The sequence below is a fragment of the Microcebus murinus genome, chromosome 12, assembly GCF_040939455.1.
Source record: "Microcebus murinus isolate Inina chromosome 12, M.murinus_Inina_mat1.0, whole genome shotgun sequence".
Lineage (NCBI taxonomy): Eukaryota > Metazoa > Chordata > Mammalia > Primates > Cheirogaleidae > Microcebus > Microcebus murinus.
In genome coordinates this window covers 88,077,507-88,135,375 of record NC_134115.1, presented here as the reverse complement: position 1 = coordinate 88,135,375, position 57,869 = coordinate 88,077,507, and the positions used below count along the sequence as shown (strand labels likewise).

The following is a 57,869-nucleotide window of genomic DNA, read 5'->3' as shown; positions in this document are numbered from 1 at the left end:
CTGAAATTCAACCCGGCCTGGCTGAGCTGCTCTTACCTACTATGTTTTCCATCCACCGAGGCGGATTTATGGGGAACCTATTGTATACCGGGCCCATGCCGGCCCTGAGGGGAGGCTGGCTCCCTGCGGCCCCTCCTGCACCACCTGATTTCACAGGACACCATGGAAACTAGAGGGTGCAGAGGGAAGGGATTATACATCCTGCCGCCCGCTACCGGAGAACTGGCTGGAACCTGAGTGGGGAAACCCTGGCAGCGAAAGCCGGTTAAACATTAGACCAGGGTTTATGGCGCGATCAGAGGAGTTGCCCTCTGTCAAGTGGAAAAGCACTTGGTTCTTGGAGTATAACCTGCCTTGAGGGCTAGCAGGTTAGTGCAGGCACACAACCTAAGCCCAGCCCGGGGGAAGCGGGGCCCAGGTCCGAAGGATGGACCCAGGACGTGGGTTTTGACCCAAACCTGAGGCTGTGCGCCTGCACCTGCAGGGAGGGGTTCCCCGGGTGTCCCGAAGAAGGAAGGCAGACACTGCCTGAGCGTTTGCATTTCCGACTATTTGGAGTGTGTGGACTTACGCTGAGCCAACTGGTTTGTCAGGAAATTGGGTCCCAAAATGTCAGCCCCAGAAGTCCCTTAGACATCACCCAACATGTTCGTTTTGCAGACAGTGAACAGAGGCCCAGGCAGAGACTGGCCCGAGTCTGTGGCACTAATCGGCACCACAGCCGAACGGAAGCAAACCCTCCCCCTGCACCGTGAAGTGCTGTTTATTAATCTGCCCGGGCATCTGAGGGTGGCCGGGCATCTGGTAAAGCCGCAGGTGAAATTAGCTTTAACAGCGTGCCCAGGCCAGGGCTGGTGACAGTGGTGGTCATGATGGTGGTGACGAAGATGAGGAAGATGACAGCTAACTTAAGATGCACCTGCTCAGTGTTGGGAGCGTCCTAAGCACCGTCCAGCTGCCGACTCGCTCAGCACTCGGAGGCATCCGGGGTCCCTGAGGGGTCTGCTCTGCGCCAGGCGACTTTGCAGGTTTACTCCGCTGTGTACTCTCCTTTACCAGTAAGCAGCCGCTGCTTCTGGTATCGATCCCGAATTTAAGGAACCCGTCAGCGGGGCTGGAAGAGGAGTGGCCAGCGGCTGGCCCTGCCCGGATGCTGGGGGGCACCTTTTGCCACCTGTCACCTGCTGCAGTGAAATGCAGAAGGTGTCGTAATGTCTGTTGAGGGTGACGGGCAGGCCTGATGCTGCAGGAGGCCGTGCAAGTCCGGGCCAGCAGGAATTTGCTTTGGGTGAGTTTTACCTTAAAAAAGTGGTTATCACTGGAATGACACGTTTTGCCCAAGCATCTCCCTGGTACGTGACTCCCTCCACATCTCCCAATTCGGATCCCGGAGGTGGGAAGGAGAGAGGCGAGCTTTCTTGCATCATTCCTTGATTTCCCCATTGCTCCCTGTCCCTGGCTCCACTGTGGCTTCGTGGGGGCCCCACTGTGGTTGAGACAGACCAGATGGGGGAGGGAGGGCTGGACCAGTCCCAGGGGCTGCGGGTCAGAGCTTTGGGCTCTTTTAGCCACCAGCGACCTCCCCTCCCACGCCAGTGACCTTGTGTGGCTGCCCGGTTGGTGCAGCAGGAGGTGGGGCGCAGTCCCCGACGCACGGTTTTGTGCAAGGCCTGCCTCTCCCCACCCTTCACCCACTCTCTGGGCTTTGGCCATGTTTGTGTTCTGCCTGTTCTGTGATTCTCTTAACAGCTCTCTAAAAGTTGACTCACTCTTAAAATGTAAACACACTTTAAGGGGAAATGTCCGGACGAATGGCTTTCACATGCTAGTTATGCTTCTCCTGGAACTTCCAATGCGTTTTGTCAGAATACTCATCCAGGTGGCACCGTCTCGTGCGTCACCTGTGTAGGCAGACGCCTCTTGAGACTCACCCACTTAATCTGAAATGGGCTTTCCGGCCGGCGCTGTGGCCCGTGCCTGTAATCCCAGCACTTTGGGAGGCTGAGGTGGGAGGAAGGCTTTGAGACCAGCCTGAGCAACATTGTGAGACCCAGTCTCTACAAAAAAGTAAAAACTTAGGTAGGCATGGTGGCACGTGCCTGTAGTCCCAGCTACTCGGGAGGCTGAGGCAGGAGGATCACTTGAGCCCAGGAGTTTGAGGTTGCTGTGAGCTGTGATGATGCCACGGCACTCCAGCCTGGGCGATCTTGTTTTAAAAAAGCGGGGTTCCCTAGATGTCCCTCTAATCTGCACATGGGGAATGTTGGTGCACATAGCTCCATTTCCACTGGACGGAGGGATTTTGGAGGAACGCTTGTTGCCTTTTCTGTCGTGACTCCCAAGTGAGATGAGGGACTTACTTGACTGAGGCATTGGAGTGGCCCCCATCCTTGGTTTTCCCCTCTTCTTATTCTTCCCTGCACTCAGCACCCTAGGGTCCCCCAGGGCCTGCCTCTCTCGGGTATGGGCAGGCCGAGGTCTTCCCCACAGCTGGTGAGACCTGGCCCGTTGCCGACTTGCTTTCCCTGTGGCTGGTTTGCAACGTCAAGATTTGGGGGAAAAGGAGAAGAAAGGCTCGCGCTGGTGTCAGGGTACGGGACACAGATGCCAGGCGCCGTGCCCTGAGTTTGGCCTGAGAAAGATCCAGGCCCTGCTGGGTTTATGGGAGTTTTTGTATGCTCAGATTGAATTCTAGTCCTGCTTCCTAAGTCCCCTCTCCTGCTCTTATTCTGCCTCACTCTCTCTTGTGCACCACATTCTAGCCACAGAGGTCACTTTTCTGCACCTGGAACATGCTATGCTTATTCCTACCTCAGGACCTTTGCACATGCCAGTCCTGCTCCCCAGAAAGATTTCCCTCTGCACGGCCGGCTTCTCATCATTCAGGCTTCAGTACAAATGTCTCCCCCTACCCCAAACTCCCTGACCGCAGTCACAGGGCAGAGACCCCTATAGTGTGGGGTTCCTGAGCACACCAGGCCACTCCCCGCCCTGCTCACTCTCTCTGGGTCGGGCTGGTACACCGTGGCCCTCACCTGAGACTCACCTTGCCAGTGGGTGGGAAAAGGAGGCCTCCGCAGCAGGTCACCACGTGGGGGCTGGGCTGGGGCCGGCCGCTGCCGCACCGTTGCTGGGGAAATGCCTTCTAGCCAGAGGGCCTGGAGAGGGACTTCTATTCCAGCACGGTCCCCACGCCTCACACATGCGGCCTGTCCTTGGGGGAGGTCACGGCCTGGGCACTGATTCCTGTTTATTTGAATTTCCAACGTGGCCATCTATGGCTTTAGTCGCTCTCTCGGTCTCTAATTTGCAAAGTCTTCCCTTTGTAAAGCAAGCTGACCATTAGTAGGAGTCATGGAAAATGTGAACCGACTCCCAGCAGAAGTGGGTGAGCTTCTTTCTTGGCCATTTATTTATGGCAGGCTTGTACACAACACCTCCCACCCCCGCCACACAGACACACACATTTGATTATTTTAAACAAAAAAAGAGGCCGGAAAGCACGTATGAAATGGGAGCGTCCCAGAGGCTGGCGCTCGGCTCCGGCGGGTAGAAGCTGATCTTGTTATTATTGTCCCTGAAAGGCCGGGTGGTGCTTGTGTTTAGGGCAGAATGAGACGGAGCCAGGCGTCGGTTTCAAGTGCGTACTCTCAGGCTTCCGCCCCTTCTACTCGGGAGGGGTCCCGGAAGCTGCACGCAGGGGAGGCAGCCCCAGGCCTGGCTCAGAGAAGCCCTGCCCAGGTTCAGGTCCCAGCTCTGCTACTCACTGGCTCTGCAAAGCGCTCAACACCTCCGAGCCCGGGTTTTCCTGCCTGGTGTCCGAGGGCCAGGGGGAAGATGGGGGGAGTGGGGCAGGGCAGTCCCAGCAAGCCCTAGAGCCAGGGCGAGAAGACCGTAAACGCACAGCCCTCTGGGACCCCTGGCCCATTACTGGGGGCCGGGCTTCTCCACTGCCAGGACTGCCTGCAGCTCGGAGCTGCTGTCCCTCTGCACTCTGGGGCATTTCCTGCCTGGCCACGACGGGACTGGAGTGTCTGGCACCCCTGAAACGATCCCCAGAGGGCCTGGGCCCTTCCAGGGCAGAGTGCCTGCTTCCATGGCACTCTCGGAAGGGTCCAGGGCCCCAAGCTAACACCTGGCTGACCACAGCCCCTTGTCTCCCCAGAGCCCACCGGAATGACATGGAGACCATCTACCCCTTCCTCTTCCTGGGCTTCGTCTACTCCTTCCTGGGTCCTGATCCTTTTGTCGCCTGGATGCACTTCCTGATCGTCCTCCTGGGCCGTGTGGTGCACACGGTGGCCTACCTGGGGAAGCTGCGGGCGCCCATCCGGTCCGTGACCTACACCCTGGCCCAGCTCCCCTGCGCCTCCATGGCCTTGCAGATCCTCTGGGAGGCAGCCCGCCACCTGTGACCAGCAGCCACGCCGCCTTGGCCACCAGACCATGGGCCAAGAGCCACTGTGGCTGTTTCTGGGGACTTGGTGTCCCTTCCAGATTGTGATAGGCCCTGGGTCCTGGTTTCCCGGCAACCTTCTGAGTACATGGACACTGGGCCCAGTGGGCCTGTGTGTGTGCATGGGTGTGCACGTGCACGCTTGTGTGTGTGTATGTGTGTGTGTGTGTGTGTGTGCACACGCCCTTCTTAGCCCTTTGGATTCCTACATGAAGTGGTTGACCGGACCTACACAGAGACAGGCTGTCAAGATCGACAATCCCTCAACTCAAATAACAGAGCACTGAAAACATCACCCTTCCCTCCGTAAGAGTGGACAGAGAGGGAGTCTCCATTCAGGGTCCCAAACCTAAGGACTCTCTGAATCCAGGCTAAGAACGTGGACTCAGCCCACCCCGGAGGTTCCAGCCCAGCCGTCTGCATTTGACAAAGGCTCCCCGCGGTGACACTGAGTGCGAACTGGGCGCGGGATTGTGCCCCCGTGTTCCCTCTTGACGCCTCCCCTGCCCTTTGCTCTGGATTCCTTTTCCAGAGCCTTCTCTCTGGCTCAGGGGCAGATGGGAGGGGTCCACAGTAGGGCCGGCCTTCTCCTCCAGGGCTGCAGCACTGCAAAGGGCTGTCAGTCGAGGACAGTGGCTTTGAATGACCAATCACTAAAAGGAACTTTCTGGCTCCTTCAGTAGCTCTGGGGTTTGAAAGCTGCAAATGTCCGCCCCTATGGGGAATCCGTGTGCGTGCGCGTGTGCGCGCGTGTGTGTGGCCTCTCCTGGACTCACATGTGATTTTTAGTCATTAAATGGAAGTGCCTGGTCAGTCGGCCCATGCGGCCTCTCGGGTTGCTCGTTCCTGGTGTCGCGGCTGCCAGGCTGGCCTGCGCTTGGCGTGCCGGCGTTGTTGCTGGTGTGCGTCTGGGGCCACGCTGGCAGGACGCGGTCTCTGGCAAACACACGGACGCACCCGAGTGGGTGTGACGTCACACAGCCGGGGCAGCGGATGGTATTTGGCTAGGGGACCAGGAACACCCGAGTGCTGCCCCGGCCAGGTCCCCACCCCACCCCCAGTCATGGGTGCCAGCTCGGGCCTGCAGATGAGGACACCGAGGCCAGGAGGCGCACCTCGCAGGGCAGGGCCGGCTCCCCAGCCCCGGACGGCCAGGCGCCCAGAGACCCCTGTTCTGAACCACTGTGACTGTGCCGTGCTGCCTCACTGTCCCCAAATGCTCCCCTCCCAGCAACCTGAGGCCGGGTGCCCCCTGACTGACGGGACCTGCGTGCGGGGGCCCCGGGGGCTCAGGGAGGGACCTGGGGGGCTCGGGGACCCCAGGCCTCCCTAGAAAGCAGAGCTCGGAGCAGGCAGGGGGGAGCACTGCCCTCTGGTGGTGAGGTGGCACCGCTGCCCAGCTGGAAGCAGAGTGCTGAGCGCCTGCTGTTTGCTGAGCATTGTGCTGTACGCAGAGCCTACTTTTCCCCCACTGAATCTTTAAAACGACCCTAGGAGGGAGGCCCTGGAGCTTTTCAGATGAGGAAGGTAAAGCGCAGAGGGACAGGCCACTTGCCCGGCAACCCCGAGCTGGGGCTTGGCAAGGGAGAGGGAGGAGAAGCCCAGAGCGGGCACCAGGCAGGGGTGGGCCCGGCGCACATTTTGACATTTCCCCTCCTGCAGGAGGAGGGGCTCTGTGGGCTAAGAGCCATGCTCGGAACCGCGGGACAGCGAGCCGGGGTGCAGGCGGCCTCCTGAGCCTGGGCCTGGGTGAGGGAGGCGGCCGCCCCAGCCAGAGCCGCAGACCCGCTGAGCTCCCTGCCCCCGTCCCCGCGGAGCGGCCTCCTGCGCTGGGTGACGCCAGCGCTGCCGTGAGTCCAGCCCGTGGGAGGCCCCGGGACAGTGACAACCCAGGTGCTCAGAGCCCTGATGGGGGAGGTGGGGCAGTGGGAGTGCAAAGGGGGGGCCTCCAACCCCTGCCGGGGGTGCCGCCTGGAAGGGGGAACTCTCCTGGGATGGGGGTAAGTCAGACTGGCTTTGGGGGAATGTCCAAGCCGGGACCATCAAGGTGCAAAGATGAGAAGAGCTCACCCCTGGGGTCTGGAGGCTGGAAGCGGAGGGAAAGAGGGGGAGTGGGGGTGAGGGGGAGGGGGGAGTTGTGAGGGGTGGAGGGTGTGGGGCACGGAGGTATGGGGGAGGTGTGGAGGGGGAGAGGGCAGGTGTGGGTGTGAGGGGAGGTGTAGGGGGTGTAGAGAGGAGGTGTAGGGGTGGGTGTGGAGGGGCTCGTTGGAGGCCTTGGTCCTTGTCAGGGAGTTTGGGGGTCAGGCAGGGGTGGGCTTGGTGTGGTTGGCTGTGTTTCCTGAGGGGACCTCCGAGGCAGCAGTGGGGACAGCCGGGAGGGGCTGGACAGCTGGCAGTAGACACAGTGGACTGTGGCCTGGCCCTTGCCCCCCGAGTGGCTTGGACAGTGCCCTTCCTGGCTGCTCACCCAGGACCCAGGGGAGAGGGGCAGGTGTGACCAGGGCAGGGGGGCGGTGCCCAGGGTGCTGGCAGGAGCCCAGCTAATTTTCCTGGGGAGAGGAGGAGGCCTGGGGGCCTGTTCTCTCCCGCCCCTGGGGCGGGCCCAACCCTCGGGGATGGGAAGGGCGGGAGAGGCCTCCACCGCAGGCCAGCGAGGCAGGGAGGCGCCTTGCGGCTGAGCGCACCTGCCGACCGACCAGGGCAGCAATCGCCTTCTCGGGCACGGGCCCTAGCCTGCAGCACACGTTCCTCCCAGCTCCACCCAGAGGGCCAACCCAGCAGCTGCCCCCTCCTCCCGACCCTGCAGTCAGGCTTTGGCCCCACCTGTGGTCTTGGGGGGTGGGAGCTACTGAGCTGCAACCCGGGGCCAGCGCCACAGCCTGGGGAGGCGAGCGAGGACATTTTGGCCTCTGGCGGCAGTGAATGGTGCTGAGGCCCAGGCCCGGGAGGTTGGGGCCGCCCTGGTCGGGGCCTGGGGTTTGGGGGCATCTTTTCCCGGGCTCCCAGTGGCAGGGGAGGCTAGGGCTGAGCTGGGGTTCACGCAGACGCAAGGGGCGGGGAGCAGCGTTGCAAGCTGAGGGCCTCTTTTCACAGTGTGCCAGTGTGATCTCATGTCACAGAATCCTTCATTCCCACCCCGACACTCACGCCTTCTTAGGAGGTAGCCCAAGACAAGGGGCAGCTGGTGTGCCTGCCCACCGGGGCTCCCCAATCTCCCATGATGGCCCCCCTGGATCCCCCTTGGTGTGTGAGCAGCTGGGGGCAACGGTGACAGTGGACAGAGGGGCCTGCATGTCAGAGTTCTGGACGCCGGTGTGCAGAGCCGGGGCAGAGGCCCGGGCCCGGGAGGCAGAGCGCACTCCCCGCAGCCTGGAGCAGGTTCTCAGGCCTCTGTGGGTGTCCCCGGGAGGCTGCCGCCCTCGGGAAGGGGCGCTCGGGCTGGCCAGGACGGAAGAACCGACCCCTTCTAATTCCAGGCGGGCTGGGCCTCGGACGTCACCGAAGAGGCTTCTCCTCCAGGGCTGTGCGGAGCAGGCAGGCTTCCCGGGAGAGGCGTGGTCGTTGGGATCGGACCCTGAAGGCTAATGATACGCACTCACAAGCGATGGTAAATGTCCCGGGGTTAGAAACTACAGAAAGGCTCGCAGAAGAAAGCAAAAGCTCCAGCGCTCCCACCTCGCTCCGGCACCCTGGGACTCCGGCCCATGCACGTCACTGCGGTTGCCGCCCAGCAGAACCCTGCGCCCCCTGGCCTCCGCAGTGTCACTCCCCACCCAGGGGTGGAGCCTCCCGTCACTTCTGTGTGCAAAGCCCTCGTGGCTTGCGTCCCACTCGGAGGGGGGCCAAGTCCCCGTGAGGCCAGCGAGGCCACGCGAGATCCCTGGCGGGCCGAACCCCCTGTCTTCTCTCTTGTCACCTGCTTTGCCCCGAGGACGTGCGCCGAGGGGGACAGAGATTTGGGCTGGTGCGGCGCCCTGCTGTGCCTGGCTCCTGGCCCGTCAGGGGCAGGGACGGACCTGTGCGGTGAACGTGTGTGCGTGCGTGTGCACGCACTGTGGGGACAGGGGCGCAGCCGTCCTCATTCCACAACGGAGACGCTCAGGAGGGTTTCCCGGCACCCGGGAGACGTCTGTGCTGGGACTCCCAGCCTCACCACGGAGACACCTCCGACTTGCTCTGCTCTCCTTGCTTGGGCTCTTTCCTCTACTCAACATCTGCACGTCCCCACAGGGCCCTCGAAGGTCACCAGAACTGGACGGCGCCCTGGCGCTCCCTCAGCCGGGCACCCCCTTCATGTATTCAGTCAGCCCCGTCCTTGGATGGTTAGTTTCCCAGGCCGCATGCGCCCACACCACGCTTGCCTGGGCACCTGTGCACACCCACCTCTGCGCACACCCACCCCTGCGCACACCCACCCCTGCGCTCACCCACCCCTGCGCTCACCCACCCCTGCGCTCACCCACCCCTGCGCTCACCCACCCCTGCGCACACCCACCTCTGCGCACACCCACCCCTGCGCACACCCACCCCTGCGCTCACCCACCCCTGCGCTCACCCACCTCTGCGCACACCCATTTCTTTAAAGTACATTTCTAGAAGTAAAATTGCTGGGTCGAAAAGTCATGTCTGAGGCCGGGCGCGGTGGCTCACGCCTGTAATCCTAGCACTATGAGAGGCCAAGGCGGGCGGATTGCTGGAGGTCAGGAGTTGGAAACCAGCCTGAGCAAGAGGGAGATCCCATCTCTGCCAAAAATAGAAAGAAATTAATTGACCAACTACAATATATATACACACAAAATTAGCCGGGCATGGTGGCGCATGCCTGTAGTCCCAGCTACTCGGGAGGCTGAGGCAGGAGGATTGCTTGAGCCCAGGAGTTTGAGGTTGCTGTGAGCTAGGCTGACGCCACGGCACTCACTCTAGCCTGGGCGAGAAAGTGAGACTCTGTCTCAAAAAAAAAAAAATAAAAAGAAAAGAAAAGTCATGTCTGTTGCATGTCCTCCAAAAAGATGGTTCTAATTTGGGTAGGATTTTAAAAAGATTTTTGTCAATTTTTAGTACTCAAGTAGAGAAATTTATAAGTGTACATATAAAAAAATAGAGACCACCCAGAATCCCACCTCCCTGAGAAAATCTCTGGTCGCATTGCAGTTTATGACCTTCCAGAATTTTTTACTATGCATATTAAATACATAATCTAAAATACGTGTGTGTGTGTGTGTGAGTGCGCACACGTGTGTGTTTTCTCCAAAAGAGGGAGCGCCTGGGAGGCAGGCAGTGTTTCTTCACCTCTAAGGACCTGCTGATACTATTTTGCCCTTCCCTGGAGATTCTGCCGCAGGGCCACCCATGTGACAATGGGGCCACCCATGTGACAAGAGTTGCCCCTTTTGATATCTACACCAGCCAATAAGACTTTGGGCACCTTCAGTTTTTAAAGTTTGAATTATGAAAATAATAGGGTTTTTTCCCCACTTTTCAAATATAAAATTTAACATTGAATTACATATACATATTTTATTATATTTGCTGTCTAGACTTTAACTTGGTTTTTTAAGAAGTCGCCGCTATATGGGAACCCCACTGGAATGGGTCTTCTCTGGCAGAGAGGGGCTGGATGGGATGCTGTCGCAGGCAGGTGGGGAGGAGGCACAATGGGACAGGGGACTGAGTTTCCGGGGCTGTCTGAGGACTCCCAGGTGGGGGATGAGGTGGGGAAAAGGCTGGATGGTGGAGCGGCAGACACCTGGCTGCCGGGACTGAACCGGCCTGGGGTCCTGAGGAGCCACAGGAGGCTTTACGCAGGGGAGAGCTGTGGTCAGGGCCGTGTTTGGGGACAGTGAGCCTGCTGGCTGTGCAGAATGGCCGGGAAGGAGATAGGACAGGAGGCTGTAGCGTGGCCGGGCAGATAGCTGGAGCAGGGGCCTCACCACCTAGTCTGCTCCTCGGCAGGGCGGGGTCCTCAGGTGTGCCGAGGGCCGAGCTCCAGGTGGACTCTCGGGCTTCGCCCCCACCTGTGTTAGTTTTGCTGTGTAACAAGTTGCCACAAACTTAGCAACTTAAAAAGACGTGCACCTGTGGTCTAACAGTTTCCACGGCTCAGGAGTCTGGCCGGGGCTCCGCGTGTCATCCCAGCCGAGTCTCACCTGGAACTCGGGGTCCTCTTCCAAGCTCGTTCAGGTGTCGGCAGGGTCTGGATCCTCGTGGTTGCGGGACCGAGGCCCGTAGCTCCTAGCGGCTGCCCCGCACGGGCGGCGCGCAGCACAGCTGTGTGCCTCTTCAAGGTCAGCAGGACAGGCTCTCTCTGCCTTCAGTCCGTTTCCTCATGGAAGACCTGGTCCACTTTCAAAGGGCTCACCTGGTTAGGTCAGGCCCACCAGGGTACTCTTCCTTTTGAGTAAGTCAAAGCCAGCTGATTAGGGGCCTTAACTACGTCTGAAGAGTCCCTTCACCTCTGCCGTCTTCTGTCCGTTAGAAGCAAGTCTCAGGCTTCACTCACACTCGAGAAAAGGGGATTATGCAAAGTTGGGCTAGTGGGGTGGGGACCCGGGGCCGTCTGGAGTCAAGCCTGCCGCACCACCTCTCCTCTGAGCCCCCCTCTGGTTTCCAGGTGAGCATTCCTTCCCGCTTCGTCCTAGGCGAGAGCTAAGAAGTAAGACGTTCCGAACGCCTGCAGTGTGTAATGCAAGCGAACTTTGACGGTTGCAGAGCTTCCAGACCTGAAGGGCCACAGGTGTCATGTATTTCAGACTACGACACTGGTCTGCTTCATAGGGTAAGATTGTTTTGTTTTGTGTTGTTTAATAAAAGTAATGTTGGCCGGGCATGGTGGCTCACGCCTGTAATCCTAGCACTCTGGGAGGCCGAGGCGGGTGGATTGCTGGAGGTCAGGAGTTCGAAACTAGCCTGAGCAAGAGCGAGACCCCCGTCTCTACTATAAACAGAAAGACATCAATTGGCCAACTAATATAGAAAAAATTAGCTGGGCGTGGTGGTGCATGCCTGTAGTCCCAGCTACTTGGGAGGCTGAGGCAGGAGGATCGCTTGAGCCCAGGAGTTTGAGGTTGCTGTGAGCTAGGCTGACGCCACGGCACTCACTCTAGCCTGGGCAACAAAGCGAGACTCTGTCTCTAAATAAATAAATAAATAATTTTTGTAGTGATGTCACTACAAAAAATACAGAGACGAGCAGAGTGTAGGCCACCCTAGAAGTTAAGCCATTTACATTTTGGTTTGCGTCTTCCTGACGATGCACGTCGCAGGGGTAAAGCGCGCACTGGACATCTCTGCGCACGCCGCCTGCGCCGCCGCTGGGCCGCGCGGGACCGCCTTCCCGGGCGGGGCGCGGGCGCAACTGCTGGGCGAGCGGCCGCGGGCGTTCGCGGCGGCCCGTGCGTGCTCCCGAAGGCGGCGGCGCGGGGTTTTAGGCCGTGGCCCGCCGGCAGTGTGGGATTTGTTTGTCTCTTTGTCTCTCCAGGGGAGGCCGGAGAGCGGGACGCGTGCTCAGCCAGGCCCGGGGACCCAGCTCCGGGCCTGCGCCCGCCCCGCAGCGCCCCCCAGCGGCCGGCAGCAGAGGCGCAGGAGCTGGGGAGGCCGCTCTGGTTCCCGTCGCCGACGGGGGCGCCCCGGGCGTGTGGCCCCTGAACCGGGGCGCCCGGTTCTCTGGACAGAGGAAGTGTGCCGTTTCGCCCCAGGACAGGGCGTATTTCGGCTTCCTCGAGCGCCGCCCGGCCCTCTGTGCCCCTCCACCGTGCACACCGAGGCGCCCATTGACGCAGGCAGCCCCGGTAGGTGGGCTCTGTTGTTATGCCCCGTCTTACGGAGGAGGAAACTGAGTCCCGGAGAGCGCCTCGCGCAGGGAGGGTCACAGAACCCGAAACTCTGGTCTTTATTTCTCTGGTTTTGGTTTTTGCAGGAGCCAGGCCGCCTTTCCTTCACATTCCACCCGCCCCCACGCCGGAGCCCCTTCGTTGCATATAAAACATAAAAGCAGGCAGGCGCGGTGCCCTCTCCCAAGCGCGCCCGCCACATGGGCAGAGGCAGGCAGAGAGGGGTCCGAGTCTCCAGCCTGGGACGCGCCCTGCACACCCCGTCCCTACAGAAAGCCGATACCCCGGGGTGGGTGCCCGGGAAGCTGCCCACACAGCCCTGCAATTAGGGCGACAATAGCAACAGCAGTGTTTGGATGTTTTCTCTTTCACAGGGAGGGCACCCCCTTCGGCTTCCCGGAGCAGCATGTGCAAACGATTAAACCGGTTTGTTTTCTCTGGAGCACTCGGGAGGAAGTGACACTGACATCCCGCGGTCTGATGGCAGCGCCAGCGCCTCCGTGGGAACGGCAGGCAGTTTCTGAAGCTGGCGTTCCTGGGACTGGCCCCGCAGCCCCCGCCCAGTGTGGCCCCGTCCGCGGAGGCCACCCACCCCCACCCCAGAGGCTCGGCATGGCGCCTCCCTCTGGGCTGAGAAGAAGAATGCGGGAGGGCCGGGGCCGTGCCTCCAACCAGGTTGGCGTTTCTAGGGAGGGAAGAGGCCGCTCTTCCTGGCTGCCCACGAGGGCACCACTCTGAGCCCCCGGGGCCGGCCCGACCCCCAGGTGGGGGAGGGAGGGGCAGGCTCTGTGCCAGGGAGGACGCTGCTCAGGCCAGGATGCCCCTTAGCTCTCGCCTAGGTGGAAGGACAGGCCAGCATCTTCCAGAAGCTTCCGTCAGAAAGGTCCTGCGTCCAGGGTCTCTTCCTCCTGGGCCTTCCTGTGTGTCTAAGCCAAAAGCCCACCTCAAACCTCCCCTCCTCCATCAGCCTGTCACCCAGTCACCAACCCTTGTCCTTGCTGCCTCCCAGACATCTCAGAGTGGGTGGCCCCAATCCTCCCACTCTGTCCTTGTCATGCCACTGCCCCTCCCGCCTGGACACCTGCCCCAGCCTCCGCGGGGCCCCTCTGCGTCCACTCCTAGCCCACAGTTCGTCCTCCACATGGAGGCCAGGGGCCCTGTCCCCCCCGCCACCCAAGCAAATCCCTCCACAGCTCCCCACAGGTGGGATGATGTCTGGACTTCCAGTCCCAGCCACAAGCCCACTCCAGCCGGCTCCAGTCCTCTCTCCCCACCGGCCCAGACAGACAGACAGCCTCTCCCTCGCCCCAGGACTGCACACGCTGCCCTCAGCCAGGAACACCGCGCCCTCCCTGTCTGGTGAACTCTTCGTCCTGCCGGGCACGGCTCCTCAGGAAGCCCGCCCAGATGCCTCAGGCTAGCTCTGGGCCCCCTCTGGGCCCCCGCACATCCCCTCGTAGCCTCAGCCCTGTGGCATCGAAATCGCTCCTTAGAGTTTTGCTGCCCTGGAAGATGGCGCATCCTTTGCGGCCCGGGACCCCGTGTCTCTCCCGGGCCCAGGGCGGGGCCTCGGTGCGCAGCAAGTGCTTGGTAACGTTCGTCCAGAGCCTGGGCAGCAAAGGGGGCCCAGGGAGCACTTACCCATGTGACCACCAGCTCCCGGCCAGGCCCCCACAGTACCCCACTCTCCTGCTGGCCAGAGTCCTGCTGCTGGCTGGGAGGAAGCCACCCATCCACCACACGAGACAGTCACACGGCCACCAGGCTGTCACCCACCCCCAGCTGCATTTGCTCATCTGAAGGGGGCAGTGCTCAACCCCCAAGAACGAGCTTTCCACGGCGGATTCCGGGTGGACATGGGAGGACGCTCAGGGGTGTGCTGGGGCGGTCCTCACGGCACTCTGGGTGCAGCCACTGTACCTTCTAAATAAAACTGGGGCGTCCCTCACGCAAGGACAGATATTCATGTGGCTTCCGCTTGTCTGACGCCATCTAGAAGATGCGGCCATGGCTGGCACTACAGGGCACTGTGAAGTGACGCGGGCAGCGGGGAACACGGGAAAATCAGCCACTCTCACAAACTGGACCCCATCGAGGTATGATTGCTGTGCCGCCTGCCACCAGCTACCCCAAGGGCTGGGGTCTCACTCCCCACTCCCGGGGACAGGCATCTATGTGCTACCCTACCTCCTGGGGACTGGGCTTGGGGTTACTTTCAGCAGAGGGGCTGGTGTGCCCATCAGAAGGGTGGCATGGGGCCAGGCAGAGGGACTGACCTCAGGCCACCCCCCCAACCCTCAGTTTTCTGCAGGGCCCTCAGGAGTGATGTCGTTGGCTGGGGCACACATATCTGCTGTCACCCCAGTTACTGCCAGTGAATGGGTGGGTTGGGAGGTCTCCTGGTGGCCCCAACTGTCAAGGACCACTCTGCTGAACTGTGAGCCGGCTGGGACCCCCCCAATCTGCACCAACACTTTCTGGGCCATTTGCCCAGCCTCTCCAAGGTCGAATGCCTAGGGGGGTCCCAGGCCTTCTGTGTGCCCAGAATCGAGGTATTTAGTTCCCTGGCATCTGCCCCACGTGCCCTCTGGCCAATCCAGGAACCCATGGCCACCCATCCTGCCTCCCCCAGTAGGGCAGGGAGGTGCTCCCTGGCCAGGGTCACACAGCAAAGCTCCTCCAAACACCTGGGTGTCCCCTGGGGCTCAAGATAGAAGGTGGGGTCCAGGCCATGTCTCTGTCCTCCCAGCCCACGCTCCACCCCCCGGGGCCCTGCAGGGTGACAGAGGACTTCCTCCTGAAGACCAGTGCAGACAGATGGGCAGCAGGCCCTGCGTGGCTGCAGTTCTGAGCCAGGTCCACAGTGGGTGCAGGGCAGACGGGCCCCGGAAGTCCAGCCCCGTGGGGGCCCGGCTCCATCTCAACTGCCCTTACTCACCCTCCCACAACCTTTGGGGGCTTAAAAAATGGTTTTATTTCTTAACGACAAAAAGCTTTTTGGTTTTAATACACAAAGTAAATGAGGTCCTTAGCAGGCGCCTGCTCCGCCATCAGGCCCAGCCCCTCCGAGGGTCATGGGCTGCAGTCCCCGGTGGCTGTGGACAGAGGGGCTGTGCCGGGCTGGGGGCGCCTCAGCAGCCCCTCGGGCTCAAGAGTCCAGGCTGGAGACGGGTCAGGAGAGCCCAGCCAGGAGAAAGTCACCTCCTGGGCATCCACCCTCTTTTCTGCTGATGTCAGGCAAGGGCGGTGGGCCGGTGGGCTGGCTGTCAGTTCACGGTGGGCACCTGGCTGTGGTGAAGGCTGAACTCCTTGGCCTTGAGACGGAGGCTGGCGATGCTGTTGGCCATGTTGACTCCGGGGGTCGCCGGGCAGGAGCCCCCAGGGCTGTAGGGCGGCACCGTGCTAGGGGTGACAGGAGACACAAGGACATGTGGGTGTGCTGGCCTGCCGCCTGGAGCCAGCTGCTTCTGGCTGTCCGTCCTTGACCCCAGCGTCTGGTCCTGCTGCGTCCCCTCCTCGGCTTGCTCTCCTGGGAAGTCTCTACCTGGGGCTGGGGCTGGCCTGGGGCTGCAGGATTTGGGGAGGAGTCAGAAGCACCTAGGGTCAGCGCTGGGACAAAGGTGCCTCGCATGGGACCAGGGCTCCAGCAGAGCCACTCACACACACTGAGGGGCAGAGGGCACCTTTGGAGGTGGGGGGTACGGTGGTCCAACCCCCAGCACCTCCCAGCACTTCCTTCCTGCTGGGTCATGTCAGAGCCTTTCTCCAGCTTTGACCCAGACAAAACTGCCACAGGGTGCTGGGGATCTCGTGTGCCTGGGACTCTTCCTGCAGTTTTTCAGCTTCCTCAGGGTGATGCCTGTACATTGTGCCCACTCCAGACATGCATGTGTGCCCCATCCCCACTCCATGCCTTCATGCACACACACTCACATGCATGTGGACACATGTGCATGCACTCACAGTCATGTGTCCACATTGATGAGGGGACACGCACGTGCCCGTGAACATGCACTCGTGGGCACATCCATCCAAACGCCGCTTGGTGGACCCTGGATCCAAGGGGCACCTGGACGCCATCCAGGCTCCTCTCAGACCCTCAGAGGAGTCTGGGCCCTAATGGACCCCGTGGGATCCCTGGCTGTCCCCTCTCCACCTGAAAAGTTCCTGCTCTCACCTGTAGGGTGACGAGGCTGTCCAGGAGAGATAATCGGGACTCAGGGCGGTGGGCCGGGGAGCCACGGGCTGCTCGACGGCGGCCTCCTGGCTGTAGGACTTGAGCAGCGAGGCGGAGCGGTTGGCCAGCAGGGCCCGCTCATTCCGGCGGAACTTGGCACGGCGGTTCTGAAACCAGACCTGGGGGCAGGAGGGCGTGGTGAGCAGGGGGCATCAGACGTGGAGGAGACCCAAGTCCTTTTGGACCTGGGTGTGTGCGTCCTCTGCCACCAACCCTGGGCTGGCAGCTTCATGTCTCCGAACCTCAGTTTCCTCATCTGTAAAATGGGGACGATAGAGGGTGCCAGCTGCTAGGGAAGTGTGTGTTGGAGAACGGGGCCACAGGAATGAACAAATGGGCATGAGCTCAGAGCTGGCGTGGAGTAAGTGCTCGCAACTTTAAAAGGACTTATTTATCAAACCCCTCCGTGCCAGGCACTGTTCTAAGCATTTTACAAAAGTATTAACTTTACCCTATAAAATGCACCCATGCATGGCCAGGCGCGGTGGCTCACGCCTGCAATCCCAGCTCTTTAGGAGGCAGAGGTGGGAGGAGGATCGAGTCTGGGCGACATAGGGAGGAGATCTTGTCTCTCTTAAAAGAAAAAGACCCATGTGATCCTCATTTTACCGGGAGGCACCTGGGGCATAGAGGACTTAAGTAACTTGCTCAAGGTCACACAGCCAGAAAGGTGGGAGGGGCTTGGATCTGATCCGCAGCCCTCCCAGCCTCAGACGATCTTGTTCCAAAACGCCCCACCCCGCAAGTGTGCGACCCCGGGACGGTGGCGGCCGCTCCCAGGAGTGGCCCGGGACGGAGCGCTCACCTGGACGCGCGCCTCGCTGAGGTTGACGCGCCGGGCAAGCTCCTCGCGCACGAAGGCGTCGGGGTAGTGCGTGCGCTCGAACACGCGCTCCAGCGCCTGCAGCTGGCTGCTGTTGAACGTGGTGCGGTTCCGCCGCTGCTTCTTCTTCCGCTTGGCGGCGCCGCCGCGCCCGGGGCTGGGACACTCACCTGCAGAGGGGCGGGAGGGTCAGCGCACAGCGCCTCCAGCGCCCGCAGCCCAGCCCGCCTACCCCTGCGGCCCACCGGGTGCCAACACGCTCCAAATGCAGCCACCAGCTCAGCAGTTTGTTTGCTCAGCGCGCTTTACTTGTGTCGGTCTCCCTCTGCACACGGATGGTCTAGACCCAAGTGCAGGAACACCTCCCTTTAAATGGCTCCCTCATTCATTCCTTCGTTCACCCATCCATTCGTTCATTCTTCAAGATGTATTTTGCTGAGCACCTACTATGTGGCAGGCACAGGGCTAGACCCTGGGGATACACTGGTGACCAAAGCAGCCAGACCCTTGTCCTGTGGAGCCCACAGTCTGAGCGAACAAGGATGGGGGCTATGGCAAGAGCCCAGGGGACAGGCACCCCAGCCATCAGGGACAACTGGCCTGGTCGGGAGGGTCCAGGAGACATCTGTATGTCCCCAGCGCCCAGCCCAGGCTCGGAGGCATGGTAAGCGCTCCATCAACATGAGTTGTTAAACTACAGTGATAATATGTAATAAGAGCAGGAGCCATCAAGGTTCTGAGGACCCACAGGATGCTCATGGGAACCCTAAACACGGGTGCTGTCGTCCTCATCGCTCCTAATTTACAGAAGGGGGAGGGAAGATGCAGAGAGGCCGAGGTCTCAGCCCAAGGTCAAGGTGTCAGTGAAGTCTCTGGTGGAGGGTGGCTTTGAGCCCCCCAGGCAGCAGTCAAAAGCAGCCTTCCTGAGGGCCCCAGGCTGCAAGGGGCTCCGTCCAGCATCCTCAGCACCTGTGAAGCCAGGGGCTGTGCTGGGGGTGGGGAGAGGCCAATGGGGCCAATTGTTCAGCAGGGGAGGCAGCCCCTGAATGGGACATCACAGTGCAAAGTGTGGGCCAGGGCTCCAGAGGATGCTCAGCCCCGGTGGGCAACGAGGAGACAGTCGGGGGAGGTCCCAAAAGAGGTGGTACTTGCGCTGGGTTAGAAGGATGTGCAAGAATTCTCCAACCAGATGGGAGAGGGGCCGGCATCCCAGGCAAGGCCCAAGAGGGTGGGGTGGAAACAGCTGGGTAGTGAGTCCCAGCAGGGGACTTGGCCAAGGGTCAGTGCTGGCCGGGTGGGGGGCATGTCCAGCTACTCTTTCCATATTTAAATTTTATCCAGGGGCAAAACCATCTACCCTTCACCCCCCAGGGCCCAGCCATTGCCCACTCCTCCAGGGAGCCCTCCCTGAGCACCTGTATCCCTGTGGAACCCCCCTTGGCTTCGCTGTGCTCACCTGGCATTTAGAACCAATGCTGCCCAGTTATGTACTTCCTTGGGTGTATAAGTTTTAATTAAAAATGTGTATTTTAATAACAAAGTAATGCCCCTGTTTGTCTCAGTAACAGATTCAAACAACACAGAAGGGTACAATACTCTCCTCTCCCTGTCCCTCCCCACAGTTTACAAGATTACCAATAGAAACTTACAACATTTGCAATCATGAGGTCATGCTGCACATGCTGGTGCTTCAGATTGCCTGGTTATTTAGTAACATTCTGGGTCCCTTTCCATCTCAGCACAACAAACGTAACCCTCTCTCCTGGGGTTGTTTTCCCCAAATATGTTTTCCCTCTTGTTCCCTTCCCTCCACCTGTAGGAACCATTTCTTAAATTAGTTTTTGCTTTCCATCTCCATCACTGCTCCTTGCAAATATAATAAGAGTATGTGTACTATTTTCTTCCCCTCTTCTGTCAAAAGACAGCATAGCACATACCATTCACCTTTTCCCTGCAGTAATCAGCATATCCCAGACTCCTCCACGTCCCTTTTCCCGGCTGCATAGCGCTCCACCCTCCTGCTGTTTATTCAACGAGAGCCCTGCTCACGGGCACTTGGCGTGTTTCCCATGAATAACCTCGTGCAAACATCATCTTCTATTTTTTGCCAATGCGTGTTTGGGACAGATTCCTAGAAGTGGAATTTCTGGGCCAATGAGTAAATGCTAGATATGGCCAAATTCCCCCTGAGGCCTGTACTGTTCTGCATTCCCACCGCTGTATGGGCCTGTTTTGCCCACATTTGGGCCAACAGAGCACATCATCGATCTTGTGGATTTTAGTCCATACCTCATATATTTGTTTCCCTGGTAACACATTCCATTTTTACATCCTATGCACAGCGTTGGGCAATTGTTCAGTTAACTGTTACAGAGCTTCTAGAACATGCCAGGCCCAGCGGGCTCAGCAATGGATACCATTCAATCCCCGCTTTGATTTTATTTTTTAAGTTACGTATACTTGATGTACTAAATCCCTGCTTTTTTCAAAGAGACATTGTCACCCAGGCTGGAGTGCAGTGGAACAATCACAGCTCACTGTAACCTTGAGCAACTGGGCTCGAGTGATCCTCCTGCCTCAGCCTCCCCAGTAGTGGGGACTACAGCTGTGCACCACCACACCAAGCTAACTTGTTTTGGAGTTTTATAGAGATGGCTGGGGTGTGTGTGGAGGTGTTTGTCTCACTACATTGCCCAGGTTGGTCTTGAACTCCTGGCCTCAAGCGATCCTCCTGCCTCTGTCCCCCAGAGTGCTGGGATTAGAGGCAAAAAGCCACCATGCCCAGTCTAACCCCCTGCTTTTAAACAGCTCCCAGGTTAGCAGGGTTTACTGACTCTTAAGTAACCAACTGGTTTGATTTAAGGTTAAATGTTTCTGTGAGACTGGTAAACGATTATGCACAAAGGCAGGGATGGGGGTACAGGTGGTTAGGCAGGAAAGGGGGGTGCCCAGGAAAGATGACCTTGAATCTCAGTGACTCTCAACTGAGGGCAATTTTATCCCGGAAGATATCTGACATCTGGAGACCATTTTGCTTGTCAGGACAAGGCAGGGGCCGGGTGTGGTGGCTCACACTGGGAAGCCGAGGCGGGCGGATTGCTCGAGGTCAGGAGTTCAAAACCAGCCTGAGCAAGACCCCGTCTCTACTAAAAATAGAAAGAAATTAATTGACCAACTAAAAATATATATACAAAAAAATTAGCCGGGCATGGTGGCGCATGCCTGTAGTCTCAGCTGCTCGGGAGGCTGAGGCAAAAGGATCGATTGAGCCCAGGAGTTTGAGCTTGCTGTGAGCTAGGCTGACGCCACGGCACGCACTCTAGCCTGGGCAACAAAGTGAGACTCTGTCTCAAAAACAAACGAACAAACAAAGGACGGGGCCGAGAGATCTAGGATCTGACGGTGGAGCCGGGATGGTGCCAGGTTCTCCTCACACAGCACGGCCCCGCGGCAAGGAATTATCTGTCCAAAATGTCAGCGGCTCTGAGGTTGAGAAGCTCTGGTCAAGAGGGGTGACTAGGAGGTGATGTTCAGTATTTTCCCCCTCGGGGAAAAACTTGCAAACACGGGAGACAACTTGGGGTGGGGCAGGCAGGGCGGGAGCTCGCTGAGGCCTGGTCAGCTTCGCTCTTCACTCCTCACTAGAAAAGGCAAAGACGGACGCGAACGCCTGGTGCCTGTGACTGTCTCTCTGTCCCCCACCCCCTGGGTGGAGAAGAAACCTTAAACTGAAGCAGGGGCCCCGCACTGGACACCCGGTGGTGACCGATGAGAGCGGGGATGGAAGCTTCTGGAAAGCCAGCCATCACAGCGCCGGTTTCCTCCCCCCTTCAGGCAATGCCGCTTGGGCACACACCCAATGCAGGAGGCATTTCAACCAAAAAAGGAGACTTTTTCGGGAGGTTTCTGAGCAATGCAAAACTGAGGGTGTTTAAATGAAAACCATTCTGCAGCCTTCGCCTGGCCGAGCGGGCGCCGGAAGAAACAGCTCTGCTCTGGGGCCAGCTAAGCTGTGCGGTGACTTGGAGCCAGAACCCTCACACAAAGGCATGTACCCCCACCCCGCCCAGCCCCAGCCCACCCCGACGCCCGCCGGTGTCCACAGCGAGTCTCAATCAGCGCTCCCCCGGGGGCTCGGCGAGGCAGCGTGGTGGGACGCGCTCAGCCCGAGGGGGCTGGAGCCAGGAGCCGTGCCAAGCCAAGCGCACCACGCACTTCCACCCAGTGACTCCCCGCGCCCACCCTGGGAGGCATCTCGCCATTTTACACACAGGGAAACTGAGGCTCTGGCGGTCTTGCTGAAGGCCAGGCAGCTGGGATAGGAATCTATGTCTGCCGGGAGGCTCGGCCAGCCAAGGCTGTGAGCCCCTCTCCACGGGGGTCTCTTCCCTCATCCGCCTCGCTCCCAGGCCTGGTGACAGAGGGGGTCTGTCACATGCTCAGGCCCAGCTCTCTGAGCCCACAGGTGGGGTCACGGAGATGTCATTAGGAGGGGCCTCCAGCCTCACGTCGCCTTGCTGGATGCCTGTCTCCACCCAGCCCGGGGGAAGTGTGCCCCGTACCCCTGTTCTCAAGGAAGCCCTCACCGCTGGGACGTTCGGGATGGCAGCTTGCTCAAGGACACACCAAGCTGCTCGAGTTGCACTGAGCTGAGCTTAGCTGAGTGCCGAGAGCACGGTAATTGCTGGATAAATGTCCTCTCGCCTTAGCCTCATTGCTTTTGTGCAGCCAGCTTCGTATTGGAAGGCAGGGACCCTTCTCCCTGGTCCTTTAGTCCCCTGCAGCCCAACCTGCAGCCCAAAGACGGGGCTGCAGGCCCCACCATGGGCTGGGCCTGAGGATAGCAGCTGAGAAGGACTCAGACAGCCTCTTCTGGGGGGTCCAGAACTTGAACCCATGGCTTTGACCTCAGCTGGGGGCTGCGCTGGCCTCTGCCTCCGCGCGGATGTGCCGAATATCTGTTACCCCGAGTTCCTGAATCACCTCCTGAGAAATGTGCTGGGGTGGGCGTGTGTATTCCTCCGGGGACTCCAGGCTCGGGCTCCAAGCATTTAGAAAATAAATACGCTTCACGCCTCAGGCCATTGGCGCGGGGTCCAGTCTCTGCACAGCGCCCTCGCCTCGGGCCAGCGGGCGCCGGGCCTGCACCGTCCAAGCCAGGCTGCGCCCCAAGTTTCCTTTTGTTCAATAAAAGTTCCGCTTTCCTCTGAGATTGCGAACAAAGCATGCAACTGCCTCCGTCCGACCCAGCGGTTCAGATGCTGTCGTGGGGGGCTGGGGCCAGGCAGTGAGAAACATTCGGATGAGGGGGTGCTCGTTTCAAGCTCTCACCCTTAAAACCAAAATTACATCGTTCCCGATTACATTACAATGAAAAAATGACTGGTGCACAGTTTTCTGCCATTAAATTATTTCACACATACCATTTATTTGGCTGACTGCGGGCCAAAGACATTTAAAAACCCTGCTCGCAGCCAAGTGATCAAGTGTTCCTGACGCCCCTCCCCTGTGCCCGCAGTTTTTCTTATTCTGTGTAATTTAAGGGTCTAAATAGTCTGGAGGGAATTAACTGCAAATTCTTCCTAAGACAAATAAACTCAGCCTCTTCGTTTCTGCCTTTCTCAAGCTGTTGAGAGACACTCTCTGTTTGTTTTTGCTTCAAATAGTCAGTTTACGCCTGACCCCGGGGCTGCGGCGAGCTCCAACCCAAATAAATAACTTTTATTAATTAACATTTATTCTGACCAAATAGGCCGCACCCCCCGGCCCCCATGTGATCTCTGCCAACACGATCGCAAAAACAAACAACGGGTCCTTGGGACCTTGAGGTGGATTTAACAAATTAACACGGGCCTTCGTCAGAGCAGCCCGGTTGCTGCAGAAACGCGCGCAGCTGGGAAGGGCCGGGCAGGAAGTGGAGGTGGGCTGGCGGGAGGGCTGCGGCTCGCCCCACCCCAGGTCTGCTGGGAGAGATTTGGGTTCCTTTCAAGGGCCCCTGGGAGAAGGGCTCGGATGGGAACTCTGGAAACCACATCCTCAGCTGTCACCAGATCCACGAGGACACAAGTGCCCTGGCAGGGAGGACTCCTTCCCGTAAGCAATGGGAGGCCGTGTAGCCTAGTGGTTATGGAGGCGGATGGTCCCAGGCCTGGGTTTCAGGTGGGTCCGGCTCATTAGCAGAGTGGCCGTGGGTGAACCTGTTACTGGCTCCCGCCCTCAGGAATCTCACCTGAAGAGCTGCCACAGTGAACCCCTGTAACGATCCTACATGGGTGGCTCCTGGTTGGATTTCACATACGAGGAAACTGAGGCACAGAGTGTTCAGCAACATGCCAAAGCCACGTGGCCAGTAAAGGCCAGAGCTGGGATTTGAATGTGGAGACCAGCACATAGTCCAGGGCCTCAACCACCTCCCCACCTGGCTGCACGAGTCACCTTGGCATAGGCAGGTGGCCTTGAGAGCCTCCCAGGTCCTCATGTGGCAGGACTCTGAGGGTCTCCCCAGGGGCTTAGGGGCGTATGGAGAAACCAAGAGGAAGGAGGCTGGAGGCAAGAGAAGCATTTCTGAGCTGGGGCATGCACTGGAGCCCCTGTGAGGGTGGGGACACGGTCAGGCCTGGCACAGAGCTGGGCTCAGCATCGTTTGAAGGCAGCAGGGAAGGGAGGAGGAGGGAGAAGAGGAAACAAGGTCCCTGGAGAAGGTGCCTGGGCTTCCAGGGCTTTCCAGCCCCAGCCCCGCCTGCATTCCAATCAAGGGGCCGAGAGCTGGCTTCATCCCAGGCCACGCTAGCCTCAGCCCCAGAACCAGGGATAAGGCACGAAGGGCCCAGGTCCTCTGCCGAGATTTATACAGGCAGACGTCCCTCATCACGGCCCTGGAGCCCACTGCTGGCTGGGGTCACCCAGGCCACCCCAGAAGGTGGAGTCAGGGCTGGTGGCCTCGAGTGGTCTCGGGGCTGCCCAGCTGCTGTCCCATGTTCACGACCTCCTTGGGATCAGTGCTCACATAGGACATGCCACACGCTCCCACCTGTGGACCCCTGCCTGAGCTTGCAACCTCTCCCGAGCTGTGGCTCCCCCCTCCCCTTGCCCTCCCTAGCTCACCTTCAGGTCTCAGCAAAGACGCCGCCTCCTCCAGAAGCCATCCTGGACCCCCAGGATTAAGCTCCCAAAGACTCCTGTGCTTCTCCCATTGTAGCTCTGTCTCACCGTAGGGTGAGTGTGGGGTCACTGGTCCAGCAGGGACTTGAACTTACTGTGTTTTGTTACCTGGGAACCCACTGCAGGGCCTGGCACAGGTGAACGCTCCATAAACGCAGGGTGGCGAAAGAATGAATGAGCGGGGGCATGGGCCGTGCATGGGGAGGGGAACCTGGGAGCCTGCCCTCCTGCCAGGGGTCGAGGTTCCTCCTTAGGGAGCCATAAAGGGCCGGCCCCTGCTGAGCCACGGCGGGAACATGTCCTCCGGGCCCAAGGAAGGAGCTGGGGGCTGGGGGAACGTGTAGGCAGGCAGAGCAGCCCACTGCCCTGCCACACTTTTAAGGATGTTTCACCTCATTAATTTTGGACAAAAACCCAAAATGCCGACACATTTTTATAGCTGCCGAGGGAAGGAGAAACACATCTCAGAGAGGAAGGCAAGGAGGGAAGAGGCAGTGGGGCCCTCAGGGTCAGAGAGGTCCCCTGGGGCCCCACCGCCCATCTCTTGGCTGCACCAGGCCTGGACATAGCGCGTGAGAGCCCAGAGGCGTGGGCCGCCCTGGCTGGGACTGCCCTCCCCCACCCCAGCCCAGACGCTGGTGACCAGTGTGGCTCAACGAGGATGACCCTGGACTTCACGGGAGGCTGGGGGAGGCTTCCCGTGTCCCCCAGAAACCTCAGCGGAGTCTCACCTGGAGGCAGCTGCTGCACATCTGGGTCTCTCTGGGGTCTGGAGCCTCTGCCTTAAATGCATGACATGCTGCACACATTTCCTTGGGGCCACCAGACCCCCCAGATACCCTAGTAGAGGGGCTGCCCCTGGCAGGCAGCACAAGCTCCTTCCCACCTCAAGGCCCCTGTCGGAGCTCTCCTCTCCGACCGACCCACGCACCGCACCACCTAGGCCTGGCTAGCGCCACCCAGCCTTCTTCTCAGCCCGCAGGCGCCCTGAGAGGCTTTCCAGCCCCCGGCCCAGGGCGGCTGCCTCGCTTAGGCTCCAGGCCCGCTCCCTCCCCGCACTCTGTAATTACCCCAAACAGAAAGTGCTGCAATTTGGTTTCTGCCTCACGCCTGTCTACCCCATTCCACTCTAAGCTCCCAAAAGGCAGGGAGGGACTGGGTTTCCCTTGTCACTGCTGTGTCCCCAGGCCTGGGCAAGAAGTTTGGTTTCAAAAATATTTCTGAACGAATGATTATGGAAACGAAGGAATGCCTCACGCCAGGGAAGGATGGGGGGAGTCTCGACTTCCAAAGCCAGTTCCCTTTGTCTTCAAAGGGCCAGACGGGGGTTTCTTACGTGTGACGACAAAATCACAAGTGACTAAAGAAAAAAAAGGATAAATTGGATTTCATCAAGGTTAAAAACTGTTGTGAATACTATTGAGAAGCGAAAAGAAAGCCCACAGAATAGGAGAGGTGCCGCGCACCCCACACCGGCGAAGGGGCTGGTGCCAGGGAGGTATGAAGAGCTCTTACAACTCAAGAACAAAAAGACAAATAACCCAGGTTAAAAATGAGAAAAGGATCTGAACGGACATTTCTTCAAAGAAAATACACAATGACCCATAAGCACCGCTGGCATCAGGGAAAGGCAAACCCAAACCACAGTGAGATGGCACCTGGCACCCACGGGTGGCCGGGATCAAAGGCAGGTGAAGATGTGGGGAAACTGGAACCCTCACGCTGCCGCTACGAATGCAAAATGGTGCAGCCGCCTTGAAACACAGCCTGGCGGTTCCTCACAAGGTCAAACACAGAGTTACCTCGGGACAATTCCACCCCCGAATACAGACCCAAGAGAAATGAAACCTGTCCGCACAGCACCTCGTACACAAATGCACATCGTGGCATTAGCAATAACAGCCAACGAGTAACAGCAGCCCAAATGCCCTTCAACTGGTAAATAGGTAAATAATAAAATGTGGTCTATCTGTACAGTGGAATATTATTGGGCAACAAAAAGAAACGAAGCGCTTGTGCATGCTACACCGTGGATTAACCTTGAGAACATTTTGCTAAGTGAGAGCAGCCAGAGAGAGCTGCACAGTGTGTGATTTCATTTATACGAAATGCCCAGAATAGGCGAGTCCACAGAGACAGAAAGTAGACTGGTGGCTGCCAGCGCTGAGGGGAGGGGGAGGGGGTTGGAGGGTGACAGCTAAAAGGTGCAGCGTTTCTCTTTGGGGTGTGAAAATATCCTAAAATCGACTGTGATGATGGTCCCACAACTGGATAGACTAAAAAAATCACTGGACTGTACACTTTAAATGGGTGAATTGTATAGTATGTGAATTACATCTCGATAAAGTTATTTAAAAGAACACAGAGAAAAGGGGGGCACAGAGAGAAACACTGGGATGGGCAGAGAGGGGCTAGCACAGGAGACCCCCGAATTGCCCATGCTCAAACTGCTGCAGGGAGGGGTGGCAGGGAGCAAGGGGGGAAGCGGGCCAGGCGCAGACCCCAGCCCAGCCCAGCCCAGCCGGGAAGCCCCAGGCCAGCTCTGGGGCAGGGTCTTTGGGGAAGACCCAAAGGGGGCAGGGAGGATGCATGGCTCTTGCACAGAATGTCCCCACGTGGCGCTGCCACTGCCAGAGGTGGGGACGGGCCCGAGGCCCAAGGTCCTTCTGAGGCCCAGGAGCCTTGAGAGATGGGGTATCGGGGCCCGGGGGGAGCAGGGACAAGACAGCCAGGCAGAGAACCCTTGCTCCGGGCCTCAGGCACATCAAGGGGCCGGGAGGGCAGAGGCTGCTCCCCCTGACGGCCTCAGAGGCTCTGGCTCCCCTGGAGCCCCCGGTGCACCAGGAGCCAGGGCTCAAAGTTCTAGGCACCTCTGGTCACATTTGTGTTCAGCTCAGTCTCCTCCACTCCTGAGACCCCAACACCAAGCTCCAGAGCGCTGGGTACCTGCTGGAGTCGGGGCGCAGGGCTGGGTGAGAGTCGGGGTCGGTCTTCCAGGAGGAAGAGGAGCAGCCCACTGCTCAAAATTTGGTCTAAGAAGGGGGTTAGTGCCTGTCCCGTCTGGTTTTAATCTGAAGTTGATGGCCAAATGCCAAATTTATTGTAAAGCCTACATTTTAATAAGCGGCTGGTATCTGGAGGAAAGCTGCCCTCGTTAACCATTTTCAGACCAGGGTGAAGTTTTCTGCTAGGCACCCAGTGTGGGTTTTTCTCTGCCATTTAAGAGCTCCTGGTCGCCCCAAAGCCTGCAGCCAGCTGAGAAGTCGGGGCGAGGGCTGAGGGCCAGCCACAGAGATGTTCCAGTTTTGCGTGGTTTGGTTTTGAAACAGACCTGCAAACAGCTCTGGGGTCTCACACTTGTCTCACACCGGCCCTCTCAGGGGACTCAGAGCCTCAGGGGACCTTAGAGGTCACCCGTCAAAGCCCCTCGTTTTGCAGATGGGAGAGGGGCAGTGCCTTAACCATGGGCTCACAGCAAGGCAGTGGACCCCAAGTTCTGCCCGCTGAGGTCTGATGCCTGAGGACACACACTTTGCCCTGTCTGCTCCCCCTTCTGCTCCTGGGCGTCCAGGGAGGACGCAGGAGAGCGTACCCCGACCCAGCAGCTGGGCTGGGGGGCAGCCAGCAGCCCACCCGGACAGCACAGGCCCTCCTCCCCGAGCACCCGAGAATGGGAAACATTGCTCCGAGTGTCCTTGGTCAACGGATTTCCCTTCTTGGGGCCTCAGTTTCACCATCTGCACATGGGGACAGGGCAGCCTCTAGACCTCCCTCTCAGGGGGCTCGGCGGGGAGGGGACGGCCAGTGCTGGCCTCAGAACATGTAAACCTGGCGGTGCTTCAAAGACGACAGTCATCTCCATCGTTCTCTGTCCCAAACGAAACTTGGCCCTGGCTCTTTGGCTCTTCTTGTTTCAATCACAAGCTTCTTGGGGACTCTGAGGGACTCCGTGGACCCTTCCCCAGAAAAACACAAGTGCACAGAAAAGCTCATATATGACTTCGGATCTTGTCCACCCTAAAGAGTCAGCTTGATGGAAAATCAGTTCTTTTTCCCCAGAAGAACCTGCCCCTCTGCCCCTGCCCGTCTTGGGGTCCCCTGGCCAGCCCTCCGAGAGAGCAGCCCAGGCAGAGGCAGGCCCCAGGTTCCCTCCCCCAGGCTGGCGGGACCTGCCGGCCAGGCTCTGGGCGCTGCTGTCCCAGACAGGCTGCACTTTAAAGCACCACTGGAGGCTTTCATGACCCATTTGTGAGTTCTGGGCTCACTGGAAAATGTGAGTCTCAGCTCGCTGGGTGAAGCTCCAAGGCCGGTCTCGAGCGTCTCTGGGACCGGCGGGCCTGGCGAGGCGAGCAGGACTTCCCCACCCTTTTTTTTTTTTTTTTGGCTTCCATTTACTAACTTGTGTTATGGGCCTGGCACTGGGTTTTGAAGCCCTGCCTTCTAAACGCAGACGCCGCTGTTCCTGAGCCTCATTTGTGGTTAGGGACAATGAGATTCAGGAAGGTAAAGTACCTAACCCAGGTCACCAGCGGGGCAGTGACTGGGCGGTGATTTATATCCTCCCTGTCTGTCCCCAAAGTGGCTGGACAAAAGCTGCCCTTGGAGAAGTTAACCATTTGCAGATCAAGGTGAAGCTGCTGCCAAGCGCCCGGTGCGGGGCTCTGCTTCCCTCCAAGGCGGGCAGGCGGGCAGGCGGCACCCGCCGGGAACGCAGGTGAGTGCTGCCGGCCAGGTACGGAGACCGGAGACCGTTCCAACTTCTGTGGCTCAGCTGGCCACCGCTCCCGACCTGAACAAATCTGAGCACTCTGCCCACACGACCCGCCTGGCTGCCCCGCTGAGTGTCGGCAGGGTGGGCACCTGGCTGCATCCCGGCCTCCACCGGGCGCCCCACTGGCTACTGCGGTGGCCCGGGACAGCCTCGCCAGCTGGGCACACACACAGCGTCTGGGCGTGGAGTCACCTCTGACAGGTTCCCAGTCCCACGACAGCCAGCCCCAACTCTAGAACAGTCAGCCTCACGGCGAGTCCTGGTCCCTTTCCCTGTGAGTCCCCCAGTCTGCTGGGCTTGCACTTTGAGGGGCAGCACCTGGGGACTGTCTTTCCAAGGCCATCCTGCTAGCATCGAAGGCAGCATTTCCAGCACCCCCAGCCACGACTCTGGGAGCAGCCCCGCCCCCCACCTCCACGCCAGAGCCCCCCCAAGTGGAAGGGCAGGTACCAGATCTTCTGAAGTTCTCAAAGGGGTGTCCATGGACAATTTGCCTGGGAATTCCCTGGGCAGCTTATTAAAAAGGGGCATCACCGTCCTGAGGGGCCAGCTGGAAATCTGCAGGGTTCTTCCTCACCCACAAGTTTAGGAACCACAAGCTTGGGAGCCGCCATCTGGGAGTGACATGGCTGAAAATGAAAGACGCTGATCCACCACATTGTCCGATACGGCAGCTACTGGCTGCACGCGGCCACCTCAGCTTGAATTTTCACTGATTAAAATGAACGAAAAAGACAAATTCCAATCCCCAGTCCCACTAGCCACATTTCAAGGCCTCAATAGCCACATGTGGCCAGTGGCTGCCATATTGAGCACCACAGATTCGGACCATTTCCATTATCACAGAAAGTTCTGTTGGGCAGAGCTGCTCTAGATATTCTAGTTTTTCTTCTTTCCTTTCGTTCTAAAGGAAGGGGAACAATGACAACAACAAAAACCAGCATTGGAGGACGTTTGAAAAGAGGGAAATCTCCTATAAATCCTACCATGCCAGCATATCTGCTTAATCTTTTGCATCCTTTCTGTCTCATACCCAGCCATCACACGACTCCACTTAGAGTGTGCATGAACAGCATTTTTATTTTGGATGGGGCATGGATTATGAGTCCAGAGTTAAGATCAGACACACACAGGGACGCTGTGTATGGTTGCACAGGTTGTGCACTGCACAACTCCAGGGGCATGGACTACAGTGTGACTGCTTCCCCCTACACTTACGCGGTGGACAATCTGCTCAACACCCTACACTTACGCGGTGGACAATCTGCTCAACACATCCCACTTCCCTGAAAATAGCTGCATTCAAGTCCTCCCATTCACATGCCGGCTCTGCGAGCTCCGTGAACAAGGCACCTCACCTTTTCGAGCCTCAGTTTCCTCACTATAAATGGGTCAGCAGTACCTAAAGTGCCTGGACAACACCTGGCACCCAGTTAGTGCTCTGGTCACGTTAGCCGTGGTGCTGTGACTGCCATTACCTCGCCATCGAATGGAGCAGAGCCAGCGTGACGATGCAGGCAGGGTGCTTCTCACTGCGAGTGGCTCCGAGCAGGGCGGGCGTGTGGTCCCCAATGGTCACTCAATGTTTACCCTAAACCCTTTGCCCTATTTCCTATCTCCTTCCTCACATTAGTGAACAGCTACCTCCCTTCACCAAGTGGGGACGCCGAAATCGCTTACCCAGTCATTCCCCTCTTACTGGCCACTTAGGTTCCTTCCGATTTCCCTCTGCTGTGAACACTGTGAAAGATGCCCCATTCCTTTGTCCCTCTGCTGCATTTCCGAACCCCAACTGCTGCAGCAGCTCTCCCCGCGGCACTCTCCTCTCTAGCAGGAACGTTCTCGCCCCCAAGTTGGTCGGAGCAGCCTATCCTGCAAAAGCACGAAGGGAGACTCGCCCTGTGCAAGGGCCACGGGCTGCACTCTGGAGTGGGGTCTCCCAGGCTCACGCCTCAGCTCCACCGCCGAGAGGCCCTGAGTAGGTTACACCCCCTCTGTGCTTCAGTTTTCCCACCTAGAAAATGGGGATAACGACACTGTCTCCCTCGCAGGGGTGTAAGAAGTAAATGAGTTAATACATGCGAAGTCCTTAAAACAGTGCCTGGACGTGGTGAGTGAAAAATCACATCGGCCATGAGTATGTTTATCTGGAGTCAGACAGGTATGCAATCGAATCCCACACTTGGGATGTTTATTGGCTGTGCAACCCTCGGGAAAGTTGCTTAACCTCTCTAAACCTCAGTGTTTGTAATTGCCGAGTACAGACTTAGGCTGCTGAGGGGCAGAAGCAACCGAATGCCTGGACACTGACTGAAGTCTTGCTCCTAAACAGCTGCTGTCAGTGGCTCGGGGACCAAGCTCTCTCTCCTCGGGACGCCTCTCCCCAGACCTGCTGCTCACACACACGCACAAAGTGGAGGCTGTCCCGAAGGTGCCAGAGGAAAGATCTCACCCTTCCTGATGCCTTCCGCACCAGGCAGGAAGCCGGGCCACAGCCACCGAGTGGATCTTCTTTGTTCTGCGCCGGCACATAGTAGGTCCTCAATAAATACTTGGGAGAATACGGGAGTGAGTGAATGAATGGAATTTGGGTCCCGATGAGGAGGTAACCTCAATTCTCTGCCACCCAAACACATGAAGACGTCTATGCGCTACGAACTGTTAAAAGCCCTTCTCACCTTCCACACCCTCCTATCCACAGAAGCTAGTTGACTGACTGATTTTTCTTAAATTTAGGGGCCAGAGCATGAGCCAGAGAAATCCCTCCCAAAGGGAAATGGTTCAGCCTGGCCGTGCTGGTGCTCAAGGTCAGAGGAACAGGAGCAGCCTCCTTCCTGCAGGGGAGGAGCCCGAGCCTGCCCTGGGAGGGAAGGCATGGCCTGGACCAGAGGGGCAGGCCCTGGCTTTCCCAGCGCCCCCTCCAACGAGGCCCAGGACGCTCCCTGTACTTCCTAAAGTTTAGCAACAAACCACCTTGTTTCTTGAGTGTCCAAGATCTGACCCCGAGCCCAAGGCAAGGTTTGCTCTCCGGAGTCTGACAGCCTGGGTGGGAATCCCACCTCCTTCACTCCCCAGCTCTGCCACGTTCTGTCCCTGACTGCTCCTCTCTGGGCCTAGGACTCTGAGTGACATGGCAGGAGGGATGGGACGACAGCGATGTGAGGGGACCTCCGCCCCACATGCACCTAAGGGCGTACTGCTGCTGACACTCCCTTGCCCCAGCCAGCATCCCAGCGCCCCTCTTCCAGAACAAGGAAGGCTGGCATGGCCGGGAGGACCCGCTCTTGCCGGTGTTTTCTATGAAACACTCTTCTCCCGAGCTGAGGAAGAGCTGCAGACCGCGGGCACTGCGCAGCCCCGCCGCGCTGGGTGAGGCGGCCTCCTCTGCAGCCAGACGGCCTGGCCTGGCTGCGCCACCGCCCTGTCCTGCGCCTCCTCTTGGCTCTCAATGTGGCCTCCGTGAAGGTGGGACCTAAGTGCCCTCTCTCCACCCAACCCCCAGGGGCTTCCTCTTAGCCTTCCCTGCTGGGAGTGGTCACCCCCAGGCCAGGGCACCACTCACTTCGGTCTGGAAGCGCAGACCGCCCCCGGGATGCCTGGGGGAGGGGTGGGCTGACCCGCAGCCCGGGCTGAGGACCCTCCTGCGGTTGTGGTGCGAAGCTAGGACAGGCCTCAATGAAGCCCTTGTACTTACCCCGTGGGTGAAAAGCCCCTTCCGAATCCCTGCGCTTAAAAGCCTCCCACCCCCACATTTCCTCCCCGCCACCCCCGATTTTGGCATTTCTCAGTGTGGCCCAAACGCCTCATCTTAGGGGAAGCTCTGACTCAGAACGTTGAAAAATCTTCCGCACAAACTTAGGAAAATAAACTTTGGGGGGCGGGGAAGAGTCCCCAGCGCTGGGGGGGGGGGCGCTAGCACGGGGCGGAGCTTTCTGAGAAGCCACCCTTCCCTCCCCGGGGACCGACCAGCGGGCGAGGCGGACCCCACCCGCGGAGCCCAGGTCCCGGGGGTTGCTCTCCCGCCGGGCGGGGCGCAGTGGGCGCGGGGCGGGCGGGGGTCCCTATCCCGCGCGCGCGGGTCTGGGGTCGCCCCCGAGTCCAGGGGGTGCCGGGCCCGGCGCGCCAGCCGCCTCCGCCCCGCCCGGCCATGTGCGCGCCAGCCCGTGCGTGCGAGCGCGCCGCGCCGGTGGCGGCCAGAGCGGCGCCGCGGCACATCTGGTTCCAGGCGAGCCCCTGGCGCCTGCCTCGCCGCAGCCCCGCGGCCCAGACACACAGACGTTAATAGGTCGGCGCGCCCAGCCCCGCGCGGCCCGCGCCCGCCGCCGCCCAGCCGCTCCGCTCCCTCCAGCGCAGACACCTCCCTGTCCGCCCCCGCTCCCGGGCCCGCCAGATCCCGGGCGGGACCCGCTCCCAGGCAGCAGCGAGGCCCTGGCACTCGGGGACCCGGCCCCCAGCGAGTAGCAGAGGCAGTTTCCACGTGCCCAGCGCCGACCCTGCCAAGGGCTGGGCTGGGCTGGGCGCTGCTTGGACTCGTCTCCACTCCGAGTAACCCTGTGGGGCGGGTACCGCTGTCATCTCCATTCCACAGCCCGGGAAACTGAGGCTGGGGAGGGAGGTCAATCGCCCGCGTCACACAGCGAGAAAGCGCAGAGCGAGGCCATCAGCTGGGCTCTCCAGCCCCCCCAGGCCCCTGCTGCACCCGTCCTCAGCTGCCAGCGCAGCGCGCTCCTGGGACCCGGGCTGCCCAGAGTGGCCGGGCCGGACGCCCTGCCCCGCGGGCCCTTTCTCGGGACCCCTCCGCAGTGGCAGCCCTGATCCCTTAGCGGGGGTCCTCCGACCCAAACTCCTGGGGGAAGTGAGGCTTTGTGGGGTCTCTCCAGAGGTTGGGGCGACTCCTTCCCTTTGGCAAGGCTGCAAGGTGGCTGCTTATCCGGATTCCTTCGCATGGCGAGCCCAGAACGGAGGGCACACTCGGGGACCACGCTAGTTCCAGAGAGAGACTTGTGATTCAGAAACTCCTTTCTATTATTCAAGGGCGTATGTTTGTTTTACTTTGGAAAAGGGGGCTGTGATCTTTAGATTAAATGATAATGAATCAGCCACCTAGAGCGGGTTGGTGAGTGGAGGTGGGTTCTCTCTGTCTTCTTCCCCCCCACCCCCGCCCATGGCCTTTAGCCCCCACCTAAGGGCTAAGCATGTGCACTTGCAAATTGCAAGTAATTTGATGGCTCCAGATTACACGTTACCTTCCCTCCTCCTCAGAGGGGGCTTTATAAGGAAATGGCCACATCAAAGTGCCACACTCACCCTGAGCTGCTCACACGGCAGAGCAGACCTTCTGTCGAGAACTTTCCCATCAATGCCCTCTCAGTTCACTGGGGGAGGGGCTCATTAACGCAGGCTGTCAGAAATTCTGGATTTTAGAACAAAACCACACTTTTTAAATGTTCCCAGCCTGAAGGTAATAAGGTCCACAGTGGCCGTGGCAAACGTGCCCAGGACAGCGGGGACAGAGCCCTTTTTCCTTTCCCACCAAGTCTCATGTTAAAGGTCCTGGCTGGTGGGGCCCTTCCCCCCTCACCCCCAGGACTGGGGCCTGGAGAAGGGCAGGGGGTCGGGAAGGGGAGGCAGCTGTCAGTCCTGCCACCCTAGGACTGAGCTCCTCCCAGGCAGGCTCCGCAGGGGGTAAACAAAACAAGGCTCTGGGGTGTGGGAAAACCAAACCAAACAAGCAAATTGGTCAAGTGGAGCGTGGCGCGAGTGACAGGGAGTTTGGAGGGACGCCTGTGCTCCCAGGCATCGGCCACTTCACGGCCTGTCTCTTTGAAGCCAGTCTCCTCTGGTACCAACAGAGCATGTGGTGATTTCTGGTCACGGAACTCCGGCCCCTTCACATTCTGTCTCTCCATGGCCCCCTCCCTGTCCCTCTTGGTCAGACACCTCTGGAGGGGCTGCTGATTGCAGGTGTCCTGTCCACACTGGGCTGCGGGGGGAGGAGGGAGCCCTAGAACTTCAGAATGACCCTGGATCTTCATGAGGCCCTGGCCAGGCCCCGTCACTTCCCTGAGGGGTGCTGAGTGGGCGCTGTGACCCTGCCCCCAGCCCTCTTTGAGCGAGCCTGCAGCACACCCCATCCCTCCTTCTATCTGGAAGCTGCAGGCAGGTGGAGGGTGGTGTGGTGGGCTGGTGGCCTGGCCCAGCCACGAGGCCTTCACTGCACCACCAGGGTCGTGTGCAGACACCAAAGAGGTTACCGTGACTCTGAATGGGGCTCCCCTGGCTGCTCCTGAAGGGAGCCCCCTATGTGCTAGGCTTTACACACACACACACACACACACACACACACACACACACACACACAATTTCAAGAAATCCTCACACCTGCAACCTAGGAAGCAAGTATCATCAATAAGCCCTTCATAGAGAGGAGGAAACAGGATCTGAGAGGTCTAGTAACTTCTCTAAGGTCACACAGCCACTTAGGGGAAGAGCTGGGGCTCACCCACACCCTGATGCTCCAGACTCCAGCACCCCAGCTCCTAAACACTGAGCCCGCGCCGCCTCCCTGCCGAGCAGGGGTGAGTCTGCCCTCGCCTCCTCCCAGGCAGCAGCCCACAGAGAAGGTCCGAGTCAGAAGGGCTGTAGAGAGGGCTCAGACCAGGACTGGCTCACGGTGTCACCCCCTGCCACCTCTGACCGCCAGTGGCTGCTTGGAACACCGCGTTGAGGACGATTTTAAGGAGCTCCGGCGGATCGGCTGTGCCTGCCGCCAGCCCAGGAAGAGTTCCAGGAAGAGCCAGAGTGGGACGCGGCCTTCACTCCCCACTGGGGCTCTTCCCTCCTCAAGGGACGCAGCAAATCATGTCACATGTGCCACCATCTCGCCACCTCTTGCCCCCCAACAGGTTCATTTGGGGAAGCTCACCTAGGTCAGAGAAGTACATTTGAAGATAACTGTGTTCAGTTCCGCCTCTGAAAGGAAGTAAGCGAACTGCAGTCTGGCACCGCCAGGAGGCAAACCCTGTCCAGGGCCTCAGTGGTGGCGGGAAAAACGATCCGACCTCTGTCGCCATATTTCCAATAGGGACAGTATTCTACCTCCTGCACATACATGCCACGTTGCTGGGCAATTATGGCAAGGCAGGCTTTTTCACAAGAGAACAATTTATTCTTTTTGAAAGACTATCTACCATGAGAAAACATTTTTACAAAATTACGTTCTAAACACACTGATTGAAAAATGAACAAAAGACCTGAGCAGGCACCTCACCAAAGAAGATACACAGGCAGCAAAGGAGCTATGGGAAGATGCTTCGTGCATATGTCACTAGGGAAATGCGGATTAAAACAACAGTGAGGTACCACCCACGCCCATGACAATGGCCCAAATGCAGAACGCTGACACCGAATCCTGCTGAGGGTGTGGGGCAACGGGATCCTTCCTTCGCTGCTGGTAAGAATGCAAAATGGCCGCTGGGGAAGACAGTTTGGCAGTTTCTTACAAAACTAAACATGCTCTTACCATACACTTCAGCAACTGTGCTCCTTGGTATTTACCCAAAGGGGCTGAAAAGTACGTCCACACCAAACCCCGCACACGGATGCTCATGGCGGCTTTGTTCATGATTGCCAGAACTTGGAAGCAACCGAGATGTCCCTCAGTAGGAGAATGGGAAAACAAACTGTGGCACACCCAGACAATGGAATATTATTCAGTGCTAAAAAGAAGTGAACTAACAGGCCATGGAATGACACGGAGTAACCTTAATCTGAAAAGGCTACAGACTGTGTAATTCCCACTGTATGACGTTGGAAAAGGCAAAACTATAGAGACAGTATAAAAGATCAGTGGCTGTCAGGAGTCAGGGGAGGGAGGGAGGAACAGACGGGCACAGAGGATGTTCGGGGCGGTGACACTGCTCTGCCTGGTCCCACAGCAATGGGCACATGTCATCACACACTTGTCCAAACCCACAGAACGCACAAGACTGAGAGTGAGCCCTGCTGTGCGCTGGGGACTCCGGGGAGAACCGCGTGTCAATGCAGGTTCACTGACTGTGACAAAGGGACCGCTCTGGTGGGGGGTGTTGACAGTGGGGGAACGCTATAGGGTGTGGGGACAGGAGGTATATGGGAAATCTCTGTACCTTCTGCTCAATTTTGCTGTGAATCTAAAACTGCTCTAAAAAAATAAAGTTTATGTAAAAAGGAAAAATAAAATACAAAAATAAATTTCACAACTGGCTTGCGGCTGGGGGTGGGAGACCTATAATGTGCAGTGTTTGCTAATTTCTTGGGTATGTTTGCCAGACACTGGGACATGAATGCTTCCACTTCGGCCCATTTCAAGCTACATGACACCAGTGAGGGCAAAGCTGAGCGAGGCGCCCGAGCGCACAGCATACAGTCTTGCTGTCGCCCGTGCAGACACCACAAACGCAAGTAACCGCGAGAGCATAAATAATAGTAAAGTGTAAAATTATTAGAAAGGGATGAGTTTGGGGTATATATTGCCTGTGTTTTAAATATAATGTGATTGCAAGTTTATGTCATTTAATTTTTAATAGCATCTTTGTTTGAAAACCAGCTTCCAAAATTCTGAAAACAATTGTCTCTCACGCGCTGGCACGAGTTTGCACGAGCTCGCCGCTGTGGTCTGTAGCCCACCTAAGGAAGGCGGTCTCCCATCCGTACCCACAGGCAGACGTGTTTAGCTGGAGCTGGCACCGCGGTGGACAGCCCACCGTGGGTTTGTTGCAGTGAGTCGTGTCTATGGAGGACTAGCAGCCCCCCAGAACTGCTGCCCTTGGCAGGGCCCTACCAAGCCCCTAGATCCTGGGTACCTTGATCAGAGTTCGAATCCTTCCCATCAACGTGATACAACGTGTGTGCCCAACTCCATCACCCACTCCAAGCAGCGAGGGCCTGCCTGAAATGAGTTGTTACCCTCAAAAGTGTGCCCAGAGGGCTGGAAAAGTCACACTGGAAAAGACTCAGGCCTGCAGCTTTTATCCCAGCTGTCAAGAAAAGAATGATGGACACCCTCCAAAAAAACAGAGGATGCTGAGGGGCTGCTAAGGTGGGAGGGATGGAGGCAGCGTGGTGGGACTGGTGTCCTCGGCCCTAGCTGTGCAGTGCGGCCACTGGATGCGGGCAGGGTGGAGCTTTTAAAATAAGATGCCAAGGCCCCCACCCCGAGAGTCTGACTCAACAGGTCTGGGGCAGGGCCTGGCCATCAGCATTCACCGAAAGCTCTTGCAGTCCTGCTGGCGTGAGTTGAGGACCAACTGCCGACAACGTCAAGTGCATGGTCTTCGGGTTGAGTCCCAGCCCTATGGCCATGGGCCACTTACCCCAAGTGAGCCTCTGTTTCTTCATGTGCAAAATGGAATCTAGCTACAGGGTTGTTTTAGGGATAACTCAAGTAACCAAGCACAGTGCCCGGTGCGAGGTGGGAGAATGGGAGGCGATGGGTTCTGCTAACTCTCGAGGAGTGACTCCCGTGTGCAGGGCACTGCGACAAGCACAGCGTGCCACCAAAATCTTGCACTGCCCTGGGAGGAAGCACTGTCTTTTCTTCCCCTTTGACAGATGAGGAAGCCAAGGCTCAGGGAGCGTGATGGCTTGCCCGGTCATCCTGTTGGCTGGCGGCAGGGGAGGATTCAGAACCAAGGCAGGCAGGCTTCTTACTGAAGACACGAGCGCTTGTGAGCTCAGAGAAGAGCTGGCAGAGGAGGCAGGGAGGCTGGAAGAGGAGAGATCTGAGAGGACGCAGGAGTCTGTTAAGGGGCACAGGAGTGTCTCCCCTGTGCCGTGAAACCAGCACCCCAAAGCCATGAGCCTATCTGAAAGCAACAACATGGAACATTCTAGACTTCATTCAGACCCCAGTCTGAAAAAGTTGCGTACATCATTCCAATGGTAGGACAGGCTCTTTCCATTCCACTCTATGAAGGAGAAGCCTGAGGTCATTGAGGGGCGGTTGCGGGGCCCAAAGCCACACAGCCAGAGGGTGGTGTGGCATGAACCAGTGAAAAGGGCAAACAATGGGCTCCTACTTGTTCTACAAGACCCTACTGGAAAAGCCCTCCCCTGATGCCCAGAACTGCTAGCGCACTGGCCTGCCTCAGCCCCCACACTGGCTTCTAGGCTTGGTCTCCTGTCTCGGGCCCTGCTAGGCTGAGCTCCCAGGATTCAGGCGCCTCTCTGGGCCCGCTGCGGTTGATGGCAGTAGGCAGAGACTGAAGTCCTCAGAGCCCCTCCCCGGGCACCCTCAGTAACCGTGCTGGGGGCACTGTCACTGGGTTGCATCATCAAAGGAGAAACTGAGGCTCAGTGCGTTGATGTTGCCAGCCCAGGCTTGGCCGGCTGGGTCTGGGCCAGTCTGTCATTGGCCCTCAAATCCTAGGCTGTGCTACCCTTCTGCTCCCCGAGTCTCAGGTGGGCATAGTGAGAGTGCCACCCAGACCAGGGTGTGACGATTCCATGGCACAGTGACAGAAAGGGGATCAGGCTGCTGGCTGTCCGTCTTGCAAGTTGCTTTCCCCTCTGTGCCTCAGTTTCCCTTTCTGTACAGCTTGTTGCTCATGGTCACGTGAGGATTCCATGAGATGAAGCCTGGATGTCAGGAGATGGGACCCACGAGCGTCGCTGTGGCTGACAAGCACCTACCCGAAGGGGGTGGGCTGTGCAGCCAACTGCCTGCCCCGCCACGGGCCACCTTTGCCCCTTTCCTTCCATGCACCACTGACGGCCAAAGGCAGCCACTTCTCCAGGCTCCAGCTGAGGAAGCAGACGTGCCCCCACCCCGCCCTCTGCAGCGGCTGTCCCTTGGCCTGCACCAGTCAAAGGTGGAAAAGAGCCTGTAACAGGTTTGTGCATTTGCCTAATTCTCCACTGCCCTGGGCCTGGCCCCCACCTGGCGCCTCCGGTTCCACTGGCATCCTGCCAGAGCCCCCACCCACAACCATTACGTTGTGTTTTCAGGAGAGGAGGGGGCCGGGCGGAGGAGGGGCTGCCATCATGAAGGCAAATTCCAAAGCTCCATGTGAGCAGGTAGCGCCATTATGTTCTTCGCAGGTCTCGCCTCACTCACCTGGCCTGGGGGCGGGCGAGTGAGGTGCCCAGGTGCAAAAGTTAAGGAGGCCCGCACTGCACCCGCCCCGCCCTGCACAGCCTTGCATTCACACCTGCGGCGGCTCACTCCCCTCGCTGTGGTCCTGACCTTGGTTCTGAGCAAGATCCAGAGGACAGCTCATGGGCCAAACCAGGGTCCACTTCATGGCACGGCCCCCTCCGGCCTCCCTGTGCTCCTCCGACCCTTGCCCTCGGTCTTGGCACATGCTGTTCCCTCTGGCTGGGATGTTTCTCCCGCCTCGTCATGAAGCCCAGCCCAGCCCTCACCGCTCTTCTTAGACACCGCTTCCTGCAGGAGCCCTCCCCTCACTGCCCTGCAAAGGCCCGGCCTGTGCACCCCCCCCCCCAGGGCTGTCTGCCTGGCGGCACCGGGCACAAGCAGGTGCTCAATAGACACGGGATGGAGGAATCGGTCACATCCTAAGGCCATTCAGTCCTTGGGTGCACAAGGCCCAAGGCCCCAGGGGCTTGTCAGAGAGGCCCAGGAACATGGGGACCGAAGCACAGTTTTAGCTGATGCCAGAGCACAGCAGGGGGGCAGCTAACACACAGCCAGGAAGCACTGGCCGCACCTGACGGCGCCAACCGGAAAACCAAAGTGCGCCGTTGCTCTGGCTGCGGCTCAGGTGTATCTGCTGCCGTGTTCCACGTGATGAGGGGTTGCTGCCACCTGAGGGGGCCCAGTAGGGCGGTGAAGCGACCCCTCCACAGCTTCCTGTCACCACCCCTCTGGGCACCGCTCAGCCATCGGGGCCCACAGGGGCCGGACGGACGCCCTCAGCCCGGGAAGAGGGCCGGTGGGGCCTCAGTGACACAACTGCCCGCTCTGGTAGAGGGGACACGATGGCGGCAGGGTGGCCCAGTGCCAGCCAGGCCTCTGGGCAGGCTTTGGTTGTTTGAGAGTCATGGCTGTGACCGAGGCCCTGGAGTGAGTGTCCCCTACTCCACCCACAAGCTGGGTGACCTTGGAAAAGTTACTTGACCTCTCTGAGCCTTGGCTGCCTCATCTCTAAAGCAGGCACAAGAAAGGGTCCCTCCGTGAAGAGTGGGGTGAGTACTTCCCCCACCACGGGAAGTACTTAAAGCAGGGCCCTGTGCTATCTCGGGAACACTTCCTCTACAAACTGAGCTCACTCGGGTCCAGGAGCACCCTTGGGAGAGCAGCCCCCCTGCCGTCCTGGTCCCTAGGGTTCTGGTGAGGCCCCGCCCCACCCTGGCCTCGGCCAATCAGCACTCAGCTTCTTGCTGCAGCTGGGATTGGCTCAGAGGTGGGCAGGGACTCAATCATGGCACAGTGGCTGTCGCTGAAACTTCTGGTTTCTGTTGGCTCTCTGCGCACATGCGTGTGTGTCTGCATGTCTGCGTGTCTCCCCTCTATAGGAAAGGGCGGAGCCAGAGACAGGAACCCAAGTCCCAGCGCCACTGTTTAAGCCTGGATCCAGTCCTGCCTTAAGTCCCCGCTGGCGCTACCAGCGAGTCTTCATCTTGCTTAAGTCACTGGGGACGGGTCTTCTATCCATCACAGTTGACGGCACTGACTGGCACGCTGCAGGGCCCAGCCACGCCTGCACCCTCCTCCTCACTCTGGCAGGACTAGAGTCGTGTGCCCCCACCTGGGAACCCCTCGCCCCAAGTCTGCGGGGAGCACAGTGCCAGATGGACTTGTGGACCCGCCTTTGGAATCCTCTCTCCTCTGCTCCCAGCCCCACCCTGCCACATGGCCGGTCACGGGTCTCTCCCTCGAATGGATTTGGGCCGTGAATCCTTGCAGCCTGCAGGGCGGGGCTCCCCTGGCCACAGCCTTGCGCAGTGCGGAGGGCCAGTCGGGGGGCACTGGAGGCCGAGCCTGGGCTTGAACCCCACCTCTGCCAGGTGCAGACTTGGGGCAGCTACTCCCGGTCTCTGAGCCCCGAAGGCAGCTCTGCAATAATGTGCCCGTGTCATTGTCAGTTAATCATCCGTTTTCTGTTCCCTGTGAGCTCCGTAAGGGCTGATTGTGGATTCTGCCCAGTGCCTCCGCACAGTGGGGCTCAGAAACACAAGCTGAATGAAGGAGCCCCGTTTCTCATCTGCAAAGTCGAGGGGAAATCATGGGTGTCATAAGCTTCATCCGCAGTGGGGGCCTCCCCTTTGCCAATGGCTTCAGCCAAGTAGGTCCCTTGTGCTGGTGGCCTGGCAGGACTGGCACAGAGGGGAGGGCAAGATGGTGACACTCACAAGCCCTGAGGCTGGAGCCTCTCCTTGGGGCTGTCCCTGCCCCTGCCCTGGGGCCCAGGCTATTATTTGTCCTCCTGCCGGGCTGAGGACACCCGCAGTGACCCCCGAAGTCCAGGGAGGGGGCAGAGCCACAGTGAGAGAGGGTGAAGTCACGGCCTGTACCCCCACCCCCCATCCTACCCTGAAGGACAAAGAGAACTAAACAAGCCCCTGCACCCACGGTCCCGCCCCAGGGTGGGGCTGGGGGTGGAGGGACGGGGTTTTTGCCTTAATATGGAGCTAGTTTGAGTTGGGACAGTTCCCCAACCCCAAGCTGGGGAGATGCGGGTCCCTTGGGCGCTGCGGCTGCCAAGGGTGTGGCTGGGTTCTCAGCCCATCCTCGCTCAGGGCCCCACAGAGGAGTAGCTAATAATAGCGATGGCAGTAATAATAACATTCGCAGGAACAGCCTTGGCAGCTGGCCACGCGGTACCACACGCAGTGCTCACCTCTCTCTGCAGCCTCACAGCCCACACCTCTGGGGAGGTGCTGGCATCATCCCCACTTGGCAGATGAAGAAACTGAGGCTCAGGGAGGGGAAGCCTTTGCCCCAGGGAGCCACCTAGGGTTGGTCTGACGCCCTGTCCCCACGCTGGACCTCCTCTCCCTGGTGCCTCTGGCACACATGAGGTCCGCGGAGCTGCCCTCCTCCTGAGCGAGACCCCGGCCGCTGCCTCCTCCGGAGTGAGACCCCAGCCACTGGCTCCTCCGGGCCCTGCGTGTTCCCGCAGGAAGGTGGGACAGGAGCAGCCCCACTCTGTTGCTCCCATTTTGAATAAAACACCAAGCATGTGCCCACGGTCCCCATAGAGCCCTGAGGTTCCTCTGCAGGGGGGCCTCCGGACTGGCCCCCGGGTGCTGAAGGGGACACAGCACCCAAAGGCTTTGGCCTTTCTGGAATGGGGCTCACCCGGCTTTCCTGTGTCCCCCAACCGAGTTCCCATCCCGGCCATCTGCTCTGCCCTCAGACCCGCCTAGATTTCCATGTGGTTCTGGTTGGGGGAGGTGGGGGGAGGGGTGGGTTCGGGGAGCAGCCGGGCGCTGGCACCCAGGGAGGTAAACCCGATACGGTTCACCCCTCTTGGCGCCTCCGGCTCTGAGCGTATCCCTCCCTCTGTGATCCGCTGCCACCACCCCGAGGCTGTTTTATCATCAGGCAACCTGCCTCTGACGGCCCTTCACAGCGCCCTGGGCAGACAAGGACGGCTGTGTGAGACCGGCTTTCCCACGAGTGCCAGCACCGTGTCTACACCAGCTCTGCGGGAGCCAGGGACTGGTTGCGTGCGTGCATGTGTGCGCGTGTGCATCTGTGTGTGTGTGTGTGTGCATGTTCGCACACATGTTCTAGGCATGCTGGAGAACCCATGTGCAATCCCAGGAGGCATATCTGAACATCTCAGCCTTCCTCCCCAGGCAATCTTATCCATAGGCCTTCTAGAAACTGCAATTAATCTCTAATTTGAGTTTTAAACCTCAAACACCACATTATAAAAATAGTTGTGTTTTGTAGATGGCATTTGTCAAGAAATTATACATGGTTATAATTTGTGCCGTGGAAAATAAAGCAAGATGCTCGTTCTGCACAGGAGTAGCGGTTAGGTCTAGCCGGCAGCCAAGCCGGGCTGCAGGAAATCCACGCTGTGCTTCCAGAGAGGGGACCCGGGGCCACCAGGCAGGGCTGGGTGGGGCAGGGGGGTCTGGGGCCTGTGTGGGTATTGAGAGCACAGGCTGGGTAACCTGTCTCTCTTCTGGAAAGCATGGTTAGGCACCAGCAAAGCCCCTGGGGCAAGTTCCTGGGACTCAAGAACTCTGCTGCTAATCTCAGCTCCTCTTCCCTGGGGCCCCGGGAAACCTCTCTTCCTGCAGCTTTTGCACCTGGGAAGGGAGTCGACAGTCTTCACCTGTGCACCACCCTCCCCCCACCGCCGCATGTGGGGGCCATGAGGTGGGGAGCAAATGGTGTCTACCGAATACCTTTCGGGGCCCAGGCGGGCAGAAAGCTGAGCCCTGACCTGAAGAACTCGCCTGAACGGCCCAAAGCCAGGCACTATTATGATGTCCACTTTGGAGATAAGGGATTTGAGGCCGAGGGAGATGAGCACTGGCCGAGATCATGCAGCAAACAGGGGTGAGGTCAGGTCAGAACCCTGCCCGGCCACTGCCTGGTGCACCCCGCCCCTGAGGGGGCCCACCAAGTGCACTGGGCCGGCTCTCCAACCCTGCTGAGCTGCGTGGGGACCACAGGGCTGCCCTTGCCCTAGGACCCCAGCCCGCCCGCCTGGCCAGGGGCAGCTCTGGTTTCCGTCCAGCTACCCCTGCCCCAGCGCTGTGGGGTCTCACCTTACCTTCCTATACAAGCCTGGGAGGCTGCGTGAGGTCAGAGGAGCCCCACCCACGGGCTCCGGTCAGCAGGGTGGGGAGCATGCCGCAGACCAGGACCCAGGGCCTGGCACCCCTCGCCCTCGCCGCACCACTTGTCTCTCTGGGCCTCAGTTTGCCCGTGTGGGAGATGGGCCGTGAGACAGGCTGCCCCCCGGAGCGTCGGGGAGAATTTACTGAGCTGGTCCACGTGGAGGTGTAGCACATAGGCACATAGCGGGTCCCCAATAAATGGTCCTGCCAGATCACAGTGGGGATGATGATGAAGGTGAGCACTCTCACCGCCACCTCCCCCGGTCATCGAGCCCAACTTTCCGGACTGCCACAAGCACCCCAGACTGCACTCCTCGGGGGACGCAGGATTTGCAGTCAGACAGCCTGGGATGGCCTCCCTCTTCCTGTGGATGACACTCCATCCCAGTGTCTCTGTGCGTCTGGGACACACAGCCCTGGTGTTGGGCCTGTGACGTCATGAACTCGTCACCAGCTGCTCAGTGCCTCTCCTTCCCCACCCCGTCCCCACCTCCCTAGCGGTGCATCCACCCTGCAGACAGCAGACTGCAGCGTGGGGCACGGAAACCAGCCCTGCTTCTGGCTCCCCACGGCTCCGGAGCTGCCCCTGCCTGACTCGGGGTCTGGGCTTCTCAGCGGCCTGGGTCGCACCGCGCCTGGGCCAGGGCCAGACAGGGCTGGGGGCAGCCAGGGACCAGGAAGCTCCGGGCAACCCAGACACAACCGCTGCCCCCAAGTCAGCCACTCACTCCCCGGGGAACACTGGCTCACCGAGAGAGCCCCGGGGAGGGCCTGGGTGAGGTGGACGCTCCCGGCACCCACAGACACACAGAAAACAGTCCCACTGCCCTTAATACAAAAATCGCAAATCTGGAACAGTCTGTTTGGCGGGGCCTCCCCCTCCCTTTCCGCTCCTGGGCCAGCCAAGCCCTTCCCCACCTGCGAGCCTCTGCCTCTCCCTCCTCCCGGAGCACCCTCCCTGACCCCTTCTGGGGAGCCCCTCTCATCCTTCCGTCCCCGCTGAAGTGCAGCTTTCTCCGGGAATCCTTCCCCGAACCTCCAGGAGAGGAGGCCCGCCGTGTGTTCTACGAGCATCCAGGATGTCCCTGGTGTGACAGGGACCCCAGAGCCCAGCCCTGAGCCTGGCACGGAGCGGGCGCTTCCCAGACTTCGGTGGGGAGGGAAGGTTCGGGGCACAGAGAACCCAGCCCCTTGCAAAGACAAGGCAGCCCCGCCTTGGGCTCCGCTCCACCCGAGTGAAATCGCTGCAGCAGCAACAACCCGGCTTTCTGCTAGTATTAGATTCTGCCTTTTCTTCTTTCCTTCCCAGCGAAACCAGAGCAGTCCGTTTTTACTTCTTGTCTCCAGCAATTTCCCACTTGGAGCCCTGACACTCTCCTCGCCGCCCGGGGCTGGGCTGTGGCGGAGGGCCGGCTCGGCGGGGAGGCTGGCCTTCCAATTAGAACACGATGTCTCTGGAAACCGGAGCTTCCCCCGCAGGGGCCCCTCCGTCACCACGTGGCCCAGAGCCCCCGACCGACTGCGCCACAGGTCAGCGTCTGCACAGGTGTGCCCCGGGAAAGCGGGCCGGGGGGGCCTTCCTCAGGGACACTGCGGACCTTCCCAGGTGGGCTGCTTCCAGCAAAAGGACACTGCGGCTCCTTGGCCCTCCGGGACACCGGCACGGGGTAGCCAGGGTGACACCTGCGGTCTGGGGATTGTTGCACAGTCCCTGGGTGACCCTGGGCGAGTCACTGTCCCTCTGAGCCTCAGTTTCCTCAGCTGTGAGATGGGACAATGCGTACCTCCCTCGAGAGGCTGCTGGGAGGAGTCGGCGAGAGGCCGTATGTGGATCCAGGCAGACGGTGACAGCCGAACAGCAGGGACACGCTGCCCCTGTTCCCCGCGCCCTGGCCCTTGGGGACCAGGCTGGCCTGCCCTCTGGAACTCGCCCGGCACGATGCCTCAAAACAACATACGTGTGTGCTGAATGAATGAATGAATGAATCTCACCCAGTTTTCTTGGGACCTAAAAGCAGGGCACGTCTTGGTAGGGCGAGGGGAGGCCTGGAGCCTGGCGGCCTCTCGGGGAAGGCAGCGGGCCTCTTTGCTGTGGCTTCGACAGGAGGGGAAATCAAACAGAACGCCCATTTGTCCTTCCTCCCAACTTTGGGATGTTTTCTCTGGATCTTCCGCCGTGGTCTGGGATGCAGCCCTTCCCTCTCCAGGTCTGAGGCCAGACCCTGCCACCCCGAGCTGCGGCTCCAGGAGGGCTCCCTGGTCTCCCGCCCCAGCCTGGAACTACGGTGCCTGGAGGCCCCTCCGGCTGCCAAGCCCACGGGCTCAGTGCTGGGGGCCCCAGCCTCAGGGAGGGGAGGGGGAGCCTGTGCTCTCTCCAGTAAGCACCTCTGCGGCCAGCCGGAGACTGGAAGCCCTGCGAGGGCAGGGCCGTGCCACGCCCCTGACGAGTGCCCGCCACACTCAGCCCTGCGCTCCTCCCTCCTCGCTTCAGCGTCCTGAGAGCACAGAGGCTCTGGCTCCTAGCCTGGCTTCCCCACCCCCTGCGTGACCTTGTGCAAGTCACTTGACCTCTCTGAGCCTTGGTTTCCTCAGCTGTAATCGCGATAGCAGACACCCTTTCTGAGCACCTCGCGCGTTCTCCTGCTGAGCGCTCTGCCTCCGCCACGTCCCAGACCCTCAAACCCCCAGCGAGGAGGCACGATTCTTCTCCTCGGATGACAAAGGAGGAGCTCAGAGGGAAACACTGGCCAAGGGCACGCAGCGGGTCATGGGCTCGGCTGGAGCCCACTGCCCGGCCTCTGGTCCCCGTGTTCTTGACGGCGCCACCCCGGTGCCACTGTCCCGGGCCCCATCCCCTTGTGAGCAGACCCTCAGTGAAGAGGAGGGAGCGTGACCTAGTCGGAGGGAAGAAAGGAGGAGGCTCCCGGCCCGCGGGGTGCGGGAGGCGGCCGGGAGCGCAGGGGTGCCGGGCCTGCACCCACCTGGGGCAGGGGCGGCCAAAGCCCGAGCCCTCGGCCCGGCTGCCCACTGGCTGGACTGGCCGCCCGCAGCCCCATCTTGAGAGCATTAGGGGCTGCTGTTAACAGCTGTTTTCTGTTACGTGTTATTTGTTAGTCTAATGAAAGGAGGTGCACTGGCTTTCAAGACCTCGGCGTTCCGGGGGTTTTATATGGGAGGCCGCGCAGAGCTCTGGCGGCGCGAGGCGGCCGAGAGGCCCCTGCCAGGCGCGCCCGCCGGCGGCTCCCGCTTTGATTCCGAGGTTTGCAGCCATCCGCACGGTAATTCCAGCTCTGGTTAAATGTCATTTTTAATAACGCCATCTCTGGCGTGTAAACGTCTGCGCCCACGGCAAGAGGGGAGGCCAGGGCGGGAAGACAGGCAGGGGCGGGCGAGGGTGGACAGAGTCTGGGCGGGGTGACTGCCCCCTGGGGACAGTGGCTCTCCACCCGGGGGCCCATTCAGGGGAGCCCTGGGGGGTGCTGAGCAGGGGGAGTGAGGGTGACAGGATGCCAGGAGGGGGCTTTTCCAGTGATGGGGTGACAGAGACCCCAGCTCGGCCGTGAGGCTCCGGCCGCCCTGCCCCACCCGACCCTGGCCACCGCAGCAAGAGGGGCGGGATGCAGAGACAGGGATCTTCCCCCATCATAGCAGCCCCCACTCCTACCCCGGGGATCCCTTGGGCAGGTACACAGTAGGTGCTCACTGAATGCTGGTGGACAGTGGGGAGCAACTGCTGTCTCCTAGACGCAGCAGGCAGTGGCTTCTAGCACCGAGTCAGGTCTCTGGGGACACTAGGGTTTGGCCTGGGAGCAGCTCCCACCCTGCTGGGTACACTGAGCACTTCCAGATCCATGCCAGCCTCATGCCCGGCCTCTCTATGCCCCAAGAGGAATGTTGTCCACTCGGGTAAACTGAGGAGGGAGAGGGAAGAACAGAGGTGGCTCTGGAAGAAGGCTGCGGCAGGGTGTAGAAGTCGCCGGGGGCCCTGTTAAATGCAGAGGCCCAGCGGGTCTGATCCCACGGGCCGGGGTGGGGCTTAGGAACATGCACCAGCCCCCCAGTGATCCTGATGCAGTGGACATAAAATATGTCCACAAACAGATGGCCCCACCCTCATCTACAAGGGGACACTGAGGCTCAGGCCAGCGACTGGGCATGTTCCGAGTTGTAGGGCTGGCCAGCCAAGGTGGGAACCCCGACGTCCTAACTCCTAGTCTGGGCCCTGTCCCTGGCCCCTGGGCAGCGATGTCACGGGAGGTGGCTTGCCTCCCGTGGCAACTGAGGTGCTCATTCAGCTCTGGGGTGCAGGGTCCCTCTGTGGAAGTTTCCAGGCCTCCAGCCTCTGGGCCTCCTCATTCGCTGTCTTGCTCCCAAGACCTCCCCCAGAGACGAATCCTGGCGGCCCCCGGCCTGGCAGGCCCAGCTCCCCAGCTGCTCTTTGACCCTCGGCCCTTGCTCCCTCCTAACCCCCCGCTGCTCCCCGGGCCAGAAGGTTCCGGCTGCCCATCCCACACATAGGAAAGCAGAGTTGATCACAAAGAGAGACCAAAAATAACACCTTCCAGGGCCTGCTTCATTTTTAGGACACAACAAAAGATACCACACGTAAAGGGTCCCACGGGGCCCATCCTGTCGTCACAGTGGCCCCCAGAGCCCAGCTGGGAACAAACAGCTTCCCACATGCGGACGGGACACCCACTCAGGGCAGCGAGACCGGGCAAGCAGTGCTTTATTGCCCCTTTAACGACGTTTCTCTCCAGGACAGGGTGAGGCACTGTGGCACCTGGGTCTGGGCCGGGGTGGGCTCTCCCTGCAGCCGCCACTCCCACGAGGCCACCGTCCCTTCCTGGGCAGCTGCAGCCAGCTCTGGCCCTCCTGGGCCAGGACGCTCTGCCACTTGCCCCCTGCCCGTGTCACCTACCCGGCCCACTGGGCACGCGTACAGGCACCCGGTCTCTTCCTCTGCTCAGCATGGGAGCCAGGCGAGAGGACTTCCCCACCCTCCTCTGTCTAAACAGGAAGCTCCCACAGTCCCTCCCACTCACCACCTCGCAAAAGGCACTTGACCCCTGGCCCACGCCGCGCAGGCCCGTCTGCTGTCTGCGCAAGGGCTGCCTGCGGCCCCCGGACCATCGACAGCCTGGGGGCCAGCCGGAGCCCTCGTGATGGTGTGTGTGTGTGTGTGTGTGTGTGTGTGTGGCGTGGGTCTGTGTGTCTCTGTGTCTGTGAGTCTGGGACACCCAGACCACATGTGGCTCCCAAATGCCAGCCTACGACAGAGTTTTCACCGACCTACTGCAAAATGAGAAAAACAAGGGCCATGCATGAGTTTTTGTTAAGCTAAATTAAGTCAATTTTGAGAATCTATACTCGGAGATGAAGACGCTAAAAGGTTCCTTCTTGGAGGAGAGCGTGGGGGCGACCAGGTGATCGCTGCTGGGAGTGATGGCTTGTCCTGGCGCACCTGTAGCACTGCCCGCGCCACGCCAGCTCCTCCACGCTCCCGGAGCGCGGGCTGCAGCACTGGATGTCTGGCAGCCACGGCGGGCAGTGGAGCTCGAGGCTGGGCACATAGTAGGGGCTCAGAAAATGACTGTGGGATGAATGAATGAATGAATGAATGAATGAATGAATGAACGAACGAATGCAAAAGCTGGGAAGGAGGGGGAAGGGGGCCTGTCCCATTGCTGTTCCACAGTGACAGGGACCCTCCACAGCTCTCCCAGATCCAGGTGGCTGGAGACAGGTCTGCGGAGAGGGAGGGGGGGGAGAGCGTCCCCTACTCACCTCACACCCCCAACACCCCACGCTACCAGGCCTGACCCGTCTCCCACATACCTATGACCCAGGCCAGGCTGCTGAGGACACTGAGGAGACCCCTCCCCTGGCCGCCTTGTGGCCCCCTGAACGCTGCCCACACCTGCCTGGGGGCAGACATCCCTGGATGGGCCCCCCAGCATTCCTGGGGCCCCAGGGCGGCTTCCAACAGTGGCGGAAGCAGGAGCTTTATAACAGGAAGGCTGGGGCTGGAATCCCACAGGAATGGGAACGGTGTGATCTTGGCTTCTCTGAGCCTCAGTTTCCCTCTCCAGAAAACGGGGATACTCAAAGGACCCACTTCACACGGCTGGTGGCAGGGCATCTCCAGTGAGGCCACGAAGCCCCGGCCCACACGCAATAAGCACATGGCTGACGCACCTGCCAGGGCTCCTCTGGTCACTCTCACCCTGTCCCCTTGCGCCTCCTTTGGCCTCATCGTGGCTGTGTCCCCTGCTCCCCGCCCAGAGCCTCCCCCAGGGTGGCGTACGGCGCCCCTTTTGTAGGATGTGTTCAGAGAAGCACTGGCCCCCCTTAGATCACCCCCAAGGCCGTGTCCACCCTGGGTCAGCCACTGTCCTCTGGGCCTGGGAACCACAAAAGCCCTAGGTTCTGCCTCGTCCAGCCTGACCTCACGTCCTTGCCCAGGACAAGCCACCGAAAACCCGTCTTTCTTGCCCTACCCACCCAGAAACTCCTAACACGAGCACAGGGCCCATCCCAAACCCTGGCTCTGTGCCGGCCTTCGAGGCCCGTGCCCCCTTCCGTCCCCGAACCAACCTCAGCCAGAGTCTTCCCGACACCCACCTGGGGCTTCTCTTCCTCGCTCCTCAGCCTAAACACGGGGCTGCGCATGAGCGAGGCCTGGACTTGGGGTCCAAAAACACACCCCGCTCCTCCCTTCCCAGCTGTGCGGCCTTGGGCAGGTTGCTTTGCCTCTCTGGGCTTCCAAGCACTAGGGATGGCCTTCGCTAGCCCTGCCTGGTTCACAAGGTGTTCACCAAGCACCTACTGTGTGCCAGGCACGGCGCCAAGTCCCCACATCCGCTCTGGGTTCCCCATAGCCCCTGCTCCCATTCTGCAGATAGCAACACTGAGCCTCAGGGTTCTTTGGGGGCCTAAGGGTGCTGTGCAAGCGGGTGTCGTCACCACCGCTCCAAAGCTACTATTCTGGAGTCTTCCCGGAGGGAACAGTGATGGCTTCAGCGTGTTGAGCTTCTGCCCACAGGGAAAGGAAAGCCCGTCCCAGGCCCCTGTGCCCGGCCCCCGGCTCCACCCAGATGACCCACTGGACGCGGGAGCAAGGCCACCCTGGAACCATGAACGGCGCAGCCATCGGCCAGTGCCCTCCCTGCCCACAAAGGCCAGAGGTGCAGACCTGCTCCCACCCCACTGTGGCGGGGCCGGCAGTTCCCAGACTGAAGGCCCCTGGGCTCTGGGCCTCTCGCTGGCTCCTCCTCTCTCCCTCCTCTCTCCCCGAGCACGTGCTGAGAGACGCTGTCACCCGCCTGAGGGTTCAGGCACCAGTTCCAGCCGAGACCCAGGCTCAGAGACTCCACGTGCCCAGGAAACGGACCCACTGGGGGGGGGGGTTTCTAGGCCTGGGTCGAGTCACGACCACAGTCAGGGGGACACCTGTGTGCCATTCCACTGTTTGGAGGGAAACTGAGGCCCAGAGAAGGGATGTGACATGCCCAAGGTCACACACAGACAGGGCAGCAAAAAGCAGGACCCCCCCCACACACACACACACCCGCCGCAGTGTCCCGACCCCCAGTGCAGTGCGGCTGACGGCACGTGACTCTGCCCCCACCAGGACACAGGCAAGGGGAAAGGACGGTGGGGGAGGGAAGGACATCAAGCTCGTCTGTGGAAGGTGCCTGTCTCGGCAGGCCGGCCCGTGCCCGCGCCCCGATTCAGAGCCAGTTACAGGGAGGCTGGTCACACACTGCAGTCGGCTGTGGACAACAGTATTATGGTTCCTTAACAAATTAAACCCAGAATTACCCTGTGCTCCAGCAATTCCACTTCTGGGTATTTGCCCCAAAGAATTGCAGGAGGGGACTTGAACGGGTGGGTGGCTGTCCACCCAGGCTCACAGCAGCAATATGCACAATAGGTGGGAGCGGCCCAGGTGTGCGTCCAGGGGTGACGGGTGAACAAGATGTGGTGCACCCACGCAGCGGAATATGACTCAGCCTTAAAAAGGAAGGAGAGGCCGGGTGCGGTGGCTCACGCCTGTAATCCTAGCACTCTGGGAGGCTGAGGCAGGCGGATCACTCGAAGTTAGGAGTTCAAAACCAGCCTGAGCAAGAGCAAGACCCCATCTCTACTAAAAATAGAAAGAAATTAATTGGCCAACTAAAAATATATATAGAAAAATTAGCCGGGCATGGTGGTGTATGCCTGTAGTCCCAGCTACTCGGGAGCCTGAGGCAGCAGGACTGCTCAAGCCCAGGAGTTTGAGGTTGCTGTGAGCTAGGCTGACGCCACGGCACTCTAGCTCGGGTGACAGAGTGAGACTCTATCTCAAAAAAAAAAAAAGGAAGGAGATTCTGACACAGGCCGCCACGTGGATGAGCCGTAAGGACGTGGTGCTGAGCTAAGAGGAGGAAGCCAGACACAGGCAGGCGGGCCCAGAACGAGCGCACGTGTAGGGGGCATGCAGAGTGGTCGAAGCCACAGAGACAGACAGACGGAAAGATGGTGGCTCCCAGGGCTGGAGGAGGGGTGGGGAGCTGGTGTTTATCGGGTACAGGGTTTCAGTTTGGGAAGATAAAACAGTTCTAGAGGTAGACGGTGACGGTGGTCACACAACAGTGTGAACGTCCTTGGTGCCACTGGACCATACGCTTACAAATGACTGAATGGTAAAGCTCATGTTAGGTGTATTTCACAACAACCAAAAGAGTTGAAGGGAGGTTTCATTGCCAGTCTCTCAAACTCAGGGGTCCCTCCAGGCCCTGCCTGTGGCCCTGCCCCCGCCCCCCAAACCAGACCCACCCCCATCAGCAGATGCGGCCCAGCCCGCCCCGGCCTCGTCCTGTGCCTTACACTCCAAGCACGTCATTGCCCCAATCTCTGAAAATCTCCAAATCTCTGGATCCACTTGGGACCTGCTCTCTCTCTCTCTCCTGCAGGGCGTCCCGGGTTTTCCAAAACAGGCACCGGCCCTGTGCAGTGGCCACCAGGCCTCCCCGGCCCAGGGGCTTTGTTTGTTTTCCCAGCGTGTCCATGTCCCTGTTTCCGCCCTGCCCACAGGAGGGAATGCTTTAAAGAAAATCTCAGTTATTAATGTGGTTTCTTTTGTTGTAAGTCACTGCGAAGGCAGCAAACGAGGGTTTATTTTCCTAACGTGCTTGGCACAGCTCAGCGCCCGGCGCAGCCCTCGGAGTTGAATTTGGGAGGAACCCGAGACCACGGCTGGTTCTGAGTCACTGGCGAGGCCCCAGCCCTCCTGGCCATTCCTGGCGGGAGCCTGGGCTTAGACAGTCATTGGCGGGAATAGACTGTACCTACTGGCGGCTTTGTGAAACAAAAGATTTTTAAATAAAAAAATAAAGAAAAGAAAACCTTTTTTTCAGGCCAGCCCCTGAATGCCCCACCTGACCCCACACCCAGTGTGTCCTCTGTCCCCAAGCATGCCAGTGCCTGGTATTCCCAGGCCACTAAGCTAGAAGGTTGAACACATACCAGTTTTCTATTCATTAGTTTCCCCATTAGCTGCTATTTTTCCAAGAGGCTGCACCCCATCTGTCTTTGGTGCCAGTCTCTTTCTGTGGACCTAGAAATGGCTCCAGAAGCTGCAGGAAAACCCACTTTTCCACGTGTCTGAATCCTTGATGAGTGGCCGGGGCTCTTGCAGGCCCAGAACTGGAGATCAACGTCACAGCCCAAGGGCCACGCCCCCTGGCTGGGGTCCTGAGTCCTGGCACCCATGGTTTGGTTGCTCGTGTTCAAAAGGCTCCAGTGGTGCGGGCTGGGCTCGCCAGGAAGAGGGGGACAGACGTCCCTTCTCTCCACCTTGGGAACCTTCTGGCCTTGGGAATCCACAGTAAGTGGCAGTGGGATGGGGCACCTGACCTTGAGGAGGAGCAGGAAACTGGCCTCTGTCCAATGCCCCTTCCTCCCCTTCTGCCCGCAGCCCCAGCCCCAGAGGGTGAGCCGAGGGACCCTCATGGCCAGAGCCCCACCATCCCCAGGCAGAGATGGGCGGGCTTCCAAGGCAGGGGCCAGCCCCTGAGTGCCCTAGCTGACCCCACACCCAGTGTGTCCTCTGTATTCCCAGGGCGCCAAAGCCCCTCCTCAGGAAGAGGCCTGCGGGCCTCACGAGCTCTCAAGGAGCGTGGAAGGTCCTGGGCTGGGGGTGCTGGGGAGGCCCACTGCCCACCCAGCTGCCTGGAGGCCGCCCGGCCCGCCCGGTGCTCCCAGGCCGGGCTGGCACTGGCTGCTCCGGGATCCCGGGGGAAGCCCTCCATCGCAGACCTGCTACACTGTATCCAGGAAGCACGCCACCGCCACCGTCTGTGCCCGCACCAGGGCCCGGGCGGAAACCAGCATCTCCTCCCCTGGCCAGGACCCAAGTACAAGACGCCCTGGCCTCCCCTCTCTCCTCAATCCTCCTTTTACCCTCCCTCTCTCCCTCCTTCCCTTTCCTTCTCCCTTCCTCCCTTCCTTCCCCTCACCTTCAATTTGTTCCTCCTCTCCCTACCCCCTGGAGTGTCTCTGGGGGGTGAAATCAGGGCCTGTCCTCTGCCCCCAGGGGAGCCTGCTCAGAGCCAACTGCGGTCCTCAAGTGACCTCGGCCGGCAGGGCGTCCCCCGCCAGAGAGCACCCTGCTTTGCTGCTGGCCCACACTGGCCCTCTCCCTCTACCTTTCCCTGGGCTCTAAACCCAACTCCAAGGACGGTCTGCCCACTTCATGCTCACCCCCAGGGTGAGGCCAGCTGCCGCTCTGTGCCTGGCGGGTGAGGGGCCGCGGCCTCACCTCCCCACAGGCTGCCAGCGGCTGGGCGCGCTGGGCAGGTGCTCTGTGAGAGGCAGGGTCCCCCGGATGCATGCGCAGTTTCAGACCAGACTGAGGTCACCTGCCTGTTCCCTGCATCCCCCCTCATCTGAGAAGCTGGGGCACACAGCCAGCCTGGGCAGCCCTGAGACCCCAGGCTGGTGCAGGGGGGCGGTCCCCAGGGCGGGGGGGAAGGCTGCTGGAATCAGGCGGGCAACACTTGAGAGGCCCAGAGCCCCTGGCTGGCCTACTCCAGAGCCAGGGGACAGGGGCCTGGTCTCAGACCACCTGGCCCTCTTCAGGGCACGCCTGCAGGGGGAGGGGGAGGGACTCTGGCCCTGCGGCTGCTCCCTCCCCACTGAAACTGTCCAGGCTGGGACCTTTGCTTTATTTTCACCTCTGGCCTCTCCTCACCCCCCTTCTTACCAGCTCAGGATCCTGCCATCCCGTGTGACTTTTTGAAAAAGGCCACTTGGGTGGGTTGTTTGTTTTTAAAGCCCCTTCCTGATGACCTTTAACCTCCGCCGGGGAAGAGAGGCCTAGCGGGCTCTCTAGAGCTGGCTGTCCCCCTCAGAGGCTGCTCCCCGGCAGGCTGGAGGGAGGGTGGGTGGGCATGGTCCCCGCCGCAGAGCCCATCCTACCGCGGGGCAGGGTGCGGGGCTGGAAACCCATCTGTGTGACTCGGGCGCTCTGCCCCAGAAGCCTCGGTTTCCCCGCTGTAACGTGGCAATGATCACACCCACTTTCCAGGCTACTTCGGAGCAGGCAGTGCCTGCAGGGCTGGGCGCAGGCACGGCACAGCCCTGTCCCCACGCACCGGCACCGCAGCTGCAGGTAGCTCTGGGCCCAAAGAAGGTCCCCTCCCCCAGCGGAGAGTCCTCGTCAACCGCACCCACCCATCCCCGACACGCAGCCCGATGGCAGCAGCGCCCAGCGCCCTCCGTGGCCCCGAGCTCCGCTAGGTCCGGCCGACGTCTCCGCCCGCGCCCCGCCGGCGCCCCCCGCGCCCGCCGGCCCTGCGCCCAGCAGCGCCCGCTCCCGCGGCCCGCGCCGCGCCCCACGTCGGCCGCCCGCACTCACCGTCCTGCGGCGCCGCCTCGCTGCCGCTGCTGCCCCCGGACGGCTCCCGCGCCGCGCCCTCCCGCGCCTCGGCCCTGGCCGCGGGGCGCGCCGCCAGCCGCCCGGCCGCGGCCACCTCCTCCAGGTCCAGGAGGTGGCTCACCGTGAAGTTCTTGCGCGCCTGGGCGCAGTCGCCGGGCCCCAGCGCGGGCGGCGGCGGCCCCGGGCCCAGCGCCGGCTTGTCCAGGGCGAAGTTGGCGGCGGCGGCCGCGCTGTCCATGCCGCGAGCGGCGGGGCGCCGGCGGGGTCGCAGGCGCGGGTCGGAGCAGGCGCCCCCGCCGCCCGCGCTCTGCCCGCTCCGCCGCTCCTGGCTCGGCCCGCGGCCCGCCCGCGCTGACGTCGGGGAGCGAACTTTCCGCCTCCTTCTTGCCTCGCTCCAAGTTGCTGGAGACGGGCTGCTCCGGCCACACGCCCCTTCTTGAAGCAAACCTCGCCCCCTCCCTCTCCTCCTCCCCTCCTCCTCCTCCTCTTCCTCGCCCCCGCCCGGCCCTCGGGCTGCGGGAGGGGGTCCTCCAAGGAGTCCGCGGGCGCCGGGGGCGGGAGGGGAGGAGGAGGGTGTCCTCCTCCCACCCTCCCCACCCACGTTTTAGGGAGTGGGAGGTTCCGTGGTCTGCTGGTTTTAATCCCCCAACAAGTGTCTGGGAGGTGACCAAGGAGGGGTTGGCCGGCCTCGTCTTCCATCTGCAGATGCCGGCAGGTCGGGGTGGGGGCGGCGACTCTGGGACAGTTTGCGGGGAAGAGCTCCCAACTCCCAGCGCCCCCCCCTACGCCGAGGCTCCAGATCCACCTGGACCTGTCCACTCCACCCGCCCCCAGGCTTCCCCGGCCGGCGGCGCATCCTCAGGCC

General features: G+C 60.0%; 2 protein-coding genes across 3 annotated transcripts in view; one reads left to right on the top strand and one right to left on the bottom strand.

Moving 5' to 3' along the window:
* The window catches only part of PTGES (prostaglandin E synthase), an 11,004-nt gene extending 5,735 nt beyond the window's left edge, over positions 1–5,269 (top strand). Inside the window, exon 3 of the mRNA XM_012772207.3 lies at positions 4,166–5,269. Within this exon, the coding sequence (XP_012627661.3) occupies positions 4,166–4,415 (250 nt within the window). The 3' untranslated portion in view covers positions 4,416–5,269. The remainder of the gene's footprint in view (positions 1–4,165) is intronic.
* Positions 5,270–15,235: 9,966 nt separating this feature from the next.
* Positions 15,236–57,351, bottom strand: PRRX2 (paired related homeobox 2). Of its 2 annotated transcripts, none has more exons than XM_012772257.3 (4): positions 56,984–57,351; positions 17,328–17,515; positions 16,463–16,641; positions 15,236–15,687 (listed from the first exon to the last, which is right to left on the bottom strand). In XM_012772257.3, the coding sequence occupies exons 1-4, from the start codon at positions 57,240–57,242 to the stop codon at positions 15,552–15,554; spliced, it is 762 nt and encodes a 253-aa protein (XP_012627711.3). In that variant the 5' UTR covers positions 57,243–57,351; the 3' UTR covers positions 15,236–15,551. The 2 variants fall into 2 exon arrangements, with proteins under 2 accessions (XP_012627711.3, XP_075865232.1); XM_076009117.1 differs by lacking the exon at positions 56,984–57,351 and adding an exon at positions 31,730–31,942.
* Positions 57,352–57,869: the final 518 nt, after the last annotated feature.

What these genes read in the sequence shown, in the direction of transcription:
- PRRX2 (XM_012772257.3), bottom strand. Translation starts at nt 57,242, where the DNA reads ATGGACAGCGCGGCCGCCGCCGCCAACTTCGCCCTGGACAAGCCGGCG. An exon ending in CGAGGCGGCGCCGCAGGACG is followed by an intron (nt 17,516 to 56,983) that starts GTGAGTGCGGGC and finishes GCCCCTCTGCAG; the next exon opens with GTGAGTGTCCCAGCCCCGGG. An exon ending in ACAGCCTCGTCACCCTACAG is followed by an intron (nt 15,688 to 16,462) that starts GTGAGAGCAGGA and finishes TGTCACCCCTAG; the next exon opens with CACGGTGCCGCCCTACAGCC.